The sequence below is a fragment of the Euleptes europaea genome, chromosome 3, assembly GCF_029931775.1.
Source record: "Euleptes europaea isolate rEulEur1 chromosome 3, rEulEur1.hap1, whole genome shotgun sequence".
NCBI lineage: Eukaryota > Metazoa > Chordata > Lepidosauria > Squamata > Sphaerodactylidae > Euleptes > Euleptes europaea.
The window spans coordinates 3,992,798-4,064,886 of NC_079314.1; the positions used below are offsets into that span (position 1 = coordinate 3,992,798).

Consider the following 72,089-nt stretch of genomic DNA (forward strand, 5'->3'; position numbering starts at 1 on the left):
CCTCCGCAGTACTAGCATCTCTCAGAGGTAGGCCACCAGGCTGGCTCGACCAAAAGTCCAACTCAGAGCATGCAACAGATTTTTTTTAAGGCAGTGGGGCAGAATTAATCACTCACAGCCCCCTTTCAAAATCAGCAGGATCCAAACAAGTGGTTAAAATTTCCCCTAGGCAGGATTTGGGGATGGTAAAAAACAGCTGAACTAGAATGAAGCGTCAGCAGGACTTGAACCAGCTGCACAGAAGCAAAGCCAGGTTGGCCGGGCTGCTCTCCTGGTCCCCCTAGTAAATAAACCCAAATTGCTGTTTCATTCCAGAGGTCGAAATCACATCTTGAAAGCCAGCTCTGGGGGAGAGAGAGAAAACAAATTCAAATTCAAGCTACTTGAAGACCACCTGTTGCCCCAGAAGGTGGGACCAGAACCAACGGGTTGAAATTAAATCAAAAGAGTTTCCATCTAAACATTAGGAAGAACTTTCTAACAGTTCGAGCAGTTCCTCAGTGGAACAGTCTTCCTCGGGAGGTGATGAGCTCTCCTTCCCTGGAGGTTTTTAAGCACAGGCTAGATGGCCATCTGTTAGCTATGCTGATTCTATGACCTTAGGCAGATCATGAGAGGGAGAGTATCTTGGCCATCTTCTGGGCATGGAGTAGGGGCCACTGGGGATGTGGGGGGGAGGTAGTTGTGGATTTCCTGTATTGTGCAGGGGGTTGGACTAGATGACCCTAGTGGTCCCTTCCAACTCTATGATTCTATTCTGTGATTCTATAAGAGAGAGAAAAGGAACAGAAGAAAATCCGAGGGACAGAGTTCTTGCTCGATGCCCTCAACTAGGTGCACATTCGGTATCTCCCCCAGTTCTTCTAATTAGGGAATTAATAAGGAAATGAGAGGGAAGCAGTGGCGGCTATAAAGAGTTGTAAGATAATGCTATACAGCCTGATTGAATATTCATTGCAAGAAATGGGAGGCAGAAAGCTGGTGGGCAACAGAGGCTGTGTTCTGCTGTAAGAAAGGGAAGATGAGGTCACCCTGTCCTTCAGGGAGAAAAGAGGAGGAGAGTATTTAGGAAAAAGAGGAAACCATTTGCAGGCAGTGCTACCCTGCCTTCTTCCAGAGGGACAGCTGGTTTAAATAAGGAAAATGACAAAGACATCCAAAAGAACTGGCAGGGTGAAAAAAAATTTTAAGCCTTCCTTTCAGCAACACAATTAGGCTTGTTAATCAAAGCAGGTTCTACGCTTCTGCCCAGGCAGCTGGAGAAGGTCAAAAGAGCAAAAAGAAGGCCTGGAAGGCAATAGACAAGAGAAGTGCAGCATTGGAAAGAGGGAGGGAGACCAAGATGGGGGCTGAGGATTTAAAATATGGCATAACTAGCAATGACGGAGATGAACAGCACAGCTTAACAGCAAGACCCAAAGAAAAATCCAGTTTATCTCATTTTTATCCCCCACACCTCCTTCAAAGAGCTTAGAGCAGTGTGTTTCTCTCCCCCCACCTCCATTTTATTCTCGCAACCACCCTGTGATGCAGGTTACACTGGGAGAGAGATTGGCCCAAGGTCACCCAATGAGTTTAATGGATGAGTGGAGATTAGAATCCAGGTCTCCAGATTCTGCTCACAGGCTACCAGCTGCTGATCCTTTCAGTAAAACTGGAGACCTCAGTTCAAAGTAAAAAGTTCAACCTCAGTTTAGCCAATGACCTCACCGGGTGGCCATGGGCAAACAATGCAAGGTTTGCTTCTCATTATAAGACTCACAATAATGGGTATAAATTATGAGCAAAAAGGGCTGGACATTAGGATTTTTATTTTTTTAGTGAGAGTGGTTCAGCAGTGGAATCGGCTGCCTAGGGAGGTGGTGAGCTCCTCTTCACTGGCAGTCTTCAAGCAGCAGCTGGACAAACACTTGTCAGGAATGCTGTAGGCTGATCCTGCATTGAGCAGCAGGTTGGACTAGATAGCCTCTATGGCCACTTCCAACTCTGTGATTTCTAACAATTCAGCAAACTGCCTTGCAATGTTAGAAGCAAAGAGATGGAGCATAATGTGTTGTACATACAACTGCAGTTAGGAACATCTCCAGCTCCTGGAAGGAAGATAGAAGCCAAGACTCCTGGGTTTTCTCTGCCCAGCTCTGGGAATAAAGCCCCAGCAATTCTATTGCCACAGTGCTGTGTTGCGGTCCCTTCTGAAACTTAGAGTTAAATCAATGAAGTGGCCATATAGAAGCAGCCTTTGGAGGCCAGGATTCCTCTGGGAAATCAGGTTTGCTTTTCCTTAGCCAATCTCTGCATTCCCAGGCAGGGACATGTAATTAAGCGGTATCTGCCAAGCTTTGAGCAAACTCCCGATTTGGCTGCCAAACTGCAAAATTAAGAAGCAGGAAAGTTCTGCAGAATATTAATGAAGAGGGAAAGGGAGCCTTGGTGCAGAACCCTGAATCTTCATCATGTTCAGAGGCCTGCAGCAAGACTGCCAGCTGTGATAAAGGCTTGCCTGCGGGGGGGAGGGGGATCCACCCGAGACTGCAGCGGGGCTCCCTAGCACACTGCAGCTGAAGCCTGCAGCAGGAGATAAGCCAGAGGGCCAAAAGAAAACATGGAGGGGCTGACACTGCTGCATACAGTTTTGAGGGAAACAGGTCATGAGACCACGAGGTCTGAGCAATTCCAGGGGAAGGATAAAAAAGGGCCAGTGTTACACAGGGTGCTAGTAATCAAGGAGAAGGCCTCAAAGTCCAAACCAGAAAAGGGTCAGCCTGGGGTTACCAGCTCTGGGATGGGAATTACCTGGAGATTTTGGGGGTGGGGCCTGAGGAGGGCGGGGTTTGGAGAGTGGAGGGACTTCAATGCCATAGAGTCCAATTGCCAAAGTGGCCATTTTCTTCAGGGGAACTGATCTCTATCACCTGGAGATCATTTGTAATAGCAGGAGATCTCCAGCTACCACCTGGAGGTTGGAAACCCTAGATGAAAGGGGAGGTTACAGTAACTGCCCTCTCCATTCGAGGTCACAATTGCCTACCCCTGCTGCTGTGTTTTCTGAACAGCTAAGCTAGCTAGCTTCTTCAGGAAACTAAAAAAGGAACTTTGAAAGTTTGTCTGGTTCACGGACAGCATTGATGCTAATTACTTTCAAGCTGAAGAATCTTTTCCCGGTCTTTATTAGAGTGGCTAAAAGAACAGCTTCTAGCAAAGACAGACGGGGAAAAATACAGTGTACTTTAATAACCACAAAACTACCATTTTAGGGAGGGAGGGAGAGAGAGGGAGAGAGAGAGAAATCAGAAAAGAATCCAATTGCAGAATTAGGCCCAAGCTGTGGCTTCCTGCACAGACTAGCCGTGACTGAAGCTTGGTTTGGAGAACAACAAATATGCATATCAAAACACGACAGAAATGGAAATCTCTGTGCTCCGGGCAGATATGGAACATCATATAGCAGATGGGTGTGTGTTGTAGTTCCATTTATTTCCAGCATACTGCAATCCTAGCCTGTAGTCTGTTATGCAATCCCAGTTAACAGCAATCCAATTGCACCACCTTGCCCTTTGGAATGAAGGATGCACTAGACAGAAGCAGGGCAGACGGATCCCACCAGCACCACTTGTGTCCCTCAACAGCCAGTCTCTGTTCTATTCCATTAGTGGGCAGTCACCACTTGGAGTACTTCCTGTGAGCAGAATCCCGGTAAAACTGGAAGATGGTGTTGGCGGCTCGTTGTGAAGCAGCAATGCACTGCTGGAGCTGCAGGAATGGGGAGAAGAGAGTTTGTTATGTCAGAAGGAAAAGGAATGCTTGTAGATCTGGGTAAGGCACAAGAGCCCCTCCAAGAAGTCAGACCATTGTCCTGCAGGCTACAGTACTTTCTCAAGGCAGTGAATGGCAAAAGATTCTATCACAGCATTCATACTTGCTATTAAAATATAACCAGTACACCATATATAATACGAGTTGCAAACATATTTACACTATAGCAAAACAATTACAGGGTTTAATGTCTAGATGAAATGTTGATTTCTAAATATCAATGAGAGATTTCCATGTTCTAACAAAAACAGATCTAGATTGCCTTCAACATTTCAAGCTCACCGTTTAGCTTAGTGCCTTGACCCATCAGATCTGAGCAGGGTTGACCCTGGTTAGTTAGAGGCAGGCAATGGCAAACCGCCTCTGAACATCTCTCGCCTTGAAAAGCCTACACATGACGCTGCCTTATACTGAATCAGACCTTTGGTCCATCAAAGTCAGTATTGTCTACTCAGACCGGCAGCGGCTCTCCAGGGTCTCAGGCAGGGGTCTTCCACATCACCTACCTGCCTAGTCCCTTTAACTGGAGATGCTGGGGATTGAATCTGGGACCTTCTGCATGCCAAGCAGAGGCTCTACCACTGAGCCACGAGCCTCCTACAGGGTTGCCATAAGTTGGCTGTGACTTGACAGCACTTTTCATCACATTTAGCTTTGCATAGACAATTTTATTACTTGCCATACTTTCTTAATCCAAGACATTACTGATAGTTTTTACACTCTTGCCAAACTAGTAAAATTGGTCATGCCATGGTATCATGAGCCCTATCTATGTTAGGAGGCAGTGGAATTCTGAGAAGAGTTCTTATGGGCACTGAAACCCCTTTCCTGTTATGAGCTGATACCACAATGCACTGAGGAAGTAAATCTCAAAGAATGTATTACTAAAGAAAACCAACAGCTAACTCATGTACAAAATTACTTTGACTTACAAACAAGCAGCGGACACAATTTTTCTGCCACAGCCGGGTGCATCAAGCAAACAAGCAGGGGAATGTAGACAAACAGCTACAGATAAGGTACCAGCTCAATGGAAGATCTCATCCATCTTCCAGCAGCCCTCACTGTGACCTCTAGTTCCACTGTCAGACTCAGGGTTTTGTCCTTTGTGTCCCTCAAGCAAAACGTGCTCAGGCAAGACTCTGAAACAGGTTATAGACTTTATTTGGGAGCAAAAGTGGACAAAGACAGAAGCCGACTGCTACTCCAGCAGAAAGAGCCTACTAATGGAGTAATAGGGCTAGAATACAGGGTAAAAATGGAGAGTGTTACACTGGCCAGTGAAATTCATGATAAGCTTTATCAGGGTAGAAGTCATAAAGCATAACAAGGCATAACAAGGGTGTGCAGCTGTGGTAAACAGGATGGGCACACATACCACACTACTAGGCAGAGAGAGATAATATACCGTATATACTCGTGTATAAGCCGAGTTTTTCAGCCCAAAAAAAGGGCTGAAAAAGCCGGCCTCGGCTTATACACGGGTCAATACGGTAGAAGGGGGAAGGAGGGAGGAGGGAGGGGGGAACTTACCTCTGCTGCCGAGCCACCGCCATTTTCTCCCGCCGGGAGGGGCCCTGGGCAGCCTCTCTGCAGCCGCAGGGAAGCTGCCCTGCCCCCCCCCGGCCCCCGCCGCCATTTTCCCCGGCCGGGAGGGGCCCTGGGCAGCCTCTCTGCAGCCGCAGGGAAGCTGCCCTGCCCCCCCCGGCCCCCGCCGCCATTTTCCCCGGCCGGGAGGGGCCATGGGAGGCCCCTGGCCGTCGCGCCGCTACCGCCCACGCGCCTGGGCGCCTTCCTCCGGCCAGCAGCGGCCTGGAGGGGCCTCCTGCCAGCCCAGGAAGGACGCGCCGCCGCCGCTTCGCCGCCTCTCCAGGTAAGGAGTGGGTTCAGGGTCTTTTCCCCCTCCCCCCTTGGATGGGACTGGGGTCGGGGTGGGTCGGGAGGGCCTGGGAGGCGGCGGGAGGGCGACCTGGGGCAGGGGCCCTGCGCTCTAAAATGGCGGCCGCAGCATTGCGGGTAAAGGAAATTTCTTATTGCCCCTCGGCTTATACGCGGGTCAATAAGAAATTCCCTTTTCTGTCCTCTAATTTGGGGGGTCGGCTTATACTCGGGTCGGCTTATACCCGAGTATATACGGTACAAATGTATGAGAACCAGAGGCACATGACTGGGGCCTTGTCACCAGAGCCCTGAGCAAAGTCAGGCCAAGATGAGGAGTCTGGGCCTGACATTCTGCCCTCCTTAAGGCCCCCTCGATGATCAAGGCTTGCGCAAGTAGGCCTCATGGAACTCGCGTATTAGACGAGGGGCGGAAACGTGGTGCTCAGCTACCCATTCATCATGACCAGGCCCCAGGTGTTTCCAACGAACTAGGTAGAAGAGCCCCTTCCCCCAAATCCGGGAGTCCAGTATCTTGGGAATTTCAAAATGCTCCTCCCCCCCCCCCACCAACAGGGGGGGTTCGGGAGGAGGATCTGGGTGCCAGTCGGGGGCTGACTCAACCTTCTTAAGGAGACTGACATGAAATACTGGATGGATGCTTCTGAGGGTTTTTGGAAGGGTGAGTTCCACTGTGACTTTGTTTATCAGGCGTGAAACAGGAAACGGCTCCACATACTGTTTACTAAGTTTTTTGCAAGGTCACAGAGATCGGAGATTTTTAGTGGACAGGTATACTTGGTCTCCCACCTTGATATCCCAGCCATGGGAACGATGTTTGTCGGCCTGGATTTTATTTATTTATTTTATTTATTTTTGTATTTCTAGCCCGCCCTCTGGCTCAGGGCGGGTTACAACATCAAAATTTCCAATATACTACTAATAATAAAATATATAAAACCATAAAACCACAGAACAACCCAACTAATTTAAAAGATGGTCGCCGTATATAAGTGCATACTGTAGCAGGTAAGGCCAACCATAGTATGTAATCGGTTCGGCTATCCACCCTCAAATAGGTCATAAACTGAGGGTGGGGAGTAGGGAGGCCAGCACAGATCTTACTTAATCTCACCTGCGGCCGTCCTCAACCATAGGCCTTTTACAATGGTGTTTGGCTTTTTCCAAATTTTTCTGTAACCAGGTCCAAGTATCCTGTACCACTTCCACCCAATCAGTGACGTCTTTGATCTCCCCTTCCCCCAGGGGACCCCCACTCCCAAAGAAACTGAATTCTTTACCATACACCACATGAAAGGGGATGAATGAGAAGCATTATTGTAAGCATATTCTGCAAATGGTAACAGATCAACCCAGTCATCCTGATAATAATTTACATAGCAACGTAAGTAACATTTTAATACAGAATTGTCATGTTCGGTTTGCCCATCTGTCTGGGAGTGATATGCACTAGATAGTCCTTGCTCCACCCCCACCAGTTTTAGGAAGGCTTTCAAAAATTTGGCCACAAATTGGGGGCCCTGATCCGTGATTAACTTGCGCGGGAAACTGTGGAGTTTGAAGATGTGTGTCACAAACAAGCGAGCCAGTTTTTGTGCTGTGGGGAGCCCCTTGCAAGGGATCAAATGTACTTGTTTAAAAAAAAGGTCTGTGACTACCCACAGGACTGTCTTACTCCTGCTAGGGGGGAGATCGGTAATAAAATCCATTGCGATCACCTCCCAAGGGGCCAAGGGAATTTCTAGTGGTTTCAACAACCCAGGCGGTTTCCCCATCACTCGCTTAGCAGTGGTGCACGTAGAACAGCTGCGGATGAAATTCTCCAAATCTGTACACATTCCTGGCCACCAAAATTGTCGATGCAGAAGGTGCAAGGTTTTTACAAAGCCAAAGTGTCCTGCAATTTTAGCTACATGGCAATGTTGTAACACCTCCCTCCTCACCAAGCCTGGTACATACAATTTACCGTCTTTAAACCAAAACCCTCCCTGCTGAGTTATGGCCTTGGGAAGGTTGTCTGCTGCCTCCTCTTTCAGGCAGTTGTTAATTAAACTTAGTTTGAGAGAATCTGGCAAACTCTCCAAGGAGGGCGATTTGAGGGCTTGAGAGCGAGTGAGAACAGCCAGGCCTGGCAAATCCCCCTCTCCCCACTGTGCGGGCATAAACAACGAGTTCGCTGGACGGTCTACTTTGCTTTGGAACTGGGGAAGTCTGGAGAGAGAATCTGCTAGCTGATTTTGTATGCCTGGTACGTGTTTCAACACAAAACAAAACTTGGAGAAAAACTCTGCCCATAGGACCTGCTTGGCTGTCAATTTATGAGTTCCTTTTAAAGCCTCTAGATTTTTATGGTCGGTCCGTACTTCAGAGGGAATCTCCGCGCCCTCCAGGAATTTTCTCCACACGGTCAAGGCATGTTTAATGGCGGCTGCCCCTTTCTCCCAAATGGGCCAATTAAGCTCTGACTGGGAAAACTTTTTTGAGAAGAACGCACAAGGTTGGAGCTGCCCAGTCTCCCCTCGCTGACGAAGGGGCCTCCCCATCGCCACATCTGAGGCGTCGACCTGCACTACAAAAGCCTTTTCACAGTCCGAATGTTTCAGGATGGGTTCTGAGGTAAATAATTTTTTTTAATGTATCAAAGGCTAATTGGCATTCATCTGTCCAGCTCACCCAGGAGGTTGGCTGTACAGCTGCACTCCCCTTCCCTTTTGTTTTTAACAGATCAGTGAGAGGTAGTGCCACCTGGGCAAAGTTTTTGATGAATGGACGGTAAAAATTTGCAAAACCGAGAAATTGTTGGAGTTATTTACGTGTTTTGGGCGGTTCCCACTCCAACACGGCCCGTACCTTCTCCGGGTCCATGGCAAGACCCTGGTGCGAAATCACATACCCAAGGAAAGTCAAAGAGTGTTGATGAAACTCACATTTGGATACTTTGGCATGCAGTTGATTGTCCCGCAGGCGTCTCAACACTTCTTTAAACTAGTTTTACATGCTCATCATAGGTCTTTGAATAAATCAAAATATCGTCTAGATACACAATCACTCCCTTGAACAATAAGTCATGTAACACCTCATTAATCATTTGCATGAAGACACTAGGAGCTCCAGATAACCCAAAAGGCATCACTAGATATTCAAACATTCCAAAGCAGCTTGAGAAAGCTGTTTTCCATTCGTCTCCATCTTTGATTCGCACATGAAAATAGGCATCAAACAAATCCAATTTGGTGAAGATGTGCCCCTCCTTCAGTTGACTGAGCAGATCTGGAATCAATGGGAGGGGGTAGGCATTAGTTTTGGTGACAGCATTAAGACGACGAAAGTCTATACACAAACGTAGGTCTCCCGTTTTCTTCCGTACGAAGAAGGAGGGAACTGGAAACGCTTGGTTCTTTCCGTTGTTGGGGTCTTCCCCGGGGTTGGGCCACCTCTTCCCGGGACGGCTCTCTCTTGCCGTGGTTTTGATTCCCGCATATTACGTTGCCGAGACAGGGTCAGAAGTTGTCGGTGGTTTTCTACGTCTACCGCCAGATGGATCCAGCCCTCCAGGTCTGGAGGGTTTCCTTGCAGGAAAGCCCAATGGAGCAAGTCGGGATTGAGGCCCTCACGGAAATATTGAAGCCAGGTGGCCTCACTCCAGTCCATGATTTTGCTGGCAAGTAACTGGTACTCACTGGCATACTGCATCACTGATTTAGTCTCCTGGCGCAGCTGCAGAGAGGTCTTCGCCCTCTCGCCCTGGTGAGAGTTCTCAAAGCGTCGTCTGAGGGCTAGCATAAAACCGTCAAGGCTGCGGAGGGCACAGGAGCGTAGCTCGTACTGTTGGGACTAGGGCTGTTGAAAAAAAAATTCGGTATAGTTCAGCTCCGGCAAAATTCGGCCCGTTTTTATTCGGGCCATGCCGAAGTCCAAACTCCCCTGCTTCGGATCCCCGGAAATTCAGGGGGATCCGGAGTTCGGGGGAAAATTCAGCCCCCCGCGCGCCTTCAGGGGGATTTCCTGAAGGCGCCCGGGGGGCCCTTTAAACAAGCCCCTGCGCTGTCTGCACAGGCAGCGCAGAGGGCTTCCAGACCCCCCCCAGCCCTGCCGGGAGTCCCGGCAGGGCTGGCGGGGGGCTGGCTGGGAGTCCCGGCAGGGTGTCAGCACTTGCCCTATCGAGAACCACTAACCACAGCAGGAGACGAAGTTGTCCAAAGAGGTTGGTTTAATGGTAGCATAGGTAAGCAGAGCATAGAGAACCCAAGACAGTAATGGAGGAAACTGGCATGCACTTGATAATATAAAAGCATTGAAAAAAGCACTCAGCAGTACAGTCTCATGAGATTATTTCGAACACATTACAAACAGTACAGAGGCGCCGCTGCTCCCACGGACATCTGCAAGCTTCAAAGAGAACAGGAATGCAAAACAGTCCTTGAAGGAGAGTCGGTGAGAAAACGAAACTAACTGAGACACAGGCCTGACAGGGCTGGGGGGGCTTTAAATAGATGTGTGCCTCCCGGCCGGGAGGTGCAGATCTATTTAAAGGGCCCGCTGCGCACCTCCAGGGAAGCTCCCTGGAGGCGCGCGGGGGGACTTCAAACAGATGTGTGCCTCCCGGCCGGGAAGCACAAATCTATTTAAAGACTCCCGGCAGGACTGGCGGGGGGCTGGCAAGACCCTCTGCACTGTCTGCGCAGGCAGCGCAGAGGGTTTCCAGGGCAGGCGGGGGGCTGGCAAGACCCTCTGCACTGTCTGCGCAGACAGCGCAGAGGGTCTTGCCAGCCCCCCGCCAGCCCTGCCGGGAGTCCCGGCAGGGCTGGGGGGGGGGCTTTAAATAGATTTGTGCCTCCCGGCCGGAAGCTCCCTGGAGGCGCGGGGGGGGGGGGGGCGGGACAGATCTGCGCCTTCCAGCTGGAAGGCACAGATCTGTTTAAAGGGGCCGAATTCACTGAATTTATTTGGGAACACCCGAACTCGGCGAATTCGGCTCCCCGGTTTCCCCCATTTTGAGTTCGGTTCGTCCGAACCGAAAAACCACCACATTGCGGGAAATTCGGCTATTTTTCGGTTCGGAGGCGACTGCTGTAGCAGCGAAGATCACTATGTCCAAGGAGGCATCTGTCATAAAGGAGGACGCCTTTAGCACTTGAGACAGGCCCTTGGCTATTTATTTTTTTTAAATCTGTGGTGGGTAGAAGCTGAGTGAGCTTCTTTATCCAGGCATTTGAAGCCCTAGCCATGAGTGCTATAGACAGTGCAGCTGCCTCATGCACCTTTCTGGAAAGAAATTCCATTTTCCTATCGATCTGATCTTTAATAAAGCCCACTCCATCCTCCGCCAGGAAGTCAGAGGATTGAAAGGCAGAGATAGGAGCATCTACCACAGGCAATTCCAACATATCCATTGCATATGAGGCCATATCATATAGTTTCTTGGCATTGCCAGAGAACTGTTTATTATGTAGAGGTTTGTCCCATTCAGCTCTAATAACTTTCTCAAAGTATTGTGGTAAGGGGACCTTAATAGTCTGGGCCTCCATTGTGGGAAATATTCCTTGGAACCTTTACGTCTGGATTTAGATTCCTCAGGTGCTTCAGCTTCATCAGATAGGTCTAAAGCAAAAAGTGCCTTGGCCAAAAGAGGCTGGAAATAATCAGAACAGAACAGCCGAGGCTGCTGTTCCTGAACAATGGGGAGTTCTTCGTCTGAAACGAACTCTCCCTCCTTATTGTCAGCCCCAGAATCCCTATCCACAGGGTAGGTTTCATTTCTCTGCTCTTGGATATTTGGCACTGCTTTCATAGCTGCCTTAGTGGACCACTGCCAAGAGGGGGCGCTTTGGCTGTAGCCAGGCTCCTCCAGCATGGGTTCAAATATGGCTGAGGACCCAGGGGAAGATGTCCAACTATATGAAAACCCTTGAGGAAGTGGCTGAAGGAGTCTTTGAGGAAGGTAACCCTGCTGGAAGGGTAGGATAAGAGATTGGAGCCTCTGAAAATGTCTTTCCATGGAGCCCTCTATCATATTATATACCTGTTCAAACATGGGGTTCTTGGGGGGGGGGTTACTTTACCCTCTGTAGGTATCCTGGGCTCCATATCCAAAGGCCCAGCAGAGGATTCGGCAGGGACCTTAGAGGCCGAAGCGGAGCTCTGCTTAAGCTGGCGCTTTTGGCTGCTGCCTTTCCCCCCGCCATTAGACTTGTTTTTCTTCAGCGATTTTCCAGCCGAAGTAGATGGCGGCGGCGACTTTCCGGTCTCCCTTTCCGATAGTCCGCCAGGGCGGCTAACGGCGGGATCCGATTTTGAGGCCAATTCTTGATCTGCATTGGAAAGGAGCTCGATGTCCTCCGATGCAGCTTCTCCAGTAGCCATTTTGTTTGCCGCCTCTTTCCCACGGCTTAGCTGTTCTCCTGCGGCTCAGCTGATAGTCGGCAGAGCTGGGAGCTTAAATTTAAAAAGTGATTGGATACGACAAGGTAAGGAAAATGATCTATTCTAAACTAATTTCACTAGACCTAGGCAGCAGCTATGGCTGCAACGCTCTCACCCCAGTGAAGGCAGGAAGGAACTGGAAGGGGAGGTGTTTCTCGCCAGGAGACAGGAAGTTGTTAGTTTAGTCCTGCCTACCCCTAGCAATAGGCGAGAAACACCCAAAGATCAAGATGCCCTTCCTTCAGAGCGGGAAAAGATGTGGACAGAATTGAATGGCGCAGAGGAGAGCGACGGGGATGATCAGGGGCCTGGAGACCTATGAGGAAAGACTGAGGGAGTTGGGAATGTTTACTCTGAAGAGGAGGTTGAGGGGGGACATGATTGTTCTCTTTACGTATTTGAAGGGCTGTCACTTAGAGGAGGGCAGGGAGCTGTTCCTGTTAGCAGCAAAGGATAGGACTCGCAATAATGGGCTGGATATTAGGATTTTTTTTTTTTTACAATAAGAGTTGTTCGACATCGACAGTGAATCAGCTACCTAGGGAGGTGGTGAGCTCCCCCTCACTGGCAGTCTTTAAGCAGAGGCTGGACAAACTTGTTGAGGATGCTCTAGGCTGATCCTTCATTAAGCAGGGGGTTGGACTAGATGGCCTACATGGCCCCTTCCAACTCTATGATTCTATGAATGTGAGAATAGGGAAAGGGGGAGTTTGAACGTGCGGGCCTAGTTTGCAGACACACTGTGCCTGGGGACTGCAGGTGGTTAGGATGCGCCAAAGAATTGTCTACTGCAGTTTAATGCAAGACTTGCTTATTTACAGCCTCTATTTGGGCAGAACTACAACCCTGATTCAGCACTTCCAATCGCAAGATCTCAGTCCTACTGTGCTGGGGCAACTATGCCCAAACCTGGATCTGAAGACTGCACTTTCCAGCCCAGGGTCCCTAAGGGCAGCTGCTAGGACCAGAGAAAAGGATTTGTCAAGAAGTTGAAATGCAACTGGTAATAAGTACTGCCCTGACCTGGATGGCCCAGGCTAAACCTGAGTCAGGCCCTGAGCCTAGCCTGGCCGAGAAAGGTGAGGGGTATAAATCAAATCAGATAAATAACAATGAAATAATCCAATTTCATCAGATCTCAGAAGCTAAGCAGCCTCGGCCCTGGCTAGCATTTGAATGGGAAAACACCAAGGAAGTCCAGGGGCTGCTACGCAGAGGAAGGAAATGGCAAACCACATTTCATGCCTTGAAAACCCTACAGGGTCGCCATAAATTGGCTGCAATAACAAAACATTCCCCCACTATCAGTGAAAAGATTTTCTCTACCTTTAGAGTCTCAAAGTGGCTTTCAATCACCTGCCCTTCCCCTCCCCACGATATACACCTTGTGAGGTGGGTGAGGCTGAGAGTGCTTGGCGAGAACTGTGACTGGCCCAAGGTCATCCAGCAGGCTTCATGTGGAGGAGTGGGGAAACCAACCCGGTTCTCCAGATTACAGTCCACTGCTCTTAACCACTATACCATGTTGGCTCTCTGTTGGCCAGGGAAGAAGAGAAGGGCAAGACTCCTAAGTATTCTTACCACATCTCACCAGAGGCTTCATTCTACATGCCAATCCCAGGCACTGGCTGATGCTGCCCTTTTACCCCTGAGAAGGGTTCTGAGACCACACAGCCGCTCAGAACTTCCTAGGTCAGGTATTAGCCTCAGTTCAGGGGGTTGCTGGTTTAAGCCTTGGATGGCCTACTGTGCACAGCAACCTTTGGCATGGAACAGCCCAACTGATAGGCCCTCCCTTTCCCTGCCTGATATAATGGCCCGGAGGTCACGTTTTGTTTTAACTGGAGAACATAAGCCCCTAAAAGGAGCCCTAAAAGAAGAAGAATTGGTTTTTACACCCTGGTTTTCTCTACTGAAAGGAGAATCAAACTGGCTTATCATAGAGAATCATAGAGTTGGAACAGACACCTTGTGAGGAAGGTGGAGCTGAAAGAGTTCGGAGAGAACTGTGACTAGCCCAAGGTCACCCAGCAGGCTTCTTGTGGAAGAGCGGGGAATCAAACCCTGTTCTCCAGATTAGAGTCCTCCACTCCTAACCCTATGCTGGCTCTCAAAGAAGCCAAGATACAGCAGTGGTGGTCCTTTAAAATGCCAACCAATGCAGACATTGCGCCCAGGACCAGGGTTCCTCTCCAAAGCTCTTATTAACGTTATAACCAGTCTAGGCAAATGTTCTCAGCTTGAGCTCCTGGGTGCAATATTCAGGTACCCTCCCAGTGACTTGAAACAAAGGGATTCTTACCGAAGCCCTTCTACAGTAAGTAAAGGTAAAGTAAAGGTGCAAGCACCGGGTCATTCCTGACCCATGGGGTGACGTAACATCCCGACGTTTACTAGGCAGACTTTGTTTGCAGGGTGGTTTGCCAGTGCCTTACCCCCAGCAAGCTGGGTACTCATTTTACCGACCTTGGAAAGATGGAAGGCTGAGTCAACCTTGAGCCGGCTACCTGAAACCAACTTCCGTTAGGATCAAACTCAGGTCGTGAGCGGAGCTTTAGACTGCAGTACTGCAGCTTACCTCTCTGCGCCATGGGGCTCTTCCTACAGTGGTCCCTCATTAATGGATGGGTCCCACTGTGATCAAGAGAAGCATATTTATCCACTTTATATGACACAAAATTATAGCTACAGTAGATGGTTTCCTACAGAGATTATCCAGAATGTGTAAGGTCTACTCCACCTACACTTCTTGCCTCCATTGTCAGAGCTACCAGCCTCCCCTCCCTCTGGTGGATAAGGGGATCTATTTTTCCAGACAGCTGCCTATGAAATAGATTTAAGACTTTGTTGTAGAAGTTTATCAGGTGAAGCCCACCTGACTCAAGGAGGACCTGGCAGCTCTCAGTTTTCTTGGCAGACTGTCCCTCCCTTTGCCAAGCCTGCATTGCGGTAACCAAGCCAGCACCGGTGTTAGCATGCCGCTCATGGCTCTCAGCACTTGCTGGGAAAGACAGTAAATCACCATTATTTATTATGCGTACTGCAGCCGACTGTTGCTCTCAGAGAAAGAAACCTTGGCGAGGAATTTGACAGTGGCTGATAGATGCCGGCTCAGTGTGTCGTTCCGGACCACAACCCATCTCCCTTGGTTCTGGAGTGGCTGTCAGGGAAATGGGAGAGGACTGTCACACTTGCCCTGTGGTTAGGCACCTGGATGGTGTGGTCCCAGGTGAAACGAGAGGCCTGCATCCCTTTTCTACCCCATACAGTTTCGAGGGTCAGTGCACCATGAAGAGTTGGGCAGGATGCAGAAGAGTTCCTTCCCCACCCAGGATTCTCAGACTTTAGGAGAGTTTATATTTGATAAAATCACATGTACATCCCAAGTCCAGATCCTTGACTGGTGGCAGCTCTCTGGGGTCTCAGGTGGCAGTCTTTCAAATCGCCTAATCCTTTTAAACTGGAGATGCCGGGGACTGAACCTGGGACCTTCTGCATGCCAAAGTGCTGTACCTCACAGCCATGAGGCTGCAGGGATTTGACTCACACCACTGCAACTTAGGAACCGTGTTAATTCTACATGAGACTGGGGAGGGACATGGCTCAGTGGCAGAGCATTTGCTTGGCATGCAGAAGGTCCCAGATGCGATCCCTGGCATCTCCAGTAAGGACTAGGTCATAAGGATCAGACCTCTGCCTGAGACCCTGGAGAGGTGCTGCCAGTATGAGTAGACGATACTGACCTTGATGGACCAGTAGTCTGATTCAGTATAAGGCACCTTCAAGTGTTCAAGTAGGTTTGAAGCACCTTCCCTGAAGGATCAGGTTAATGGCTCAGGGGTTTTCTACAATATACCCTGGTTGTGACCAGAGTCGCTGAGAGCTTTTTCTGATTCATCAATTGTGGACACTACTGGAGCACAGATGCAGCTGCAGTTATTCATGCCCGAGTGACTAGACTACGGGCATAAGCCCCATATGGGGGCTTCAGGTGTCTCTGGCATATGAGTCAAGTTGCATCTTTAAAGAAGTTTAAAAATATATTGCTGAGTCACTGGTAGGTAGACTTGGCTTTCCTAGCACAATGGAGAAATTGGCAAGGCTGTGTGGATGCACTCTGTTTTTCTTTAAATTAATTTTGGCCTTTATGAATTATGTAAATTAAGAAAAATGTGTTCTTATTTTACATAATTTATTCAGAGTTTTTCATTCCTGTTTTGCATAATTTTCGTTTTTGCTGATCTCAGAGGGATGCAAGGTGCTACCCAGGGTGTTTCATGGAAGCGCCTGAACTGCTGAAAGCTTTCTTCAGCCAGCCTTTGGCTACTGACATTTCAAAAGCTAGTGGCCACATAGTGGAACATTTGAGACCCTGAGGACGGTCTCAAAAACGCTCCTCAGGGCAAAACGCTGCCACTAGCCTTTCCTTAGGAAAAGGAAGCACATTTTACACCAGCGACTTAAATGGCTACAGCTAAACCTCTGGGCACAATTCCAGGTGTTTTCTTTTTATCTCTAACAGCTTAAATGCTAGTAGCCCAAAGCACTTGAGGGAATATCTATTCCTGTATAAAATCTGCCCCTTAGTCTCTGTTCAGACTACCATCATAGGCGAGCACAAGATTGGTACCCACCATAAGAAGGGTCTTTGGAGTGGGTCACCCCAACACTGTCGCCTGCTGGAAGCTCCTCTTTTTCCTTCTTTTGCCTCATTTCCGATGCAGAAGAAAAGCTTTTCTGTTCTGTGAGGCTTTTGGCAATGGAGTTTTGAGTTGCTGCTTCTGTGATTTGTGTTGGGAATGGAGTCCAATGTTGCTTAAACAGAAGTTGCAGTTTTGGTTTTAACTTGCTAAACTCTTTTGGAAATGTTTTGGATAGAAATGAAGTAGGAAAGTATCATAAAATAAACAATACATCACTTGCAAATAGGAGCCTCGTTCTCATTTCTGTAGCATTCTCTCACTATGGACTGATTGATAGAGACTTTGGGTACTTTTAAAATTAAATTTCAATCTCACTCTGCTACCAAAGAGTTCAGAGTGGTATTCATGGTCCCTTCCCATTTACCTGCACAACAATCCAATAAAGTAGGCTAAATTGGAGACAGCAACAGACCCAAGCCTGAACAGTGATTTTCATGGGTGGGTGTTTGAGACTGGATTTTCCCATTCTGTAACCACTACACTCTAACATATGCCAAGATTGTAGTCCTGAGGATTGCATGGGTATGTTCCACTATGTGGCCACTGGCTTTTGAAATGTCAGTAGCCAAAGGCTGGCTGAAGAAAGCTTTCAGCAGTTCAGGCGCTTCCATGAAACACCCTGGGTAGCACCTTGCATCCCTCTAAGATCAGCAAAAATGAAAATTATGCAAAACAGGAATGAAAAACTCTGAATAAATTATGTAAAATAAGAACACACATTTTTCTTAATTTACATAATTCATAAAGGCCAAAATTAATTTAAAGAAAAACAGAGTGCATCCACACAGCCTTGCCAATTTCTCCATTGTGTTAGGAAAGCCAAGTCTACCTACCAGTGACTCAGCAAGATATTTTTAAACTTCTTTACAGATGCAACTTGACTCACATGCCAGAGACACCTGAAGCCAGTGGCTTAGCAAATATATTTATCGCTGTATGGGGTTAGACAGCCAGCGTGGTATGAGAGCCAGTGTGTAGTGATTAAGAGCGGTGGTTTGGAGCGGTGTAGTCTGATCTGGAGAACCAGGTTTGATTCCCCACTCCTCCACATGAGCGGCGGAGGCTAATCTGGTGAACTGGATTTGTTTCCCCACTCCTCCACATGAAGCCAGCTGGGTGACCTTGGGCAAGTTACAACTCTGTTAGAGCACTCTTAGCCCTACCTACCTCATAGGGTGTCTGTTGTGGGGAGGGGAAGGGAAGGTGATTGTAAGCCTGTTTGATTCTGCCTTAAGTGGTAGAGAAAGTTGGCACATAAAAACCAACACTTCTTCTCCTCAGCCCCTGCTTCTTTTGCTCCAGGCATTTCACAGTTCTGCTGGGTTATGTGGAATAATACTTGGTTCGAGGCCCAGTATACAAAGGAAACCACTCTGGGGGGCAGAAGATTTGCTAAGGTGGCTCTCATTTCCTTACAGTTCTATGACAGGAAGCTGCAGGGCAGAGACGGCTTGCAACTTAACATTAGATAAATCCCGAAGAAAAAAAAGGAAAACAACTGTTTTTATTTTTTTCCCTCTCTCTGTTGTCATTGTTACTTTTTTCGGGGGAAAACACACAAATGCTAAAACTCATTAGAATTCACTCCAAAACTAAAGCAATTTCCCCAGCCCCTCCCTTCTCCTGACAGAAACACTTGTCTAATTAATGGCGCCTGGCTGCCACCTCCTTTCAATAGCACATTAGCTCTCGTAATTGTTCCTTTAGAGCAGGACTGGCTCGACGTTCCAAACCATTTGGCAAGAACCACAATGGCGGTGGTAATGAGAAACGACTTCAGACTGTTCCTCTAGAATACTAAGAGAGGTCCCTAAACGGATATTGGGTCAGGGTAGGGCAGGAAAGGGATATTTTCAATCAAGTTTTATTTCGATACAATATCAGCTCTGAATAAAAAACCAAAGTAAGGTTAAAATAATAATAAAATAATAAAAGTTGATGATTCTGGGAGGGATGATTTGCAGAAGAGGAGGGAAGATCTTCTATGGGGAAAGATTTTCAATCAGCAGTATACGTATCCCACTAGACCAGAGGCAAAATTTGGCTACTTTAGTGGTTATCTCCTGCGACGAGTCTGCTAAGAGAAGGGAAAGTGTAGCTTCTTCTGATCTCCCAGGAAAGGATGACAATATGGGGAGAATGTACTGCGATCTTATGTTGTTGTAGAAGGGACATCTGCAGCAGAACATGTTCTATTGTTCCCACTTTCTCTGTTTTGCATGGGCATAATTGTTGATGAAAGGGAGTACGGAGATACCTGCCTTTCAAGAGAGCTGAAGGTAAGGCATTGAAAAGCGCAAGAGTAAAGGCCCTTCTATATTGGGATACTTCCAGGAATCCAAGGTAGTCTGCAGGGTGGAAAGGCTTGATGTATGCAAGATGGGTGAATATTTATGAATCTGAGCCCTATCTGATTGAAGGGCATGGTTCAAGAGTCTCTGTTTGATTGTTTCCTTGGCTTTTTGGTATCCCATGGGCAATATGTCTTGAGAAAAGAGGCTGTGTTTCTGGAGCACCTTCTCTATTGCACTTTGCCAAGTTGAGCAGTGATTATCAGTTAGAATCAGAGGGGTTAGACCAATAAGGTTGAATATGAGTTTTAGCCAATAGTTAAGTGCTCGGATCCACATATTGGACTCCAGAGAGATCACTCCAGTTTTTAATTGGAGAAGGGCATTCGGAATACATCTCAGAACTCCAAGTATCTTCCTCAGAAACTTCGACTGGATCGTTTCCAGTAGGTGAATATCTTTGTAAATGAAGAGATGTGACCCATATAGAAGCTGGGGGACGACCTTTCCTTGGAAGGCTTTAAGTGCTGCTGGAATGAAGGAGGCTCCTTTAGTAAAATGAAATTTTAGTATTGCAGAGGATGATTTATAGGCAGCGTCTGTTACATGAGTCACGTGCTCTCTAGAGACCGGTTGCCTGAAAGACCACACCAAGGAATTTAAAAGATTTGGTTTGTTCGATGTTGTGGTCTTCGATTTGCCATTTATGAGTTCGGTGTTTTTTTTTAGTGAGGACAAGGACTGTTGTTTTTTGGTAATTTATTGTGAGTTGTGTTTCTTGACAGTGAAGGCGCGGAGGGCTCTTCTGAGGCCCATTTGTGAGTAGGACAAGATGACTATCATCTGCGTACAATAGGGCAGGAATCATTCTATTAGCCAGCTTTGGTGGATGGTTGCTCGGGTTCCTTAATTGTTGCACCAGGGTGTTAATATAGAAGTTAAAAAGTAAAAGGGCCAAGATACAGCCCTGCTTAACTCCTTTTCCAAGTTGGATCCTGTGTGAAAGATGGCCTTGAGGAGTATCTCTTACTTTTAGATAATTGCTTTTGTGTAGCATGCGGATAAGCAGGTATAGTCTTGGGTCTATTGAGGAGTTTTCAAAGTTTGACCATAACCATAAACTGTCAAATGCTGCTTTAAAATCCACAAAAGCTGTGTATATTTGGTTTGGAGCTATATTTCTCTGCGAGGTGATGGAGTACTAGGCACTGGTCTATAGTGGATCATCCAGCTCTGAAGCCTGCTTGTTCTTCCAGCAGTATGTTTTCTCTATCAATCCAGTTGAGAAGCTTCCAGTATAAAAATCTTGTGTAAAGTTTACTGAAATGCTAAGAAGGCTGATTGGGCGATAGTTAGCAGGGTCTGATTTTTTCCTTTTTTATATATTGGCACAATAATTGAAAGTCCCCAGTCAGAAGGGATGTGAGCAGATTAGTTTATATGAGTAAAGAGGCCTGCACGCATTTGGGCCCACCAATCTGCGTTTGATTTAATCATCTCTGTGGTTATCATGTCACATCCAGGGGCCTTTCCAGGTCTTAGTTGGTTTATTAATTTGCTAACTTCTTTAGCTGTTACTGGAGGCCAATCAGGAAGATTTTGTGTTTGAATCTTTGAGGGGCTATGGTAACATCCAGGATTTGAGGGTTGCATATGCAGATCAGCTTTAATTAGGTGCCAGAAAGTTGTTGAGTCTTTTAACTTGGTGGCTTGAATCAGTTGGCACTAAGAGTCTCTTTGTGCTCTTCTTTTTTTCTCATCTAGAACATTTTTATACTGCTGTTGTAGGATTTTGAACTCAGGAGGAATCTTGATTGCGTTACTTAGTTGATATTGTTTGAATTTTGCCACATTGTTGTTGCAGATTCTCAGTCCAAAGTGGTCTTCTGTAAGTCAGGAAAGATTCCTGGTTTACATTTGGAGCACTGGTTGAGAAGGTAGGGTGGCCTGATGAGTTGCAGATGTTAAGAACCAGAGGGACTGGGAGATTGTCACTGTCTTGTCTCGGCTCAACTTTAAGGTATAGATTGGTAGTGAGAAGGTCGTAAGATGCCAAAATATAATCAATAGTACTGGCCCCACATATAGACCAGAAGGTGTACTCCCCAGGAATGTCACCTTGAGTAGACCCATTTAGAATAGCTAGGTCGAGTCTGAGCACGAGCTGGAGTAGGTGGCGGCCCTTCCAGTTAGACTTGGAATCCTTTGAGATTCTAGGAGGAAGGGTATTTCAAGGGTCTTTTGCTTGAGGCATTAGATTTAGGGAGTTATATAGTGAATCATCTGAAGGGCCAAGTCTGGCATTAAAGTCTCCTGCGACTACCACTGTTGCATTTGAGTAGGATGTAAGGAGTAGGTCCAACTATTGTTCAAGGGCAGTGCATATTTCCTGGATCAGATGTTTAGTGCCAACAGAAGGGAGATATACATTAATAACCAGGATGGGTTTTTTCCTGAGCTGAAGTAGGGAGGCCTGTGTCCAATGGCCATAGGGTGACAGCGAAGTTACTGTCGCGTGTAATCTTTTGGCTGTAAGAATGGCCAGGCCTCCTATTGCTCTTCCTTTTCTCTCCTTGGTGATGGCTTGAAGGCTGTTTATTATAAATTCCGCTGCCTGCAGCGGCTCTTTGGTTTTTTGAAGGTTTTTTGAAGGCAGATGTCATATAGGGCCAAAAAGGAGTTAAATGAGTCGTCAGTCCTCTTGGAGGCCCAGCCTGCAATATTCCATGTCAAGAGGTTGACTGAGTTCTTTGACCTTGGTCCAAAGGGAAAGTTGATGGATCTTACTGGGGTGATTGGGAGCCTGAAGCATCGTTTGCTGCATTCCTGAGGGTTTCCAGTCCATTTTGTAGATTGGTTTGGAAAGGGGAGAGTTAAGGGAGGGACAAGGAGTTGCAGCACAAGGGGTCAAGGTCTATAGTGTTAAAATTTCCTGGTGTTCAGAATCCATAAATTCTTCCTCATTCTGGTTGTGGTTCATTATACTAAGCCAGGATTGGGACTTACTTTCGCAGGGGGCAAGTCTCGTTACTGGGCTATCAGAGGTTTGATTTAAGACATTTAAAGGACTGGCAGAAATGTCTATAAGATCCTGTGTTTGATTGTTTCAAGATTTATTAATTACTTGTATTTCCTCTTGGGGCTTAGTTTTGGCCCAATGGGAATCATTTCCTAAACTGAGCCTCTGACTAAAGTTTTTTAAAGGAGCAGCTCTTTAGATCTGATAAGATGGACTCTGGATCTTTATCAACTTTGGTTGCTAATGATTGGAAGACATTTAGTGGCTGCGTCTCACCCTGTATTTCAGTGGTTAATTTCCCTTGCTTTCTGGCAGTTGGATAGGATCCAGAGCTTGACTCTATCACAGTGTGAGATAAGGACTGCAGCCCTTCACTTTCAAGGTTGGTGTAATCAGGAGTTGGCAAGAGGCACCCGTGGCTGTTGCTTAGTGGGGAAAAGAGAAACTATGCTTTCATCAAGGAAGATTCTACTGACAGAAATTTCAAACCTGCTCAGGAATTTCTGCATTTTCAGAAGCATAGATGGGATTGCGTGTGTGTGTAAAGTCAAGTCACAGCTGACTTATGGCGACCCCTTTTGGGGTTTTCATGGCAAGAGACTAACAGAGGTGGTTTGCCAGTGCCTTCCTCTGTATAGCAACCCTGGACTTCCTTGGTGGTCTCCCATCCAAATACTAACCAGGGCTCACCCTGCTTAGCTTCTGAGATCTGACGAGATCAGGCTAGCCTGGGCCATCCAGGTCAGGGCATAGATGGGATTAGTATGCTGCTAAATTTCAGAAGTATTCTTAGACTATAGGCAGTTTTTGGAAGCCTTTCAAATTCTTCAAGGTCAACAGACTGGGGTTCTATGTGCAGCAACTGACTTAGAGAATTCAGTGCAGTGTTCTTTGTTGTCCATCGCCCTCTGTTTATATAATTCTCTGCTATAATTAGGGCAATTTGGTCTCTTTGCAAACAACGTGAAACGCCAGAAGATTTCCCCCCATTTGTTTTATCTGGACTCGTTTTGGTTTTGCTGTTATTTAAATGACTTGAGGATATATGCACATCTTGGACTGTTTGACTTGGGGATGTGTGAATATCCTGGATTATTTGGTTTTGAATAGAGACCTTCTTGCCACGGGTCTGGAAAGATTTACTCAAAGGGGGGTGTCTGGGCTACAGCTGTGCCTGGCAGGGAATTTTTTTTGTAATAAGTCCAGTTTATAGGAGATAGAGTTTAGTTGCTGGAAGGTTGCTATAACAGTTTGGCTTGTGAGAAGACAGTGGTCTCCGATAAAATCTAAAAGATGCTCTTTTAGGATGTTTGATAGATATTCTATTTCCTTTTGTAACTCAACTTCTTGTAACTTTTGTAATTCTATTTCCTTTTGTAACTTTTGTAACGTTCCTTTTGTAACGTTTTAAGTGAATTCACATTTCGTAGGGTGATTAGTGGAATTTACAGGAGAATTTCCTGGAGTTTCGTTTACTTCTACTCCCAATGCTGCATATTTATTTGGGGAAACATAATCAGAAAGGTCACTTACTGATTTTCTCCCTGCGAGAAAATCGTCCATGCAGAGTTGTTTTGCAGACTTTATCAGGGAGCGGGAGTCCGCGTGGGTTCTTTGGCGCTTCTTCCTCCCCATTAGTCTTTTCTTATCTTGTAAACAGGTTTCACTGCTGAATACTCCTTTATCTTTCTTTATGTCCAGATAAACATGTGGCTAAGTATGCTTCTTAAAATAGAGCTAAAAAGAGCTGATAAGAGGAAAAATAAAATAAAAGAGGCGAGCTGGGTTTGAAGGTTGCTAGAAGCCAGCCGCCGGCTTTCCTCCCCAGGTGACCTACTGGGATATTTTCAATAAACGTGAGCTGAGGAGACCTTCCCAAGCCTCCCACCCAGGAGGCTGTCAAGAACCGTTCCAAGAGAAGCGGGCAGGATCTGAGGACCGAGAATATGGCTGCACTGCTGTCTCCTCAATGGGGTGCTCAGCCTGAGGGAGACAACAAACCCCCAGGATATCTGCCAACATGCATCACTGGACCCTTAAACATATTCCACCACAATAAAAGGCTTTAATGTGGCCTCTTCGGCTGTGTTAATATTCCTACCACCCTTGGTTTCCTTTCTTTCCACCATTGGCAGCATTAGCCAACAGAGGATGGGTTTTCATTTTTTAAAAGCCTGCCATTCCCTGCTGGCGAGGGGACATCACAAAACAAAAATCCCACTGACAAGGAACTCTGAAACCGCACAACAGCCGGCGAGAGGAATGGGGGGGGGGGATGTGCTCAGCTGCAATATTTCATCCAGGCCTCAGTTGCTATGGTAACCAAGCGCCTTGGCCCTCGATATGCCGTGCATCCCGCCATCAAGTGAGGCCAGGCTCAGTGATCACATATGTTTCACTAAAGAAAAAAGGGGAAATGGTACCCCAGGGGGAATGCTTACATTTCTTTCCAGTATACAAAAATCCAGGTCTGGATGTTGTTAGAGGTGAACCTGGTAGAAAAAACGATGGCAGATTGTGGTGTATGGCTCCGGAATTCCAGGTTTCCCCACTGATTTCCCTCACACCACCTCCACAACAGCTGTCACTTATTTAAAGTCCAAAGCAGGTGTGTAGAGAGCAAACTGCTTTCCAAGATCTCTGCTTTTTGGCTTCCATACTCACAGAAACACACTTAGAAGCAAAAATCCTAACAAATTTAACCTTGCTGAGGGACAAAATGAAGCAGAATGCAGGCAATTAAGATTCTCCCCTCCAAACAAGGACCACATATATTTCCAAAAGTTCTGCATGAGGGTAATCCAGCTGAATTCTGGGTTTTGTGGCTGAATTCTACCCACATTACACAAAAATCAGCACATCTGGATGCTGTGTAACTGATTCTACTTAGGGTTGGCAACTCTGGGGTGGGAAATTTCTGAGACTGGGGGGTGGACCCTTGGGGAGGAGGGTGGGGGGTAGGGAGGGAGAGGACCTCAGTGGGGTATAATGGCATAACATATAATGACAAAGCAGCCATATTTACCAGGAGAATTGATCTCTGGAGATCTGTTATAATTCCAAAGATCTCCAGGCTCCACCTGGCGGTTGGCAACCCTAATTTTCTGCTGGTTAGAGGGAAAAGTGTGCCAACTGTTGATGTCCTTTCTCTTTCCCCTCAATAGACTGCTGTAATTTTATAAGTTAACACACTTTCAATATATTTGTCACCTTAAGGACTAGAAGCTTCCTTTAAAAAAAGAAAAGACTTGGATTCAAAGGATGCTGAATACTGTGCCCTGAACTCAACAACCGTTTGCAGAGTGTCAGAACCTTACCCTGCCTACTGTCTTCTCTTCTGTACTCTTCCCATTCCTAGGCCGTTCCCAGACGTTACTACTTTTAAAAAAAGCACTTCGCAGCAGTTGGAATATTTATGAGCATTCTAGACTACACCTCAGTATCTAAGTTGATAGGGCCTCATTTCAGCGCACTGCACCCACAGCCCTCACATCTAACAGCAATCAAAGGTTTTGAAATGACGGTCGCCCAGACTGACTTAAGCCTTTTGTTTTTTCCTTTGTCAAGAGTATCTGGTTTTGTCAGTTAAGTGTGTAATCCACCTTGCATCCCAGTGAGAAAGTTGGACTAAGGAACACAGTAAAATAAAATTTAAAATTATTTTTTAAAAGCCAACAACGCTGTTTTCAACTCCTGCATATTGTGGGTCTTGTTATAACAACGGTTACAGTAGAACACATATATCTAAAGCAGACATGTAGATACCACAAAGCAGATACAAAGAACTACAGATTTTGGGCTCAGACTCACCTCTTCCACAGAGCATGTGCCCTTGGTGCTGGACATCAATACCTTCTTCTCAGGGCTGTCTATAGCAAACGTCAGGACCGCTCGAGCTTCCTGCAAGAACAAACAAGGCCCACTGGGCTCCTTTCCTCAACCATGGCCCTCTAGGTCTGCTTCAGAGGGTGAAAAAAGTGTGATGCGATGGCACAGGTCCCCCCCCCCCACGAGCCTGCAGTCACCTTTGGAATTCTGACCCAAGGTGGTGGGCGTAACCACAAAATGGCTGCCACAGGAGGTGGAGGTGACCACAAAATGGCTGCCGCAGGAGGTGAAAGCAGCCACAAAATGGCTGCCACTGGAAGTGAAGCCAATCACAAAATATCAGAGTGTGGTTATGCAGAACTCTCATAGTAACTCTTCAACACTTCAGGACCAAACTCTGCTTAACAGGATAGCTTTTTAAATGAGGAGCGGTTAAAATGTTTAGGGCTGTTTAGCTTGGACAGAAGGTGGTTAAGGGGAGATGTGATAGAGGTATACAAAATAATGCATGGTATGGAGAGAGTGGACAGGGAGAAGCTTTTCTCCTTCTCTCGTAATACTAGAACCCGGGGTCATCTGCTAAGCTGGACAGTGAGAGATTCAAAACAGATAAGAAGTATTTCTTCACACAATGCATAGTTAAATTGTGGAACTCCCTGCCCAGGATGTGGTGATGGCTGCCAACTTGGAAGGCTTTAAGAGGGGAGTGGACATGTTCATGAAAGATAGGGCTATTCATGGCTACTAGTATAAATGGATACTAGTCATGGTGCATACCTATTCTCTCCAGGATCAGAAAAGCATGCCTAGTAGGTGCTGTGGAATGCAGGATAATGCTGCTGCAGTTGTCTTGTTTGTGGGCTTCTTAGAGGTACCTGGTAGGCCACTGTGTGAACAGACTGCTGGACCTGATGGACCTTGGTCTGATCCAGCATAGCTTTTCTTATGTTCTTAAACAAAATATTGTAATAAAAAATTTTTTGGTTACACAAAGCTTACCTTCAGTCACACAGTGAAGTCCCTTGAGGTGTGTGGGCAGCTGCTGCCAAAGCAATTAAAAAAAATCTGCACAGCCACTCAGATCTCCAATGGCCAATCAGAAGCCCTGTTGTGCAAAAGCCCAACCTGGCTCTGCCCACTTTCTAAAAACACTGGGTGCTCACCAGGAAAGGTGTCAGTGGGCATCATGTTGGGGATCCCTGTGCTAGGTCTTGAAGGTCTACCAATGGTCCCTTTGGAGATTTCAGAAACTTCACAAAACTTGCATGTAGGCCATCTTGTTGCACGCACAATTGTGGAGATCCAAACATTGATTTTCTCTTTAAAAAAATTAATACCCACCTCTGGGTGAACTGAGGTGTCTCGTTAGTAACTGAATATGGATTCATGATCTTAGTTTGAATTAATGCAGAATATCAAAGTATGAGCTCGTATATGCAGCCTGTGAGACTGCAGAAGAGGCCAGGGACATTGTTAATGGGCATCACTAAACTGATTTTTTCAGTTATGCTTGGAGAAAACCAGACACTCTACAAATGGAGAATTAGGAGAGGATGCTATTTTGCATTCCTTTAGACTTGGAATTTTATGGCCCCAATATAGATATCTGGAATGCTACAGGAGTTATTCATTATGATATGTCTGCCCCATTTGCTTTGTCAATTCTATTCCTCCTGGGCAGCCCCACCAAAATGAAGCTGCTCTTTAGTTACTCAACAGATGGCCATTAAGTTATTATTATTTTTTAACAGGAATATTATTATTTATTAGGTCTATGGACCAAGAGCCCTGACCTGGATGGCCCAGGCTAGCCTGATCTCGTCAGATCTCAGAAGCTAAGCAGGGTCAGCCCTTGTTAGTATTTGGATGGGAGACCACCGAGGAAGTCCAGGGTTGCTGTGCAGAGGAAGGCACTGGCAAACCACCTCTGTTAGTCTCTTGCCATGAAAACCCCAAAAAAGGGGTCGCCATAAGTCGCCTGCGACTTGACGGCACTTTACACACACACATGGGAGGGATAGGGAAACAGGGAAGGGATAAGAAACATAAGGAACATAAAAACAATGCTAGATTAACAATGCTAAAAACCAAGCGTCAGCCCGGGGAATAAAATTTCCTAACTAAGCTAGACTGGGGGCGGAGCAAACTGTGTAAAGGTTACAAAAGGTAGGCGTTGAGAATTCTTTCTTCTTAAAAGCAGCAACCTTGGCCAGAAAGCGTGCCACATTCGATGTTACCAAACCATTGTTTGAATCGCCAAGCAAAAACGATAACACCCAAGAATGTGAAGGATAGTTCTTTGGGGTTGGTAAGAATTGGAGCAATAAAGGCCTCTCTGTCCTGAGACCAGCGAGGACAACGGAGCATCAAATGGTTCACGTTTTCAATTTCACCCATATTACATCGGCAGAGACGATCTGAATAGGATATCCCATTAAACCTACCCAACATAACCATAGAAGGGAAGGCATTCAGGTGGGCCAAGAGAAATGCCCGACGGTGTGAAGAAATTGGGATAGTAGTATGAAAGTCTGGAAGCTTCTCTGGTGGAGGTAGTCCCAGCACCAAACCGGAACAAGTACGTTTAGCCCTCAAAACTGTACTGGCCCAATCTAGTTCCTTCAGTTTCTTCAAAACTACCGCTAATTGAGATGACACAAGATTGGGGAGTGGAAATTAGGAGTCCCAGTGCTTTTAATTTTTGAGCTAGAAGAGTCAGCGAAGGGTTGGGGGCAGGATCTTGAGAATAAGATGGAGAAACCCCGCTTGGGACGGAAGACTGGCGTTGGACAGCTGAAACCTTAGCTTAATTTCCCTCCTCCACGCACGTACCTAAAGCGAGGGCTGGGCCAATTCCATGAGGAGGGCAGTCCCAGCAACACACCTGGGAGTTCCGGTAATTCTCCTAAGGAAATTATTCAAATAAGAATCCAATTTTTCACCAACACTGGAGATCCAGATGTCTGCTCTGTACAAAATTTGGGAAACCACCTTCGAGTTATACATTTCAATGGCGGATGGAATACGCTTGGCCCCCTTAGTTCGAAAAAACTTCTCCACCATTGCAGTAGTGGATCTTGATGTCTTCTTCTAAATTACATTTATAAATACTTACATGAGTAACTATGCAGTAAAACTCTACCCACGTCTCCAATTCACTACAGCACAAACTCAGAATTCCAGACGTGGAAGAAGATATAACTTGCTTCAGAACAAGCAATTAATTTTAAAAGGTAATTGATTCCAAAAGGGAGGTTTGGATTTAGACTTTCTTGTCCCACCCCCAGGACATTTTGGGAGGCAACAAGAAGAGAGAGTCACACCTTTTGCCCATGGAAACATTCTGCTGGATCCAAGCAACTGCATTTTACCTTGTTCCCCCTGCCTGTGAAAAACTGGGGTTCCGCTTTCTTTCTGAGGAAAGCTTGGAGAGAGACAGAGCTGTTTGCAGGCCACAGGGAGACTGGAGGCAGAGGGAGAGAGGGAGAGGAAGCTATGGAGCCAAACTGCAGTTGTTAAAGGACCATTCTGGGTAGAGAAGGCAGTTTGCAATAGATTGAATCTGGCAACCGATAAACAAGCAGATCCATTAGAAGGGCAGAGGGGTCTGGGCAGCAGAGAGAACAATTTACCTGCCAAGGCCACAGTAAGCAATTACCTGCCAGAGCCGATAAAGGAATTGCAACTGGTTCACAACCTTTCCCCTGCACTTGGTGTAGGACTAACCTTGTGCTGAGTAAATTACAGTGGGGTAGGGAATGGAAGGTGTCAGACAAGGATGTATTTTATCTCTCTATCTCTTCCATCTATATGCAGAACATATAATTAGGAAAGCTGGATTAGATTTAGATTAAGGTGGAGTGAAAATGGGAGGGAGGAACATTAATAATTTGAGATATGCTGATGACACTACATTATTGGCAGAAAAAAGTGAAGATTGAAACGACTACTGCTGAAAGTTAAAAGAGAAAGTGCCAAAGCAGGATTACAGCTGAACATCAAGAAAACAAAAGTAATGACTACAGGAGAATTACATAACTAAGGTTGACAATGAGGAAATTGAAATTGTTCAAGACTTTCTATTCCTTGGCTCCACCATCAACCAAAAGGGAGACTGCAGCCAAGAAATCAGAAGGAGATTGAGACTGGGAAGGGCAGCCATGAAGGAGCTAGAAAAGATTTTGAAGTGTAAGGACCCACTCCAAATTTATCCTTGCACCGGCATCCTATCTCCGTTACTCAGAGATAAACAAATGTAGGAGGGCTTTTACCGTGGCTAGGTGAGCAGCCTTACCCTCTGCTATGTTAGAGGGGAAATTCAAGATGATACCCAGGGCAGAGAGACTATGCCCCTGCAAATCTGGGGATTTAGAAACCAATGAACATGTTCTCCTGAACTGTAACTATTACACTATACCCCGTTCTAAGTTTATTGAGCCCCTCATACTGAGAATGGGACCTGACAGGGAAAGAGAAAAGATAGAAAAGCTCCTACAAGGAGATAATCCCAATCACCTCTCAGGTAGCAAAATTTTGTACGGCTGCAATGAAAATTCGTTGCCACGAAGTAGTCTCTTAGTCCAAAAGGCAGATGTAACTCAGATGTTATTTATTTTATTATTTTTATCTTTTTAAGTGACTTAAGACTCGGACTGTAAAACCTTTGTCTGTAAGACCATTTTAGTCCATGTATCTTAGTTTATTTGCGGTCCTTGGCCAGATAAAACATCTGATCTGATCTGAAGTGTAAGGATGTATCACTAGCCACCAAGACTAGATTAATTCATGCCATTGTATTCCCTATTACTATGTATGGGCGTGAAAGCTGGACAGTGAAGAAAGCTGATAGGAAGAAAATAGATTCCTTTGAAATGTGGTGTTGGAGGAGAGTGATACGGATTCCGTGGACTGCCAAAAAAACAAATCAGTGGGTTATAGATCAAATCAAGCCTGAAATAACCCTAGAAGCTAAAATGACTAAACTGAGGCTATCGTATTTTGGTCATGTCATGAGACGACAAGAGTCACTGGAAAAGACAATCATGTTAGGAAAAGTTGAGGGCAGCAGGAAAAGAGGAAGACCCAACAAGAGATGAATCGACTCAATAAAGGAAGCCACAGCCTTCAATTTGCAGGATCTGAGCAAGGCTGTCAAAGATAGGACATTTTGGAGAACTTTCATTCATGGGGTTGCCATGAGTTGGAGGCGACTTGACGGCACTTAACACACACACACACACACACACACACACAGGGAATGGAAGACCTTGCACAATGGGAAAGAAGCCAAGGGCAAACAGACCCCTGAAGGCCAAAGTAGCTTGCCTGCTGTCGCAACACCCCCCCCCGCAGCAGCCCTAAGAGCCCAATCCCCACCCAACGCTGGAGATGAGAATCAAAGCAAGCATTCACTCCCATACCTTTCTCAGAACAATTTGGCCTTGGATCAGCAACAAATTCTCCAGGAGGGGTTATTTTGAGAAAGATACAAGGGGCGGTGGACAAAACTTCCCACTGACGTATCCATTGGAAACTTCGTTAACTTCAGTAGGACACAGCCTGGTTTGGCCCAAGGGACTCAATTTGCTGACCCCCCCAAACCTTCCTATCATCCCCCACCAGACCAGAGATGGCCAGCCCTGCAGCAAGTGAAACTTCTCTTTACAGTGTCGTAAATCTTCAACAAGCAGCACTTGCCACAATTCCATGCATTGCCCAAAATATTGCCCAAAATATTTGGGCAATGCAGGGGCCCAAATATTGAAAAGGTTGCTCGTTCTTTCACTACACCTGGAGTCCCTAGTGTGGTACCCACCGACATCTTTCCTGGCACCCACCAAGTGTTTTTAAAAAGTTGGCAGGGCTAGGTGGACTTTTGCCCAACAGGGCTTCTGATTAGGTGTGCAGATTAAAAGGTTAAACAGATCTCCTGCTTGAAAAGTTGAAGTTTACTATTAGAGTTAGTAAATGTCCCTTACATTTTGTGGTTGGCTCTGCCTCCTGTAGCAACCATTTTGTGACTGTGCCCACTGCCCTGTGTCAAAACTCCAAAGATGCCCAGTCTCAAAAAGATCAGGGATCCCTGTGCTACACAGAACTATGGGTCTCAGTCCCATTCAGGCCAGAGAAAGAAGCAGAGACTAGTTATCCTGGGTCTTCTGTTTCAAATTTAAATATTTTCCCCATCCAACCCCCCGTACTGCTAACCTGTGGAACTCCCTGCCACCAGAAATGCCAGGGGCACACACTCTCCTCCCTGAGTAAATCAAGGCACCCACCTTTTCTTGCTTCATCGTGGGGTCCAGGGTGATAATACCCTCTGCGTCCAAAGCACACGTCACGCCACAGAACAAGGAATTCAGGGGCAGGCCTGCATCCATTAGGCCCATGCAAGTAGCATTCAAGCAGCTTGATAGCAGCTACAGGATGGGGGGCTGTTAAGGAAAACAAAAGGCCACCCCTGAGGGGAACAGAACTAGAGAGCTCGTACAGAGGCAGGCCCAAGTTAGCAACGGTTCTCGGGACACCACATTTTGCTACAAAACTGGAAAAAAAACAACATAATGGCCTTATAAGCAACTTCTTGCTCTAAAAAAGTCATAGAGATTCCCCAAACTGTACATGAGAAATTCTGCCATTTCCACCCTATTGTAGAAGAGTGGATAAACACACATGGAGAAGTACAGTAATTATATACAGAAACTACATTTTTAGATATGGACCTATCGGGGGGAGGAACTTTCCAGGTTTCATTAACTCCACTAAAAACATATAAACAGGGTGCTCACCGATGATGATTAAGATCCATCTCCATGCAATCATGCATTCTTTGGGGGAAGGGGGACTGTAAAAGAGTTCTCCCATCCAATTTCAATTTCAAAACCTTTAATGGCATAAAAGCAAAAAGGAAAGCAGAATAATATAATACAGTACCGATCAAAATCAGTACAAATTCAGTAGTAAAATTCCGCAGCAAACGCCATGAACAAAATAGGCAATAAAATGGACTTGTAGGTACAAAGACCATTAGTTAAAATATTTGCCAAATATTCGGCAACTGCTTCAGTCGAATTAGGGCACTTATCAGCTAGTAAATATTGAATAGTCCTCTTCGCAGAGCTGGAAAAATTCACGATAATTGGATCAATAAAACGATGTCTTAAGCTAGAGAAGAGAGGGCAGAACAATAAAATGTGAGTCATGGAATCAGGTTCAAGATGGCAATATTTACATAATCTTTCTCCAAGCGGAATGTTGTGAAATCTCCCGGAAAAAACAGCTGAAGGAAAATTTTTAACCTGGCGAGCATAAAGGCCCGCCGATGAAGGGGGTTAGTGACATTTTGAATATATGATGCTCCTCCGGGCCGAGTGGTTGACAGTCCATAGAAAAAAGGGGAATACGTCATGTGGATGCCTGCATTTATAGTCTGTTTCTCTATATCCCTGATTCTTTGCCGAATAATAAAGGTTTGAGACTCGCCGCAGTTGCTTAAGGAGTTTAGACTAATTCCTAAGGAGTTAATTTTCAGCAGGATGTGTTGGTACCATTTAGAGACATATGAGTCACTTAACATGTCATACAATAGGGTGGATGTATCCATACGGAAATGAATGCGAAGCCACAGCTTAACGGTGGCAATCCAAGCTTTAGTAGACAAAAGGTGGAGCCCAAGCTCTTTACAGAGAGTATAGAGTCTAATCATATTGGGCAAGCCCAAAATTCGGCGCAAGAAAATGGCCAAGCTACGATCAACGTCAGGAGTAAGAGCCTGGATCCATACAGGAATCCCGTATAATAGTTGGTTGGAGACTTTTGATGTGCAGATCTGAGTCGCCACAGGGATGAACAGGTGCCCGTGTTGATAGTGAAATAGTACCACCACTTGGGATTGGCTCCTTGCTGTAATAATAGCTGCTTTCCGATGGTAAGACCAGTTAAGATTCTAGTGGAAGAGGAGGCCCAAATATCTAAAGGTCTTAACTTGTTCTACAGGGTTGCCATCCACTCTCCATATATGGCCTTTCCAAGTTTTAGAGAAAATCAAGATCTTAGATTTCTCAAAGTTGATTATTAAATCTATTGGGTTTTATATTTGGTAAATATAGCAGAATTTGCCCAGTCATGGAAGCGAGATACTGAGTGCAATAAATTCAGTCTTCCCAAGAAGTAAATTGCAAAATAGTAGAACTTACATTTTATTCAGGTTTAGTTCGTTAACATTCTTGTTGCAGTTGATAAAAGATAGAAAGCCTCTTCTAAAGAATACATGTCCCTATACAAGTGGCTATACAGCGTCATGTGAGTGCGTCATATGATTTTATGGTTTATGCAGGAGAGACCTGTAGAAATGTCTGCCTCCTTTGCAGACCATGTGGAAAGAGGGAGAGACAAAATGGCTACTGAGAAAGAAGGAGTGCAGCCCCCAAGTTCTGCCAAACAGGAACATCTCTTTAAAGAAACAGCAGCTACAAACTTAAGAGTAAATTAGCACCCCCCAATGTCAAGGCATGCTGAGTCGCTCTCACTCCAACAAAATCATTCTGGGATCAAAAGGCAGAAAAAGCAGATAGAAGTCATTGGAGGCCAATTTTGGTGATAGGAGAACTGCATCGTCCGCATACAACAAAAGAGGGACTGGTAATGAATTCATCCTAGGTGTGTGGCCTTCAGATGCAGATAAATAAGATGGAAGATCTGACAGGAACAGATTAAATAAAGCTGGGGCAAGTAAACAGCCCTGTTTCACTCCTTTGGAAACAGGAAATTTCCCAGTCAATTGGCCGCTTTTATCAAGTCTAACTTGGCAGCTGTTCACTGAGTGGAGTTTCCGACTCAGGAAAAATAAACGTTTGTCCATTCCTAAGGTAGCAAGTTTATCCCCCAAAAAGCTTCTATTTACAGAGTCAAAGGCCCCGCGGAGATCAATAAAAGTGGTGTAAAGTTTACCTTTTAGATGTCTGGAATACCTTTCCGCCAAGAATGAAAGAACAAGGGCATGATCGATTGAAGAATGTCCACGGCAAAATCACACTTGTTCTTTACCCGGCAATTAGTTTTATGCATCCACTCAGTCAGGCGGCCCAGCAAGTGTTTTGAGTATCATTTCCCCATAGTTGATAATAGGCCCTAGTGCCCGCTGGCCTTCGTGCTGTGCCGGCCGGGCTCGCCGGCGGCGGCGGGGCAGCGGCTGGGCAAGCTGGTGAGCGACATGCGCGGGCAGCTGGCGCTGGCCGCCGGCCTGGTGGGCGTGCTGCTGTGGGAGGAGGCGGCGGGCGGGGCGGCCCCAGGCTGAGCGGGAAGCCGCGCGCCTGCGGCTGGAGGCGCTGCTGCGCCGGGCCTGCACCCCCAGCCGGCCCGCCCCGCACCAGGCGATGGCGCTCCAGGCGGCCCACTACAGCCCAGGCACCCCGGAGGGCGCAGCGCCCATCTGCGCCGCCGCCCTCCGCGCCCCGCGCCGCCCTCCAGCTGCGAGCAGGTGCGACGCCCCACCCCCAAGGCCTCTGCCGTGTCTTGATACCCCGCTTCGCTCCCGGTGGCGACTGTTTGTGCACAGGCGGTCTTCTTGGGATTTGCCTCTCTCTGGATGCACGTTTTCCCCATCCGAGTCCTTGTTGAGTTTGGAGAATGTGGATGGGGGAAATGTGCATCTAGAGAGCGGCAAATCCAAGGCCAAACCTCCCGTGCATAAATGGCCAAATACTGCTTTTAGGGCAGCGCCTTCCGTCTTACAACAGCTCTGCAAGGTAGGACGAACTGAGAGTTTGTCATGGTGCAAGGTCACATCCAGCCTGGTGGAAGTGGACATTGGAACCCAGGATCCGAAAGTCTGTCATCCTCCCCGCTGTACTGCACCAGCCTGGCGGGCGGGGGGGTCTTTAAACTGCTTTCTGCTGCCTGGGCAGGCAGCGTGGAGCAGTTTAACCCCCCCACCCGGCTGCCTGGCGGGGGGGGGGTTAAACTGCTTCGTCGGGCAGCTGGGGGGGCTTAAACTGGCTCTCAAAAGAAATGTCAATCGTACTGTTGATATTTGGCTCTGTTGACTAATGAGTTTGCCAACCACTGCGCTAGTGCAACACCTGCTGCCATCTGCTGGATTCCATCAAGCATTTTTTTTTAAATCTCAGGGGAAGAGGAAAGAATCAGGATTCTCCCCCACAGAAGAGAAACCTCTTCAGATGAGAAGCACAGGACGGAAGCAACTTCATCCTCATGAAACATGGAACATGGCCACGCTGAGCTGTGCTTCTGCAACCTCGAGGACTGACTACTGTAACGTGCATTACATAGGGCTGCCCTTGAAGGTGACTCAAAAGCCTCAACCGGTGCCTGGCAACAGCTCCGTGAACCACAGCTCTCTGGGGGTGCCATGATACCAATCCATTGCACGCCACCTCACTGGGTCAAAAGCCATATTATCCCTATTGTGGGATACATTTCCATAAGCCACTTTGGCTGGTCTGGATACTGCCTGTCAGGGAAAGCATTCTTCTCCAAAGGCAACAAGGCCGAAGCTTCACCCTCGCATGGAAGGAGGGCATATTACGGATAGGGAGGGGAAAACTGATGGGGAAGTAACTCTAAGACAATTACTTCTAAAATACACATTCAGAGCTGTCAAAAATCTTGTTGGCCTCTAAGGCGCTACTGGACTTGACATTAACAGTTCTATCAAGGTGAGGGGAAATATGGAATGATGGGTATATGCCAAGAATTCTGGGATACCCTCACAAGATCCCACTAAATGATGTCCCTAGCAGTTTTTATTTTGCTTTCATTTATGCAAACATTCCTTAGGCCTGCCCTCCAGCAATTATATGCTGCGGTACCACACCGCCTTCCCAGACACAAAACAGGGGGAAAAGGATACAGAACCGGCATCTGTAACTACCTGAAGCACTATTGTGATAGAGGAACGGGGATGTAGGGTTCCCAAGACAACTGCCTCACACGTCTTCTTGATCATCTGTTCCCGGCTTCGCTCGAAGACTCCTGAAAGGAGACAAACCAGGTGTGAAACTCAAAAGCTCACGCCCACATAAGACAAGCCGTTCTCTTCAAAAAGTAATTTCTGAAGCACTCCGGGCCTTGAAAAACACACACATGCCTCTAATACCATCAGTTCTGGAGAGATCAGCAACAATTTCTGCTCTAAAAAAATCTCTTTTGTTGCCACAGATTCTTTTTGTTTCTTAATTTAATTAACCGCAGCAAAGCCAGGCTCCCGGGATTTCACATCAGAGAGAAAAAATCTCAGCGGGAGGAAAAATGAAGGAGCGGGGAATTTTATTTTATTTTGCAAACTCACTGCAGAGCAAACAAGAGTTCCAGATGCTATCACTGCAGGATTCCAGATGGCCTGTATGGTTCCGGAGATAACAGCTCGTACCACCTTTTGATTATGCTCATTCTTGGTGGGTGGGTTGAAGACTGCACATGCATGGCAAATTTAATTTAGAAGAAGAGATGAGCAGAGTTCCTGTTCCTAACACCTCTATTCAAAGATATTCTTTTGTTGACAGTATAACATTTTAAAAGGGATAAGAGGGCAACTCATCAGGGTGACGGAGGGCCACATGAGTGGGGCGGAATTGGAGAAGGGAAGGAACAATGACCCTAAGGAGAGGCCATCGCTCAGCACACCCATTGCAGGGGGCAAGTCCAAGGCTCAATCCCTGCATTGTTCGAACTGGTTGCTTCCTTGTCTGATCAGGTCAGCAGCCTTGAAGTGTTGCTGAACCCGTTTTTCTCCTGGCTAGACAGTCACTCTGCCCTGACCTGGATAGCCCAGGATAGCTTGATCTCACCAGATCTCAGAAGCTAAATAGGGTCAGCCCTGGTTAGAACTTGGATGGGAGATGACCAAGGAAGCCCAGGGTTGCTAGGCAGAGGCAGGCAATGGCAAACAACCTCTATCCGTCTCTTGCCTTAAAAACCCTAAGAGGTCGCCATAAGTTGGCTGCGACATGACAGCACTTTCCATCATCACCAGACAGTCACTGCTGAAAACCAGGAGTTCTTTTTATCATCACCATATTCTGGATATGCTACTCCTTTTTCGAAGAAAGAGGGACCCTGTCATGCTGGTCCATGCTTTCGTAACCTCAGGATTGACTACTGCAATGTGTGTTATGAAATGCTGCCCTTGAAGGTAACTCAAAAGCCTCAACCGGTGAAGAATGCTGCTCTTGGTAGAGGTTGGGGAGCAGGCACACATATGGCATATTCTGTGTGAATTAACTTCCGAGTTCAACTCAAGATCAGGCTCTTACCTTTATTTTTATTTATTTTTCAATATATATCTTGTTCTCTATCCCCAGCTGAGGCTTTTGAGGCCCTTCACTGCCTTGGACCGCCACACCTCTGAGGCTGCCTTTCCCTTGGCTACATTTGGTGGGACAGCACTGAGCCACATGAAATAAGATAAGATCTATGGCAAGAACCTTGACCCTGGCTATGCTAAGGCTTTGAAATGATCCCCCTGGTTAGGTCTTCTTTGGGGCAGGGGAGAACTAGAGGAAAAAAGAGCCTGCAAAATGAGAAGAAATAGTATTTCTTCCCTTTACCACTGGCTCTTTTTATGATAGGGGTTCCTGAACTCATGACAAACTGTTTATTTTCAAACACTTTGCCCAGATGCCAGGGGAAAGTGTTTGCTCTATCTGAAGGTAACTAGCATGATGTAACTCAGTTAGATATACATTTTCCTTTTATTTCCTTAGAGCTGTATTTTCTTACTATGATGGCTATTTACATGTATGTGCCCTAGTTTAATATTTTGTAATAAAGCTTCTCTCCTGTTTAAGAAAGCAGACTATGCCTGAAATCCCACCCACACGCTAAGACCACTAGTACACACTAAGGACATGCATCAAGGGAGGAGCTACGGTAATTGGAAACTCTGCCCTTTGTACTTGCTCAGAAGCAGCCAGCGTGGTATAGTGGTTAAGAGCAGTGGACTAATCTGGTGAACTGGGTTCAATTCCCCACTCCTACACATTAAAGCCAGCTGGGTGACCTTGGGCTAGTTACAGTCCTCTCAGAACTCTCCCCAACAATCTCACAAGGTGTCTGTTGTGGGGAGAGGAAGGGAAGGAGATTGTAAGCTGGTTTGATTCTCCTTAAAAAAGGTAGAGAAAATTGGCATATAAAAACCAACTTCTTCTTCTTACTTCTTCTTTATGGTGGCATAAAGAAGAGACACACTTTTACATGCAGGAAAACATGCAACACATATGTGAGAACACTCAGACCCAGAGAGGGAATGTGACAGCTCTGACATCCCCCCTCCCTTGACTCTGGCATGTCTCCCCCCCCCCACTCTGGGGGTTCCCATGGGTTTGCAGAGCCCTAAATAGCAGCCTATCCACACATAGGGCCAGCCCTCAGCTATTTGTCTGGGTGCATATCTTTTGGCAGTCAAATGCTACAACTGGAGTCTGTTTTGACCCTTGCTCTTCAGCCTGGATGCAGTAGTGAGAGATTATTTGAATTCCTCCACCCCCTGCCTGTTTAACCGAGGATTTGACACTACATGTTAAAAGAACTCCCTAGAGGTGAAAACCCCAAAAGGGGTCACCATAAGTCGGCTGCGACTTGACGGCACTACACACACACACACACAGGCACCATGAAAATGCATATTTTCAAAAGGACATGCGCATGCTCATTTCATTTAGCATGAACACAGCCTGGTTCTGCTTCCTAATTGCCAAAAGGCTAGGCAGGTACCTTCCCAAGAAAGGAATGTATTACCTGGTAGCCCTATTTTGGGCTTCAGCAGCACTTCCAGGGTAGCTTTGTCATAGATCTCCTTGCTGACCTTGACTTCTGTAGGTCCATAGACACCAGCTAAGACAGATGTGTCTCCTGGAAACAGGCAAAAACAAGAAAACAGGTGGGGATGATAGGTTGGCTGAATTCTAGTACATCTGGACTACATCCCCAGCGCGAGGGAAAGGGGAGAGAGAAGAGCAGAAACACTGAAGTTGTGTTTATAGGAAAACATATATAGCACAGCCATCCCCAAACTCTCTTTGGGCCTCTGCCACCCAGAAAGCAATGACAGGAGAGGCTGCAGAAAGAGAAATCAGACTTCTACATTTATAGCAGAAGAAAAGGGTAGCAGGAACAAACTAGCAGCTAGCAAACAAAATCCACAATTTTTTAAATCTGGGTTAAATATAACAATTTCTCTGCCTCAGCTCAGGGGCTTCTGACATTTACAGAGTGTTTTCCCCTCAACCATGGAAATGTATGAGACTCTTAAAAGCAAGCCTCTGGGCATGTGCAGAATGCCCCCCACAGAATGCAATGTTAGTCGGTTACCGCAACACGGAGCAGAAGTCCAGGGGCACCTTACAGACTAACACGAACTCACGCCGGAGTAAACGCTGCTGTTCTTTAAAGCTACCACTCGCCTTCTGGCTCTGCTTCATTTGGGGGGGGGCAAGGGGAGGGGTGGGGGCAGCCCTGGGCGAGAGGTAGCCAGCTGGGCGAGGAGAGAAGAGAGCGGCTGACCCTGTATCCAGGAAGCGGAGCCATCGGCACGGGACAGCAGCCCCTGTTCACACACGATCCGGCGCAGCGCGGGGAATTCGCCGGAGTCGACGCTCTTCTCCTGCCTCTCCATCCTTTCTCTCTCCCCAACACACGTGCAATGTCCCTTGGACGCTTCCGGATCCGGGTCCTAGACCCCATCGAACGGCAGACAGCTCAGCCGCGCCTGCGCTTAAAGCAACACGCACAGCAAGCCTGAAAGGCGTCACCTTACAAGTGCGCTTAACTCAGACAATCCCCCCTTACCTAATTTCTCTTGCTTTTCTCCCTGGGACAAGACAGTTGACTACAATCCAGAAAGAGACCCAAGCAGAAGTCCACGGGCAACTTTAAAGATCAGCAAGATTTTTTCTGTATTTTAAAGACTCAGCTGCATGCCACGTCCCGTTTCTGGGTGCTGCAACTTCCTCCCGCAAGTTGTCACTCTTCATCCCTTATCGACCTCAAAGCATAGAGGCATGTGGTTAGCTGGCCGAAAGCAAGCGGACAACCTTTGGGAAGTTTTCCAGGAAAAGAAAGAGCCTGAAGGAGAACATAAAAATCCTTCCCCAAAGCTCTGTACAGACAATGATCCTTTGTGGACTAAGCTGTTCTAACATATTTTTCATTTTTAGAATACTGGAATCGAGTGATTTGTTTCTCACTGGTATACATGAATATTTTCCCCCTTAAATAATGTTTAGTTCATGAATGATCTGTGTTGCGCCTAGAAAAACACTATCTAAATGACTCTGATAAAAGATAGCGACTGCCCATCAGGAATTAGTTTAACAGCTTTTCTATTTAATAGTACAAACTTAAACAGTTACAAAAGCTGGGATTTAAAATCTCTCCAACCCCACACAGAGTTAGACTGCAAAAATAAATCAAACTTTCTGTTCTACAGACAGTAAGCTTTATACAATTTTCAGCAAGAAACACACCATCATTGTCATCCTTAACAATGCTGCATTAATCCAGTTCTGTAGCTGGGACATGAATGTTCTCGTTACATAGATAATATCTTAGCAACGGCAGAGGAAAGCCGGCCGCTTCTGCAATGTTGCAAAGTTTCAGGAATGTTTGTGTGTGTTCTTTGTGCTTTTTTGCAGACTGAGTGAATTGTGTAAAGAGAAGACAGGGGGGGGGTTTCTTGACACGCATTTTACATGACGTCACGAGGGGTTTCTGCACCTGCTTATGTACACAGTCAGTTAGTTGTGCCACAGGTAAAACACCTTTATTGTGGGCACTTCTACTTTGTAGGAAATTCATCACTCCTTATCATAGCAATATTAAGACATGCCTAGGCCCAATGTCAAGATCACATGATCTCAAAGCATTACCAAAAAAAGAAAAGAAAAAGGTAATGGTAGCTCCTCTCATAGCAGCCACTATAGACAATGGCAGCTCCTCTCACTACAACCATTACACCCAATGAGAGCTCCTCTCATGGCAGCCACGGTCGCCAATGGGAGCTTCTCTCACGGCAGCCACTGTAGAAAATGCGAGCTCCTGTCATGGCAGTCATTACAGCCAGTGGGAGTTCCTCTTGTTAGCCAAATTGCTCCTTTAATATGGGGAAATTAGCTGAGCAATCGGTAACTATGTATTTATATAGCGGGGCCGCACTCAGCTATGCCAGAATCCGTTTAATGAGACCTTGAATAAAGACAGAAACAAAGGATTCCGAATTAAATAGTGTTTATGTCATTCAAATCACTGATGCATACACACATACAGATAAATCTAAGAAATAAGAGAGAGGAATACAGAGACATGTGCCGTAAGGCAGGTAGGAATATTTTTACGGGAATATACGATACCTTCCTGTAGTCCAGAGTTCCATAGGATCAAGATGAATAAATGGGGGGGGGGGCATGGGGAATAAATAGAGGGCAGGGATAGCCCCTTGCGAGTTCTAGCATGGCTGCTCACTCCGGCAGAGTGGCAGGCTGTATTATAACCCCTGGTTATGGGTGTGGGCTACCCCAGTTATACTGTTTTTCTGGGGATGGGAAGAGGGGTTTCACCCCTCCTAGGTTCCCAGGTGACAAAAGGTGACAAAAGGATTGTGGGGTAGTGAGAATTTGGGAATCTACTCTGAATCCGATGGCTTTTGCAACTCGTGAGGAACAGGAAATTCTCTGCTGACCAGATTAGCATTTTGGAACAAAGGGTGCGAGCTATGCAAACGTCCTGGGATCGCTGCTGCATAGCAGGAGGAACGACTCATCTTGATATCAGGATTGCTGTTGACGGCCCTTTAAGCTGTGGATGTTGCAAGAGGAGGGGGGTGTTTGACACTGACTACGTGACTGTCTGCTTTCTATGACATGGCTGCTGCTGGAACAGAGGTTATACAGGAACATGGCTTCTCTCAGGTTCAGCAGAGGCTGCCCCTGCATCTGCTTCCTAGCTGCTAGCTGCACGGCGCTCTCAGGAGCGGCCGAGTCCAACGGAGCGCGCAGCGACCGTCCCGTATCGTTTGGGGTGGGCGCGCGGCCAGCACAGTAGTCGAGTGCCTGCATAGTGGGCTGCCATGTCCAGTCCGGGAGGTTTGGGCAGGCCCGTTTGCTATCACTCTCCTGGTGTCAGGCTGTTATCTCGGTTTCTGTGTTGCCTCTGTTCCTTTGCTGAACCGTCCAGACTTCAAGGACGGCTCCACATACCAAAGCCTGGGAACGCTACCCCTGGGAAAGTGTGCTCTGTTTATGCTTTGTGTGCTTTGTAATCTCCCGCCGTTTTCAAGCTTTATATTGCCAACTATCGAGCAAGAACCTCATAGCTGTCATCTTATCCTCAATGCACTGTATTGCCTATTTGACCAGTAAAAGCCATCTGCTTGGATTCTAATTGTCTCTGTGGTGATTTCTGGTTCATTGGGTCAAGAGCTTACATTATGACAGCTATCTCTACAACTCTTCTTCAACGATCCCCTAGTCAGGCTGGAGCCCTGGAGGGTTCGCCTGCCACTCGGATGGGAGCTAGGAGGTCGCTCTCCGAGTGAACCGGGACCACTACTTCTTGGAACCCTGGAATCCTCATTTGGGGATCCTACCGTTCTACAGGACATAGTCGCTGAACTCTTCAGGACTAATTTGGAGGCTTGCCGCTTGTGGGGACTGGTACAGACACAGTGGCAATCTCTAGTGAAAGTTCTCTGAATGTTAACGTCGGATGATACTAATACTCGGTTAGACCTCCAGGATTTTGATCAGTTGCTGGATGATGCCCGGCTGGCAACTGAGGACTTACAAGTACTAACAGGATTATTGGACGAACTTATTGCCCGTGAGACTCTCCCATCCACGACCCCTGTTACCCTGGGAAAAGGTACCATGGCAGGAGCCGCAGGTCTTTCCCTGATACCCGATGCAGCTAGCTGCCAAGCTGAAGCCAAGCGGGTCACTGTCCATACGGCCCTCCTCTTTGTGGATTGTACAAAGGATACTACGGTAGCAACCTTGGCCCAACGTTTGGCCTCGACGTTTGGGGCCGACGCACCCGCAATCGCGGTTCGGATACAACCATTGCTAGGCGGGGAACCCGACCCCATACTCACACTCCTGGAAACGGAACTTTTACCGCACGTTACCGCAGCTGAAGCTCTGAAACTTGAAAACCGGAAAGTTCTCGCGGATAAAGAAGCTGCTGAAGCGGCTAAGGCGACGGCCGAAGCTCAAGCCGCAAGGGATAAGGAGTTACAATTGGCTGCGGATCGTGCGCGGACCGGCGGTCGCCCTAAGGACACTGTAAGGGGCGGCCCTCTGTTAGGTCTGTCTTTTTCCCCGGTATTTGTCCCGTCGCGCACGACCCAACGCGCACGCCGCCTTGCAGACTGACGCCAAGACTCCGGAGAGTCTGAAGACGAGGACCTATATGGGGACAGTTCTCAATGGGCCACGAGTTTCCGGACAAGTAAACCTCATCGTACCGGTGGCCCAGGTGAGGATGTTCACCTGTTACGAGCCCAGAATCGGGACCTATCTGACCGTGTCGATCAACTCCAAGAGCTAATGGAACGAATGCTTCAAGACAACAGGCAGTTGCAGCAAGCCCTGAGAGCCCAGGCACAGCCCGTCCCAATACCGGGTCCGGGGGTGCCAGCCCCAATACCGGGTCAGGGGGGGGCAGGCCAACCTCCTGCACCACCTCCGCCTCCCGGAGGTCCCGTTTTACCTGCACCCGGGGCACCCGTCTTACCTGCACCCAGAGCACCCGTGCAACCGGGTCAGCCTCTACGCGGTCCTTGGAAACAACTCAAACTGAAAACTACATATGATGGATCTCTTGAAACCCTACCCTGTTTCTTGCATCAGGTGGACAGCTATATGCGAGAACAGGGACAATTGTTCCCTACCGAGGACAGCCGGGTGCGCTACGTAGCTTCCCTTTTGACAGGTAAAGCAGCCGACTGGATGGTCCTCCAATTTGACACCCGATCCCGCTCTATCCGTTCCCTCAACAATTTCATGACTGCTTTACGTAGGAGGTTTGAGGACCCCTTTCTGGGGGAACGAGCCAAAGCGGAGCTGCTACAACTAAGACAGGGCTCTACTCCAGTCCGAGAATTTGCCGATGAATTTCAAAGACTGGCGAGCAAGATTGTGGGCTGGCCCGAAGCCACCCTAATTCACCATTTCAGGGAAGCCTTACACCCTGACATCCTGAACTGGTCGTACATGCGGGGCGATCCCGACACTCTCGAGGATTGGATTCTATTGGCCGAAGAAGTAGAAAGCCGCCGGCGCTTTATTTCCCTTGTCCGCCAAAAACACAAGGAGAAAAGCGTCCAAAAACCCCAGCCCAAGGCACCACCCCCCGCTACACGGAAGCCGACGCGTCCACCCCAGGATCGCGAAACCCGATTTCAAAGGGGTGCCTGCCTCATTTGTGGGGAACAGGGCCACTTTGCAGCGGTCTGCCCGTACCGCCCTGAACCCTTTCGTCCCAGCACGGCAACTCGAGCTAGGGGACGACCGCAACGCAGAGGCACCGCGGCCACCCGCAGCGCAGCGCCGGGAAGACCCACACCCTCTGCACTTCACGCTGGAGACTCATCCGTTCTGTCTGCATCAACTGACCCAGCCGGGTCCCGGATTACAAGTGCCCCATTGGGGGACAACTTTCCCTCTTCGGACGAAGAGAACCCATGGACTTCTCCGGTTTAAACTTGGAATCTCCCCTTGATTTGTCAAAAAACGGCTCCGGTCTGTGGTGAGTGGAGCGTCTCCACAGGCCTCTGCAGATTCTCCTGCTAAACCGACAGCTCCCACCAAAGTAAAGGAAGTAGAAACCACCGTTTATGTGGACGCAATTCTACAACATCACGAAGGTGGCCCCCAACTACCTGTTAAAGCACTTATTGACTCTGGTTGCAGTCGCACTCTCATAAGTGCAGCCACATTTGCAGCACTCAAAGTCGAGTCCGAGGCTTTACCAGCCCCCATCCAATTTGCCCAAATGGATGGAAGCCATTTCAAAGGGGGTCCAGTTGATCATCGCACTATAGGGGTGGCGATGGGAATTGGCTCCCACTGGGAGCAAATCGACTTTACCATAGCCCCTATTCGGTTCGAAGTGGTCCTGGGAATTAACTGGATTAAAGGTCATTGTCCCAGTATTGATTGGGACACGAACACAATCTCCTTTGACAACCCTAAATGCGACCAGCACCGACAGCAAGTTGCGGTGCTGTCTCCACCCGCTTCGGCATTACTCTCCGAGGTCCCATCACCATCAACCCTCCCTGAAATATACCAGGACTATGCGGATGTCTTTAACATTAAAGAATGTGATACCTTACCCCCTCACTGGGCTACTGACTGTGCAATTGAAGTGGTGAAGGACTGCACATTAACCAAAAGTAAAATCTACCCAATGAGCGCTTCCGAGCGCACTGTGCTTCGGGACTTTTTGGACAAAAACCTTGCCAGAGGGTTCATTCGCCCATCGAATGCTCCCAACTCAGCCCCCGCGTTTTTCGTCCGAAAAAAGGAGGGCGACCTACGGCTCTGCATTGACTTCCGAAAACTCAATGCAGTTACTCAAGCCAACGCCTATCCTATACCACTAATTTCAGATATCTTGGGACAACTACAAGAGGGACGTATTTTTTCTAAATTGGACCTGGTAGAAGCCTACTACCGCGTTCGTATCCGCGAGGGGGACGAACCCCTCACTGCCTTCTCTAGCTGCTTTGGAATGTTTGAATTCCTTGTGATGCCCTTCGGGTTAAAAGGGGCCCCGGGGGTCTTCATGCAACTCATCAATGAAATCCTTCATGATTTACTATACCGCGGAGTGGTGGTTTATTTAGACGACATTCTTATTTATTCGAAAACCATGGACGAGCATGTCACATTGGTCCGAGAAGTTCTACACCGCCTACGCAACCACCAACTCTTCGCAAAGCTGGCTAAATGCGAATTTCACCAGAGCAAAATAACTTTCTTGGGATACATAATCTCCCACCATGGCCTTAGCATGGACCCGGCCAAGGTCCGTTCCATCCTCGAATGGGCACCTCCCTCCAACCGCAAGCAAGTACAACAATTTCTGGGCTTTGCTAATTTCTACCGCGGATTTATTCCTAACTTCGCCCAAATAGCACTGCCCATCACCGACCTTCTAAAAACCAAAGGTAAAGAAAACTCTGCCACTTTACCCTCCGCTAAAATACTGTGGACTGATCAATGCCAGACCGCCTTTGTGGCTCTCAAACGCCTTTTCACATCGGAACCTGTGCTACGGCACCCAGACCCTAACCGAATGTTCATTGTACAAGTCGATGCCTCCGACGTAGCTATGGGGGGGGGGGCCCTGCTGCAAAAAGGACCAGATGGTCTCCTTCATCCCTGTGCTTACTTCTCTAAAAAATTTGCGCACTCCCAATTGAACTGGCCTATTTGGGAGAAAGAAGCCTCAGCTGTTCACCATGCTCTTACTCTATGGCGACAATTCCTAGAATGGTCTAAATACCCCTTCGAAGTTTGGACCGATCACAAGAATCTAGCCGCCCTCACAGGAACCCATAAGTTATCCGCAAAACAACAACGTTGGGCGGAATTCTTTGCTCAATTTCGTTTTGTCCTGAAGCATGTCCCAGGAAAGCAAAACGTTCTCACGGATGCTCTCTCCCGATTGCCTCAATACCCGGCGAAACTCGATCGGCCAACAGACTCTTTATTTACGCCCGCACAAAGAGAAGCCCTACCCGTATTGGCTGTACAAACTCGATCCCAAACGCTGCCCCAGCGACAGCACACGGTCACCAGCGTGCAAACTCCTCCAACCCTACCGGCTGCCCTGCTGCCTCCGCAACGGAACACCACGATGACCGACGCTCCGGCTCCTCCAACCCAACTGGCCGCCCAGCCGCCTGCAGTCTGCGCACCGCAACACGTAAGCGCTTCCCCCTCATCAACCCCCCTAACTGCTCCTACTGCCACTTTAAACAAGGGGGGGGTTCCCGTCTCTGATTCTTTCTTAAAGTCCCTGCGGGAACACTGCCTTATGGAACATTCTGACCAAACCCTGCCTCCTGGTGTAATTGAACAAGGAGGCTCTTGGTACAAAGACTCGAAATTGTATGTGCCCAAAGCGCTCCGAAAAGACGTCTTACACTTGGCCCATGGAATAAAAACCGCTGGACACTTTGGGTTCCTAAAGACCCTTCACCTGTTGCGCAGACAGTTTTGGTGGGGGGGGAATGCGTTCTGATATTGACTCATTCGCAGCTGTCCTATTTGCGCCACGGTCAAACGATCTCAAGGCAAGCCCCCAGGACTACTGCAACCACTTGAAACACCCTCCAAACCCTGGGAAGTGATTGCTATGGACTTTATGACGGATCTCCCTCTCAGCGGGGGAAAAACTGTATTATGGGTTATCACTGACTTATTTTCTAAGCAAATACATTTGGTTCCATGTGCGGGGATCCCCTCCGCTCAGAAATTGGCCCGCCTCTTCGTGTCACATGTCTTTAGACTACATTCGTTTCCGCGCAAGATAATCTGTGACCGCGGCAGTAGCTTTGTTGCAAAGTTTTGGAAAGCTTTTCTCAAATTGGTGGGGGTGGAACAAGGGTTGTCTAGTGCATACCATCCCCAAACGGATGGCCAGACCGAACGTGTTAATGCTGTACTTGAATGTTATTTACGCTGTTATGTCAATTACCACCAAGATAACTGGGTAGAACTGTTGCCTTTTGCAGAATATGCTTACAATAATGCTGTACATCAATCCACTGGTTTCAGCCCGTTTTATGCAATCTATGGACAGGACTTCGGTCCTATCCCCCCAGTAGAAGATTTGGAGGGGGAGGGGGATGCCGACATTGCCTCTTGGGCACACACCCTCCGCACCACATGGCCCTGGCTGATTAGCAACCTTGACCGAGCCAAGCGCAAATACAAAGCACAAGCTGATAAGCATCGGTCCCCCGGTGGGGACCTACAAGTGGGTGACCTGGTATACCTATCCACCAAAAACCTGCGTTCCACCCGTCCGTGCCATAAGCTCAACGCTAAGTACATTGGTCCATTCCCCATCACTCGCATCATAAATCCTGTCACGGTGGAACTATCTCTCCCCAAAACCTTAAGGCGTGTGCACCCCGTTTTCCACATCAGCCTCCTGAAACCCCATAGTGCGTCTCCGCAATGGCATCCAGAATTGCCTCCCGAACAACCCATAATGGTTGGGGGGAGAAGAACATTTCGAGGTCTCCAAAATCCTAGACTTCCGTATTCACCATGGGGTCTTGCAATACTTGGTCCGCTGGAAACACTTCCCCCCTGCCTATGACGAGTGGGTTCGCGCACGAGATGTCTCCGCCCCCAAGCTTGTCAATGCCTTTCATATTGCCTACCCAGACAGACCAGCCCCCTTGCAGGATGGGAGGGGGCCTTAAGGGGAGCAGGATGTCAGGCTGTTATCTCTGTTTCTGTGTTGCCTCTGTTCCTTTGCTGAACCGTCCAGACTTCAAGGACGGCTCCACATACCTCCACAAAGCCTGGGAACGCTACCCCTGGGAAAGTGTGCTCTGTTTATGCTTTGTGTGCTTTGTAATCTCCCGCCGTTTTCAAGCTTTATATTGCCAACTACCGAGCAAGACCCTCATAGCTGTCATCTTATCCTCAATGCACTGTATTGCCTATTTGACCAGTAAAAGCCATCTGCTTGGATTCTAATTGTCTCTGTGGTGATTTCTGGTTCTTTGGGTCAAGAGCTTACACCTGGCTGCCATTGTAGCCAATGGGAGCTTCTCTCATGGCAGCCATTATAGCCAGTGGAGGCTCATCTCATGGCATCCATTGCAGCCAACGGGAGCTCCCCTCATGGCAGCAATTATACCCACTGAGAGCTCCTCTCATGGCAGCCACTGTAGCCAATGGGAGCTCCTCTCATGGCAGCCACTGTAGCCAAAGGGAGCTCCTCTGGGGCAGCCCTTACAGTCACTGGCAGCCATTATAAGCAATGGGAGCTCTTCCCACGTCAGCCATTATAAACAATGGGAACTCCTCTCATGGCAGCTGATACGGCCAATGGGACACCTCTTATTGCAGCCTTTACGGCCAATGGGAGCTCCTCTCATGTCAGACGTTACGGCCAATGGGAGCTCCTCGCCTGGCAGCCATTATGGCCAGTGGGAACTCGTTTCTAGGCAGCCATTGTAGCTAATGGGAGCTCCTCTCATGGCAGCCATTGTATCCAGTGGGAGCACATCTCATGGCAGCCACTGTAGCCAGTGGGAGCTCTTCTCTTGGCAGCCATTGTAGCCAAAGCGATCTCCGCTCGGTGCAGTCATTATAGCCAATGGGAGCTCCTCTCACAGCAGCCACAGTAGCCAATGAGAGCTTCTTTCACAGCAGCCACTGTAGCCAATGGGAGCTCCTCTCATGTCAGCCACTGTAGTTCCTCTCATGGCAGCCTTTATAGCAAATAGGAGCTCCTTTCACGTCAGCCACTGTAGCCAATGGGAGCTCCTCTTATGGCACCCACTATAGCCAAAGGGAGCTGCTCTCATGGCAGCCATTATAGACAATGGGAGCTCCACTCAGGGCAGCAATTACACCCAAAAGGAGCTCCTTGTGGTCAACCATTATAACCAAAGGGAGCTCCTCTCAGGGCAGCCATTATAGTCAATGAGAGCTCCTCTCATGGCAGCCTTTATAGCTAATGAGAGCTCCTTTCACGTCAGCCACTGTAGCCCATGGGAGCTCCTCTCATGGCACCCGCTGTAGCCAGTGGAAGCTCCTCTGATGGCACCCACTGTAGCCAATGAGAGCTCCTCTCACGGCACCCACTGTAGCCAATGGGAGCTCCTCTCATGTCAGCCACTGTAGTTCCTCTCATGGCAGCCTTTATAGCAAATAGGAGCTCCTTTCACGTCAGCCACTGTAGCCAATGGGAGCTCCTCTTATGGCACCCACTATAGCCAAAGGGAGCTGCTCTCATGGCAGCCATTATAGACAATGGGAGCTCCACTCAGGGCAGCAATTACACCCAAAAGGAGCTCCTTGTGGTCAACCATTATAACCAAAGGGAGCTCCTCTCAGGGCAGCCATTATAGTCAATGAGAGCTCCTCTCATGGCAGCCTTTATAGCTAATGAGAGCTCCTTTCACGTCAGCCACTGTAGCCCATGGGAGCTCCTCTCATGGCACCCGCTGTAGCCAGTGGAAGCTCCTCTGATGGCACCCACTGTAGCCAATGAGAGCTCCTCTCACGGCACCCACTGTAGCCAATGGGAGCTCTTCTCATGGCAGCCATTATAGCTAAAGGTAGCTCTTCTCAGGGCAGCCATTATGGCCAAGGGGAGCTCCTCTGAGGCAGCCATTATAGCCAAAGTGAGTTTCTCTCCTGGGAGCCATTATAGCCAATGGGAGATCCTCTCACGTCACCCACTGTAGCCAATGAGAGCTCCTTTCATGGCAGCCACTGTAGACAAAGGGAGCTCCTCACAGCAGCCACTGTAGCCAATGGGAGTTCCTTTCAAGGCACCTGTCAGGCTGTTATCTCGGTTTCTCTGTTGCCTCTGTTCCTTTGCTGAACTGTCCAGACTTCAAGGACAGCTTCACATACCAAAGCCTGGGAACGCTACTCCTGGGAAAGTGTGCTCTGTTTATGCTTTGTGTGTTCTATAATCACCCGCCTTTTTCAAGCCTTATATTGCCAACTAACGAGCCAGACCCTCATAGCTGTCATCTTATCCTATATGCACTGTTTTACCTATTTGACCAGTAAAAGCCATCTGCTTGGATTCTGACTGTCTCTGTGATGATTTCTGGTTCATTGGGTCAAGAGCTGACATTATGACAGCTATCTCTACAACTCTTCTTCAACGATCCCCTAGTCAGGCTAGAGCCCTGGAGGGTTCGCCTGCCACTCGGATGGGAGCTAGGAGGTCGCTCTCCGAGTGAACCGGGACTACTACTTCCTGGAACCCTGGAGTCCTCATGTGGGGATCCTACCCTTCTACAGGACATAGTCGCTGAACTTTTTAGGACTACTCTAGAGGCTTGCCGCTTGGAGGGACTAGTACAAACACAGTGGCAATCTCTAGTGAAAGTTCTCTGGATGTTAACCTCGGATGATACTAATACTCGTTTAGATCTCCAGGATTTTGATCAGTTGCTGGATGATGCCCGGCTGGCAACTGAGGACTTACAGGTACTAACCGGATTATTGGATGAACTTATTGCCCGTGAGTCTCTCCCATTCTCGGCCCCTACTACCCTGGGAAAAGGTACCATGGCAGGAGCCGCAGGTCTTTCCCTGATACCCGATGCAGCTAGTTGTCAAGCTGAAGCCAAGCGGGTCGCTGTCCATACGGCCCTCCTCTTTGTGGATTGTACAAAGGATACTACGGTAGCCACCTTGGCCCAACGTTTGGCCTCGACGTTTGGGGCCAACGCACCCGCTATCGCGGTTCGGATACAACCATTGCTGGGCGGGGAACCCAACCCCATACTCTCACTCCTGGAAACAGAACTTTTACCGCACGTTACCGCAACTGAAGCTCTAAAACTCGAAGCCCGAAAGGTTCTCGCAGATAAAGAAGCAGCTGAAGCGGCTAAGGCGGCAGCCGAAGCCCAAGCCGCAAGGGATAAGGAGTTACAATTGGCTGCGGATCGTGCGCGGACCGGCGGTCGCCCTAAGGACACTGTAAAGAGCGGCCCTCCGTTAGGTCTGTCTTTTTCCCCGGTGTTTGTCCCGTCGCGCACGACCCAACGCGCACGCCGCCTTGCAGACCGATGCCAAGACTCCGGAGAGTCTGCTGACGAGGACTATATGGGGACAGTTCTCAATGGGCCACGAGTTTCCGAACAAGTAAACCTCATCGTACCGGTGGCCCAGGAGAGGATGTTCACCTGTTACGAGCCCAAAATCGAGAGTTGTCCGACCGCGTCGATCAACTCCAAGAGCTAATGGAACAAATGCTGCAGGACAACAGGCAGTTGCAGCAAGCCCTGATAGCCCAAGCACAGCCCGTCCCAATACCAGGTCAGGGGGGACCAGTCCAACCTCCTGCACCATCTCCACCTCCCGGAGCTCCCATTCTACCTGCACCCGGAGCACCTGTGCCACCGGGTCAGCCTGTGCAACCGGGTCAACCCATACCCGGCCCTTGGAAACAGCTCAAGTTGAAAACTACGTATGATGGATCTCTTGAAGCCCTACCCTGTTTCTTGCATCAGGTGGACAGTTATATGCGAGAACAGGGACAATTGTTCCCTACCGAGGACAGCCGGGTGCGCTATGTAGCTTCCCTTCTGACAGGCAAAGCGGCTGACTGGATGGTCCTCCAATTCGACACCCGATCCCGCTCTATCCGTTCCCTCAACAATTTCATGACTGCTTTACGTAGGAGGTTTGAGGACCCCTTTCTGGGGGAACGGGCCAAAGCGGAGCTGCTACAACTAAGACAGGGCTCTACTCCAGTCCGAGAGTTTGCCAATGAATTCCAAAGACTGGCGAGCAAAATTGTGGGCTGGCCCGAGGCCACCCTAATTCACCATTTCAGGGAAGCCTTACACCCTGACGTCCTGAACTGGTCGTACATGCGGGGCGATCCCGACACTCTCGAGAATTGGATTCTCTTAGCCGAAGAAGTAGAAAGCCGCCGGCGCTTTATTTCCCTTGTCCGCCAAAAACACAAGGAGAAAAGCGCCCAAAAGCCCCAGCCCAAGGCACCACCCCCCGCTATACGGAAGCCGACACGTCCACCCCAGGAGCGCGAAACCCAATTCCAAAGGGGTGCCTGCCTCATTTGTGGGGAACAGGGCCACTTTGCAGCGGTCTGCCCGTACCGCCCAGAACCCTTTCGTCCCAGCACGGCAACTCAAGCTAGGGGACGACCGCAACGCAGCGGCACCGTGGCCACCCGCAGCGCAGCGCCGGGAAGACCCACACCCTCTGCACTTCACGCTGGAGACTCATCCGTCCTGCCTGCATCAACTGACCCAGCCGGGTCTCGGACTACAAGTGCCCCATTGGGGGACAACTTTCCCTCTTCGGACGAAGAGAACCCATGGACTTCTCCGGCTTTAAACCTGGAATCTCCCCTTGATTTGTCAAAAAACGGCTTCGGTCTGTGGTGAGTGGAGCGTCTCCACAGACCTCTGCAGATTCTCCTGCTAAACCGACAGCTCCCACCAAAGTAAAAGAAGTAGAAACCACCGTTTATGTAGACGCCATTCTACAACATCACGAAGGTGGCCCCCAACTACCCGTTAAAGCACTTATTGACTCTGGTTGCAGTCGCACTCTCATAAGCGCAGCCACATTCGCAGCACTCAAAGTTGGGTCCGAGGCTTTACCAGCCCCCGTCCAATTTGCCCAAATGGATGGGAGCCATTTCAAAGGGGGTCCAGTTGATCATCGCACTATAGGGGTGGCAATGGGAATTGGCTCTCACTGGGAACAAATCGACTTTACCATAGCCCCTATTCGATTCGAGGTGGTTCTGGGAATTAACTGGATTAAAGGTCATTGTCCCAGTATCGATTGGGACACGAACACAATCTCCTTTGACAACCCTAAATGCGATCAGCACCGACAGCAAGTTGCGGTGCTGTCTCCACCCGCTTCGGCATTACTCTCCGAGATTCCATCAACACCAGCCCTCCCTGAAATATACCAAGACTTCGCGGATGTCTTTAACATTAAAGAATGTGATGCCTTACCCCCTCACCGGGCTACTGACTGTGCAATTGAAGTGGTGAAGGACTGCACATTAACCAAAAGTAAAATCTACCCAATGAGCGCTTCCGAGCGCACTGTGCTCCGGGACTTTTTGGACAAAAACCTTGCCAGAGGGTTCATTCGCCCATCGAATGCTCCCAACTCAGCCCCCGCGTTTTTTGTCCGAAAAAAGGAGGGCGACCTACGCCTCTGCATTGACTTCCAAAAACTCAATGCAGTTACTCAAACCAACGCCTATCCTATACCACTAATTTCAGATATCTTGGGACAACTACAAGAAGGACATTTTTTTTCTAAATTGGACCTGGTAGAAGCCTACTACCGCGTCCGCATCCAAGAGGGGGACGAACCCCTCACTGCCTTCTCTAGCTGCTTTGGAATGTTTGAATTCCTTGTGATGCCCTTCGGGTTAAAAGGGGCCCCGGGGGTCTTCATGCAACTCATCAATGAAATCCTTCATGATTTGCTGTACCGCGGAGTAGTGGTTTATCTAGACGACATTCTCATTTATTCAAAAACCATGGACGAGCATGTCACATTGGTCCGAGAAGTTCTACGCCGCCTACGCACCCACCAACTCTTCGCAAAGCTGGCTAAATGCGAATTTCACCAGAGCAAAATAACTTTCTTGGGATACATAATCTCCCACCATGGCCTTAGCATGGACCCGGACAAAGTCCGTTCTGTCCTCGAATGGGCACCTCCCTCCAACCGCAAGCAAGTACAACAATTCCTGGGCTTTGCTAATTTTTACCGCGGATTTATTCCAAACTTCGCCCAAATAGCACTGCCCATCACCGACCTTCTAAAAACCAAAGGTAAAGAAAACTCTGCCACATTGCCCTCCGCTAAAATACTGTGGACTGATCAATGCCAAGCCGCCTTTGTAGCTCTCAAACGGCTTTTCACATCAGAACCGGTGCTACGGCACCCAGACCCTAATCGAATGTTCATTGTGCAAGTCGATGCCTCCGACGTAGCTATGGGGGGGGGCCCTGCTGCAAAAAGGACCTAATGGTCTCCTTCATCCTTGCGCTTATTTCTCTAAGAAGTTTGCGCACTCCCAATTGAACTGGCCTATTTGGGAGAAAGAAGCCTCAGCTGTTCACCATGCTCTTACCCTTTGGCGACAGTTCCTAGAAGCGTCCAAAGTCCCCTTCGAAGTTTGGACCGATCACAAGAATCTGGCCGCTCTCACAGGAACCCATAAATTATCCGCAAAACAACAACGTTGGGCGGAATTCTTTGCTCAGTTTCGTTTTGTTCTGAAGCATGTCCCAGGAAAACAAAACGTTCTCGCGGATGCTCTCTCCCGATTGCCTCAATACCCAGCAAAACTCGATCGGCCAACAGACTCTATTTACGCCCGCACAAAGAGAAGCCCTGCCCGTATTGGCTGTACAAACCCGATCCCAAACGCGGCAACACACAGTCACCAGCGGGCAAACTCCTCCAACCCTACCGATTACTCTCCTACCTCCGAGACGGGACACCACGATAGCTCCGGCTCCGGGTCCGACTCCTCCAACTCAACCGGCCGCCCGGCCGCCTGAAGTCTACGCACCGCAACACGTAAGCGTTTCCCCCTCGCCAACCCCCCTACCTACTCCTACTACTATTTTGAACGAGGGGGGGGGGTTCCCGTCTCTGATTCTTTCATAAAGTCCCTGCGGGAACACTGCCTTATGGAACATTCTAATCAAACCCTGCCTCCTGGTGTTATTGAACAAGGGGGCTCTTGGTACAAAGACTCAAAATTGCATGTACCCAAAGCGCTCCGAAAAGACGTCTTACACTTGGCCCATGGAATGAAAACCGCAGGGCACTTTGGGTTTCTAAAGACCCTTCACTTGTTGCGCAGACAGTTTTGGTGGGGGGGAATGCGTTCTGATATTGACTCTTTTATTTGCAGCTGTCCTATTTGCGCCACAGTCAAACGATCTCAAGGCAAGCCCCCAGGACTACTGCAACCGCTTGAAATACCCTCCAAACCCTGGGAAGTGATTGCTATGGATTTTATGACGGATCTCCCTCTCAGCGGGGGAAAAACTGTACTATGGGTTATCACTGACTTATTTTCCAAGCAAATACATTTGGTTCCATGCGCAGGGATCCCCTCCGCTCAGAAATTGGCCCGCCTCTTCGTGTCACATGTCTTTAGACTACATTCGTTTCCGCGCAAAATAATCTGCGACCGCGGCAGTAGCTTTGTTGCAAAGTTTTGGAAAGCTTTTCTCAAATTGGTGGGGGTGAAGCAGGGATTGTCTAGTGCATACCATCCCCAAACGGATGGCCAGACCGAACGTGTTAATGCTGTACTTGAATGTTATTTGCGCTGTTATGTCAATTACCACCAAGATAACTGGGTAGAACTGTTACCTTTTGCAGAATATGCTTACAATAATGCTGTACATCAGTCCACTGGTTTCAGCCCGTTTTATGCAATATATGGACAGGATTTTGGTCCTATCCCCCCTGTGGAGGATGTGGAAGGGGAGGGGGATGCCGACATTGCCTCTTGGGCACACACCCTCCGCACTACGTGGCCCTGGCTGATTAGCAATCTTGCCCGAGCCAAGCGCTTATACAAAGCACAAGCCGATAAGCATCGGTCCCCCGGTGGGGATCCACAAGTAGGGAACCTGGTCTACCTATCCACCAAGAATTTGCGTTCCACCCGACCGTGCCATAAGCTCAACGCTAAGTACATTGGCCCATTTCCCATCACTCGCATCATAAATCCTGTCACGGTGGAACTATCTCTCCCCAAAACCTTAAGACGTGTGCACCCCGTTTTCCACATCAGCCTACTGAAACCCCATATTGCTTCTCCGCAATGGCATCCAGAACTGCCTCCCGAACAGCCCATAATGGTGGTGGGGGGGAAGAACATTTCGAGGTCTCCAAGGTCCTAGACTCCCGTATTCACCATGGAATTTTACAATACCTAGTTCGCTGGAAACACTTCCCCCCTGCCTATGATGAGTGGGTTCGCGCACGAGATGTCTCCGCCCCCAAGCTCGTCAACGCCTTTCACATTGCCTACCCAGACAGACCAGCCCCCTTACAGGATGGGAGGGGGCCTTAAGGGGAGCAGGATGTCAGGCTGTTATCTCGGTTTCTCTGTTGCCTCTGTTCCTTTGCTGAACTGTCCAGACTTCAAGGACAGCTTCACATACCAAAGCCTGGGAACGCTACTCCTGGGAAAGTGTGCTCTGTTTATGCTTTGTGTGTTCTATAATCACCCGCCTTTTTCAAGCCTTATATTGCCAACTAACGAGCCAGACCCTCATAGCTGTCATCTTATCCTATATGCACTGTTTTACCTATTTGACCAGTAAAAGCCATCTGCTTGGATTCTGACTGTTTCTGTGGTGATTTCTGGTTCATTGGGTCAAGAGCTGACAGCACCCACTGTAGCCAATGGGAGTTCCTCTCCTGGCAGCCATTATAGCCAATGGGAGTTCCTCTCACACCACCTACTGTAGCCAATGAGAGCTCCTCTCACGGCACCCACTGTAGTCAATGGGAGTTCCTCTCACAGCACCCATTGTAGCCAATGGGAGTTTCGCTCCTGGCAGCCATTATAGCCAATGGGAGTTCCTCTCATGGCACCCACTGTAGCCAATGAGAGCTCCTCCCATGGCAGCCACTGTAGACAAAGGGAGCTCCTCACGGCACCCACTGTAGCCAATGGGAGTTCCTCTCATGGCAGCCACTGTAGCCAATGGGTGCCACGAGAGTATCTCCCTTTGGCTATAATGGTTGCCATGAGAACTCACTGGCTGTAATGACTGCCATGAGAGGAGTTTCCATTTGGCTATTGTGCTGCCCCCAGGCAGAATTAGTAGCTTTCTAGTATGTGTAGGTTTACAGTTCATGTTTTGTATTAGTAATATACTACGAAATAGTACTTGCCCTTTAAGAAAGGTGCATGCTAGTTATTGTAGTCAATGGGACTCAGTAGTCACATGTTTCTGTATTAGTTCACTGATTGGTCAGAGGTTAGGTTCTAATTTGCCCAGGAAAACTAGGCACCTTTTTTACTGAATGAGACTGAGGAATAGAGAGGTGCGAGAATCTATTATGTTTTCAAGAATAGCTACTGGACTCTCATCTAGAAAAGGACTGCTGATATCACCTATTCAGGTTGTGAGTAACCCTGAACTGTTTTGGATTTATGCAGATCTCAAAATAAAGAATGATTGAAACCCTGTGGCTTCCAGTTTAACACTTTTCTTGCGAAGGGCCTTAACAACTAGCCCCTGGCCAGGAACAGCTACAGTGGCTGCCGTGAGAGTAGCTCCCTTTGGCTATAATGGCTGCCGTGAGAGGGGATACCATTGGCTATAATCACTACCATGAGAAGAGCTCCCATTGGTTACAATGACGGCCATGAGAGGATCTCCCTTTGGCTCTAGTGGTTGCCATGAGTGGAGCTCCCACTAGCTGTATCGGCTGCCAGGAGAGAAGCTCCCACTGGCTGTAACAGCTGCCATGAGGGGAGTTCCTATTGCTTATAACGGCTGCAATGAGAGGAACTGGCATTTGTTATAATGGCTGCCCACGAGAAGCTCCTTTTGGCTATAATTGCTACAGTGAGCGGAGCTCCCATTGGCTACAGTGGCTGGCATGATAGGAGCTTCCATTTGGCCACATTTGCTGCCGTGAGAGGAGTTCCTATTGGCTACAGTGGCTGCCATGAGAGGAACTGCCATTGGCTATAACGTTTGCCAGGAGACTCCTGGACACCTCTGCATTAAATGCAACCCTTGTAATCCAACTAAATCCTGAGTATACTTTGCAAGCATGCATTAATGCAAATCTTGTATTCCAACTAAATCAGACTATACTTCAAAACTCTACATTTAAGCAAATCTTGTATTCCAAGTAAATCCTGAGTATACCTTACAACTATGCATTTTAGCAAATCTTCTATTCCAACTAAATGCAGACTATACTTTGCAATCATGCATTAAACCAGGGGTGGGGAACATCAGGTCCGGGGGCCATTTAAGGCCCACGAAATCATTTGGTCTGGCCCTTCCTGGGTCCTGGCAGATCTCTAGCTCAGAAGGATCTAAGACTGGCAATTAGGGTGGTCAATTTGGTTTGTTCCGAACCGAAAAACAGCAGAATTTCCCCCGATTCAGCGATTTCCAGTTCAGAGAGAGCCAAATTCAAAAAGGGTGGGAAAACAAGGAGCCGGATTCAGCGAGTTCGGGCAGATGCCGAATAAATTCAGGTAAATTCGGCGGCCCCGAAGCAGCAGCATAACCGTCAGTTAGTTAGCAGCATTCTCCCGCGGCCAATTGTGGCCCAAGCTGGGTCTTCTCCTGGCCAATCAGAGCAGGGATTCTAACTTTTGAAATGGCCGGGAGAAGACTCCCATCCTGACCGTTTTCATTCCCTTCCATTTTGGTGGAGCTGCTGCTGCGAGGTCTGATTCCTGACTGGGCTGAGCTGCTGTTGCTTACCGGAATAGGATTGGATTTACTTCTCCGTGCTCCTGTCCTGCTGGAAGACATCCACAGTTTGATTTTGGTTTTTTTTCTCTATACTTTTATTTCTAACCCTAACCCTAACCCTAACCCTAACCCTAACCCAACCAATCCCAACCCTAACCCTAACCCTAACCCTAACCCTAACCCTGTCATGGTCTCTGACATAACTATGGTATTCTATGAACATGTATGTGCAGGATTAATTCCATATAGAGCTAGTACACATCATACAAACTGGGCCACTGCACAGGTTTGTGTAATGTATAATGAAAGGCTGTGTAATGCTGACAGGCTGATGGAATATTCTCAAGGTCAGCTCTATCAAGAGCTACCTAAGAAAGTCGCTTTAGTCCTTGTCCTTGAAGGGGCAAAGCAGAGCACCTTTCCTTATCTATCAATAAGATGTGACCAAAATCACCTTTCTGACTCAGCTGCCTGATGTCAATCACAAAAGCAGGACACTTTTGTCCTTCTCAGGGTCTTAAGATATCTTAATGTACTAAGAGTACATTAATAGCTGAAACTGTACTTATTATTGCTTAAAGGCATTAAAGTTCTCTCAAAGATATGAGTAATATGCTTTCTTGCTCTTCTGTAATCTCGCTAAAGGCTATGCTACTGACTACTGTAAACAAAGACACTTTGCAAGTGACAATGTAAGCTATAATTGTGTTTCATGAGTTATATAGTTAAATGTTGTGCTTCAGATCTCTAAGTAGTCTCATTTAATGCGTATTGTCCTAACGAAGAGGATGGTATACAAATTATGTATATAACGTGATCATGTAACTCAGAAATAAGTGTTTATACTTTAAGCAAAGTGGACTAAAGGAAAGGACGCCCATATCTGAACATAAAGAGCTGAACAGCTGCTAGTAAGCCATTTCTGCACTGCACATCATATCAGACAAAGGGAATAAAAGGTATCCCTCTTAATGGATAAGAAAGAGGAGATAAAGGATCTCTCTTCACCCTTAACGAGTCTAGAAACAGTATAAATACAGCCACAGTACAGCCAGCACTTCAGATTATTATTGCTGGCAGACTGCAGCTGTCTGAAGTAACATTTCTCCATCTCAGAGGCCTGGGATGTAAAACATTGAGACTCTGATCCTTGCGTGGACAGCAGTTCTCTGAGGTATCTTGAAGTATCAAGATCTAGATATTTCAACATATCTTACTTACAGTCTTCTTGTGAGACTGCTCTATTCCTAGAAGAAGATAAAGACCCTTAGAATTCCTATTCTTTGAATGGGAACCTCAGTGATCTTTCCATATATTGGAACACTGAGAGTCCATTGGATTTATGGATTCTTACAAACTAAACCTATTTGGCTTACCAATGCTAAAGAGCATCCTGAACACAGGGCTAATAGCTAGACCTCTGAGATTGTCTCAGAAGGTCCTCTACTTAACAGAGGGACTTCTGAACCTCCTCAGAGCAAGAGACCAGAGATGTTCCTGAAGGGAAAGGAGACTCTTTGTACTCTGTGAGATATGCACAACGCTGATACATTGTACAGCGCATACACAGATTGGCACAGCCAGAGACTTTAAACAGCTTTAAGCTAACACATAATATTTATATATTCAGCATTGCTGCCTACAATTAGAAAGAATATGCATAGCATGTACATAGACAATGCCTGATCTTAATGATGAACAGTTAAGAATATTAATAGAAGTCTTTAAAGGATTCAAGACTTAGAAAATACAGATACTCTGGGATAACTTCATATGTTCTCATAGAGCTTAAAGGACTACAGATGACACAACAAGGTATAGTGTGTCTTCTGTACTGAAATATTATGATGATTTAAGTTAGGATGCTTCTAACCAAATCTTTCTCCAAAGAATTACCATATTTTGACAGGATTTCTGTAACCTTATATTCTGAATGAAAGTGCATTGCACTAAGGATACTTTAAGAGTATATTCTGACTAAGACACTAATTTATGACGGCATAGAGAGTGTGAATGATTACTTGCTATATAAACATGTTTAAGACTAATGATGTCAAGCCTTATATGATATTTTAAGGCTTTGCAACCAAAAAGCATATATTATATAATGTAAATAAATGTGTTTTTTATACTTCTACTCTTGTCCAGTATTATAAATTTATTGGCGTGTTCAAGAGATTTTCTAGGAACCACAACGAGTTTCTAGGAACCGTTGATTTGGGTCTAGTGGTGTCTCGCTGAATAAGATAACATTTCCCTTCTCAGGAAGGGATCCTTTCTAAGAGTGTAGGCACTTAACGGCCCGAACTGTGACAACCCTGACCCTAACCCTAACCCTAACCCTAACCCTAACCCTAAGCCCAAACCATAACCCTAACCAAACCAAACCAAACCAAACCCAAACCAACCCTAACCCTAATGCTAACCCTAAACCTAATGCTAACCCTAACTCTAATCGAACCAAACCCAACCCTACCCTAACCCTAACCCCTAACCTCTAACCCTAACCCTAACCCAACCAATCCCAACCCAACACTACCATAAACCTAACCCCAACCCTCACACTAACCCTAACCCTAACCCTGTCATGGTCTCTGACATAACTATGGTATTCTGTGAACATGTGCAGGATTAATTCCATATAGAGCTAGTACACATCACGCAAACTGGGCCACTGGGCCCTAAGGATACTTTATGAGTATATTCTGACTAAGACACTCCTTTATGGCGGCATAGAGAGTGTGAATGATTACATGCTATATAAATATGTTTAAGACTAATGATGTCTAGCCTTATATGATATTTTATGGCTTTGCAACCAAAAACCATGAATATAATGTAAATAAAAGTGTTTTTTATACTTCTACTCTTTTCCAGAAATATAAATTTATTGGTGTGTTCAAGAGATTTTCTAGAAAACATAACAAGTTTCTAGGAACTGTTGATTTCGGTCTAGTGGTGTCTCGCTGAATAAGATAACATATCCCTTCTCAAGAAGGGATCCTTTCTAAGAGTATAGGCGCTTAACGGTCCGAACCGCGACAACCCTGACCCTAACCCTAAACGTAACCCTAACGCTAACCCTAACCCTAACACTAACACCAACCCCTAACCATAAAGCTAACCCTAACCCTACCAATCCCAACCCTACCCTAACCCGAACCCGAACCCCTAACCCGAACCCTATCATGGTCTCTGAAATAAACCAAACCCTAACCCTAACCCAACCAATCCCAACCCTAACCCTAACCCTAACCCTAACCCTAACCCCAAACCATAACCCTAACCCAAACCTAATCCTAAACCTAACCCTAACCCTAACCCTAACCCTAACCCTAACCCCAAACCATAACCCTAACGCTGTGATGGTCTCTGACATAACCCAAACCCTAACCCTAACCCTATCCCTAACCCAACCAATCCCAACCCGAACCCGAACCCGAACCCGAACCCGAACCCCTAACCCTAACCCTGTCATGGTCTCTGACATAAACCAAAGATTAACCCTAACCCAACCAATCCCAACCCAACCCCAACCCCAACCCCAACCCAACCCTTCGCTAACCCTAACCCTAACCCTAACCCTAACCCAACCAATCCCAACCCAACACTACCGTAACCCTAACCCTTACCCTCACACTAACCCTAACATTAACCCTGTCATGGTCTGTGACATAACTATGGTTTTCTGTGAACATGTGCAGGATTAATTCCATATAGAGCTAGTACATATCATGCAAACTGGGCCACTGGGCACTAAGGATACTTTAAGAGTATATTCTGACTAAGACACTCCTTTATGGCGGCATAGAGAGTGTGAATGATTACTTGTTATATAAACATGTTTAAGACTAATGATGTCTAGCCTTATATGATATTTTAAGGCTTTGCAACCAAAAAGCATATATATAATGTAAATAAATGTGTTTTTATACTTCTACTCTTGTCCAGTATTGTAAATTTATTGGGGTGTTCAAGAGATTTTCTAGGAACCATGAAAAGTTTCTAGGAACTGTTGATTTCGGTCTAGTGGTGTCTCGCTGAATAAGAAAACATATCCCTTCTCAGGAAGGGATCATTTCTAAGAGTGTAGGCACTTAACGGCCCGAACCGCGACAACCCTGACCCTGACCCTAACTCTAACCCTAAATGTAACCCTAACCCTAACCCTAACCCCTAACCCTTCCCCTAACCCCTAACCCCTAACCCCTAACCCCTAACCCTAACCCTAACCCTAACCCTAACCCTACCAATCCCAACACTACCCTAACCCTAACCCTAACCCTGTCATGGTCTCTGAAATAAACCAAACCCTAACCCTAACCCTAACCCTAACCCAACCAATCCCAACCCTAACCCTAACCCTAAACCTAACCCTAACCCTTTCATGGTCTCTGACATAACTATGGTATTCTGTGAACATGTGCAGGATTAATTCCATATAGAGCTAGTACACATTATGCAAACTGGGCCACTGGGCACTAAGGATACTTTATGAGTATATTCTGACTAAGACACTCCTTTATGGCGGCATACAGAGTGTGAATGATTACTTGCTATATAAACATGTTTAAGACTAATGATGTCTAGCCTTATATGATATTTTAAGGCTTTGCAACAAAAAAAGCATATATATACTATAAATAAATGTGTTTTTATACTTCTCCTCTTGTCCAGTATTGTAAATTTATTGGGGTCTTCAAGAGATTTTCTAGGAACCATAACAAGTTTCTAGGAACCGTTGATTTCGGTCTAGTGGTGTATCGCTGAATAAGATAACATATCCCTTCTCAGGAAGGGATCCTTTCTAAGAGTGTAGGCACTTAACGGCCCGAACCGTGACAACCCTGACCCTGACCCTAACCCTAACCCTAAACGTAACCCTAACGCTAACCCTAACCCTAACCCTAACACTAACCCTAACACTAACCCTATCCCTAACCCAACCAATCCCAACCCGAACCCGAACCCGAACCCGAACCCCTAACCCTAACCCTGTCATGGTCTCTGACATAAACCAAACCCTAACCCTAACCCAACCAATCCCAACCCAACCCCAACCCCAACCCCAACCCTTCCCTAACCCTAACCCTAACCCTAACCCAACCAATCCCAACCCAACACTACCGTGACCCGAACCCTTACCCTCACACTAACATTAACCCTGTCATGGTCTCTGACATAACTATGGTATTTTGTGAACATGCGCAGGATTAATTCCATATAGAGCTAGTACACATCATGCAAACTGGGCCACTGGGCACTAAGGATACTTTAAGAGTATATTCTGACTAAGACAATCCTTTATCTTAGAGAGTGTGAATGATTACTTCCTATATAAACATGTTTAAGACTAATGATGTCTAGCCTTATATGAAATTTTAAGGCTTTGCAACCAAAAAGCATATCTATAATGTAAATAAATGTGTTTTTTATACTTCTACTCTTTTCCAGAAATATAAATTTATTGGTGTGTTCAAAAGATTTTCTTGAAATCATACCAAGTTTCTAGGAACTGTTGATTTTGGTGTAGTGGTGTCTTGCTGAATAAGATAACATATTCTTTCTCAGGAAGGGATCCTTTCTAAGAGTATAGGCAATTAAAGGCGCGAACCGCGACAACCCTGACCCTGACCCTGACCCTAACCCTAACCCTAACCCTAACCCTAACCCTAACCCTAACCCTATCCCTAACCCTAATCTGAACCCGAACCCAAAACCTAACCCGAACCCGAAACGAACCAGAAGCCTAACCCTAACCCTAACCCTAACCCCAAACCATAACCCTCACCCTAACCCTAACCCAATCCTATCCCTAACCCTAACCCTAACCCTAACCCTAACCCTAACCTAATCCTTTCAAAAAGAGTGTAGGCACTTAACGGCCCGAACTGTGACAACCCTGACCCTGACCCTGACCCTAACACTAACCCTAACCCATAACCCTAACCCCAAACCATAACCATAACCCTAACCCTAACCCTAACCCTAACCCTAACCAAACCAAACCAAACCCAAACCAACCCTAACCCTAACCCTAACCCTAATGCTAACCCTAAACCTAATGCTAACCCTAACCCTAATCCAACCAAACCCAACCCTACCTTAACCCTAACCCTAACCCTGTCATGGTCTCTGACATAACCCTAACTCTAACCCTAACCCAACGAATCCCAACTCAACCCTTCCCTAACCCTAACCCTAATCCAACCAATCCCAACCCAACACTACCATAAACCTAACCCTAACCCTCACACTAACCCTAACCCTAACCCTGTCATGGTCTCTGATATAACTATGGTATTCTGTGAACATGTGCAGGATTAATTCCATATAGAGCTAGTACACATCACGCGAACTGGGCCACTGGGCCCTAAGGATACTTTATGAGTATATTCTGACTAAGACACTCCTTTATGGCGGCATAGAGAGTGTGAATGATTACATGCTATATAAACATGTTTAAGACTAATGATGTCTAGTCTTATATGATATTTTATGGCTTTGCAACCAAAAACCATATATATAATGTAAATAAAAGTGTTTTTTATACTTCTACTCTTTTCCAGAAATATAAATTTATTGGTGTGTTCAAGAGATTTTCTAGAAAACATAACAAGTTTCTAGGAACTGTTGATTTCGGTCTAGTGGTGTCTCGCTGAATAAGATAACATATCCCTTTTCAGGAAGGAATCCTTTCTAAGAGTATAGGCGCTTAACGGCCCGAACCGCAACAACCCTGACCCCGACCCTAACCCTAAACGTAACCCTAACGCTAACCCTAACCCTAACATTAACCCCAACCCCTAACCCTAAAGCTAACCCTAAACCTACCAATCCCAACCCTACCCTAACCCGAACCCTAACCCCTAACCCCTAACCCTAACCCTATCATGGTCTCTGAAATAAACCAAACCCTAACCCTAACCCAACCAATCCCAATCCCAACCCTAACCCGAACCCTAACCCTAACCGTAACCCTAACCCCAAACCATAACCCTAACCCAAACCCAAACCTAATCCTAACCCTAACCCTAACCCTAACCCTAACCCTAACCCTAACCCTAACCCAACCAAACCCTAACCCTAACCCTAACCCTAACCCTAACCCCAAACCATAACCCTAACGCTGTAATGGTCTCTGACATAACCCAAACCCTAACCCTAACCCTATCCCTAACCCAACCAATCCCAACCCGAACCCGAACCCGAACCCCTAACCCTAACCCTGTCATGGTCTCTGACATAAACCAAAGATTAACCCTAACCCAACCAATCCCAACCCAACCCCAACCCCAACCCCAACCCAACCCTTCGCTAACCCTAACCCTAACCCTAACCCTAACCCAACCAATCCCAACCCAACACTACCGTAACCCTAACCCTTACCCTCACACTAACCCTAACATTAACCCTGTCATGGTCTGTGACATAACTATGGTTTTCTGTGAACATGTGCAGGATTAATTCCATATAGAGCTAGTACACATCATGCAAACTGGGCCACTGGGCACTAAGGATACTTTAAGAGTATATTCTGACTAAGACACTCCTTTATGGCGGCATAGAGAGTGTGAATGATTACTTGTTATATAAACATGTTTAAGACTAATGATGTCTAGCCTTATATGATATTTTAAGGCTTTGCAACCAAAAAGCATATATATAATGTAAATAAATGTGTTTTTATACTTCTACTCTTGTCCAGTATTGTAAATTTATTGGGGTGTTCAAGAGATTTTCTAGGAACCATGAAAAGTTTCTAGGAACTGTTGATTTCGGTCTAGTGGTGTCTCGCTGAATAAGAAAACATATCCCTTCTCAGGAAGGGATCATTTCTAAGAGTGTAGGCACTTAACGGCCCGAACCGCGACAACCCTGACCCTGACCCTGACCCTAACCCTAACCCTAAATGTAACCCTAACCCTAACCCTAACCCCTAACCCTTCCCCTAACCCCTAACCCCTAACCCTAACCCTAACCCTACCAATCCCAACCCTACCCTAACCCTAACCCTAACCCTGTCATGGTCTCTGAAATAAACCAAACCCTAACCCTAACCCTAACCCAACCAATCCCAACCCTAACCCTAAGCCTAAACCTAACCCTAACCCTTTCATGGTCTCTGACATAACTATGGTATTCTGTGAACATGTGCAGGATTAATTCCATATAGAGCTAGTACACATTATGCAAACTGGGCCACTGGGCACTAAGGATACTTTATGAGTATATTCTGACTAAGACACTCCTTTATGGCGGCATACAGAGTGTGAATGATTACTTGCTATATAAACATGTTTAAGACTAATGATGTCTAGCCTTATATGATATTTTAAGGCTTTGCAACAAAAAAGCATATATATACTATAAATAAATGTGTTTTTATACTTCTCCTCTTGTCCAGTATTGTAAATTTATTGGGGTCTTCAAGAGATTTTCTAGGAACCATAACAAGTTTCTAGGAACCGTTGATTTCGGTCTAGTGGTGTATCGCTGAAAAAGATAACATATCCCTTCTCAGGAAGGGATCCTTTCTAAGAGTGTAGGCACTTAACGGCCCGAACCGTGACAACCCTGACCCTGACCCTAACCCTAACCCTAAACGTAACCCTAACGCTAACCCTAACCCTAACCCTAACACTAACCCTAACACTAACCCTATCCCTAACCCAACCAATCCCAACCCGAACCCGAACCCGAACCCGAACCCCTAACCCTAACCCTGTCATGGTCTCTGACATAAACCAAACCCTAACCCTAACCCAACCAATCCCAACCCAACCCCAACCCCAACCCCAACCCTTCCCTAACCCTAACCCTAACCCAACCAATCCCAACCCAACACTACCGTGACCCGAACCCTTACCCTCACACTAACGCTAACCCTGTCATGGTCTCTGACATAACTATGGTATTTTGTGAACATGCGCAGGATTAATTCCATATAGAGCTAGTACACATCATGCAAACTGGGCCACTGGGCACTCAGGATACTTTAAGAGTATATTCTGACTAAGACAATCCTTTATCTTAGAGAGTGTGAATGATTACTTCCTATATAAACATGTTTAAGACTAATGATGTCTAGCCTTATATGAAATTTTAAGGCTTTGCAACCAAAAAGCATATCTATAATGTAAATAAATGTGTTTTTTATACTTCTACTCTTTTCCAGAAATATAAATTTATTGGTGTGTTCAAAAGATTTTCTTGAAATCATACCAAGTTTCTAGGAACTGTTGATTTCGGTGTAGTGGTGTCTTGCTGAATAAGATAACATATTCTTTCTCAGGAAGGGATCCTTTCTAAGAGTATAGGCAATTAAAGGCGTGAACCGCGACAACCCTGACCCTGACCCTAACCCTAACCTAACCCTAACCCTAACCCTAACCCTAACCCTAACCCTATCCCTAACCCTAATCTGAACCCGAACCCAAAACCTAACCCGAACCCGAAACGAACCAGAAGCCTAACCCTAACCCTAACCCTAACCCCAAACCATAACCCTCACCCTAACCCTAACCCTAACCCAATCCTATCCCTAACCCTAACCCTAACCCTAACGTAATCCTTTCAAAAAGAGTGTAGGCACTTAACGGCCCGAACTGTGACAACCCTGACCCTGACCCTGACCCTGACCCTAACACTAACCCCAAACCATAACCATAACCCTAACCCTAACCCTAACCCTAACCAAACCAAACCAAACCAAAACCAACCCTAACCCTAACCCTAACCCTAATCCAACCAAACCCAACCCTACCTTAACCCTAACCCTAACCCTGTCATGGTCTCTGACATAACCCTAACTCTAACCCTAACCCAACGAATCCCAACTCAACCCTTCCCTAACCCTAACCCTAATCCAACCAATCCCAACCCAACACTACCATAAACCTAACCCTAACCCTCACACTAACCCTAACCCTAACCCTGTCATGGTCTCTGATATAACTATGGTATTCTGTGAACATGTGCAGGATTAATTCCATATAGAGCTAGTACACATCATGCAAACTGGGCCACTGGGCACTAAGGATACTTTAAGAGTATATTCTGACTAAGACACTCCTTTATGGCGGCATAGAGAGTGTGAATGATTACTTGTTATATAAACATGTTTAAGACTAATGATGTCTAGCCTTATATGATATTTTAAGGCTTTGCAACCAAAAAGCATATATATAATGTAAATAAATGTGTTTTTATACTTCTACTCTTGTCCAGTATTGTAAATTTATTGGGGTGTTCAAGAGATTTTCTAGGAACCATGAAAAGTTTCTAGGAACTGTTGATTTCGGTCTAGTGGTGTCTCGCTGAATAAGAAAACATATCCCTTCTCAGGAAGGGATCATTTCTAAGAGTGTAGGCACTTAACGGCCCGAACCGCGACAACCCCGACCCTGACCCTAACCCTAACCCTAAATGTAACCCTAACCCTAACCCTAACCCCTAACCCTTCCCCTAACCCCTAACCCCTAACCCTAACCCTAACCCTAACCCTACCAATCCCAACCCTACCCTAACCCTAACCCTAACCCTGTCATGGTCTCTGAAATAAACCAAACCCTAACCCTAACCCAACCAATCCCAACCCTAACCCTAACCCTAAACCTAACCCTAACCCTTTCATGGTCTCTGACATAACTATGGTATTCTGTGAACATGTGCAGGATTAATTCCATATAGAGCTAGTACACATTATGCAAACTGGGCCACTGGGCACTAAGGATACTTTATGAGTATATTCTGACTAAGACACTCCTTTATGGCGGCATACAGAGTGTGAATGATTACTTGCTATATAAACATGTTTAAGACTAATGATGTCTAGCCTTATATGATATTTTAAGGCTTTGCAACAAAAAAGCATATATATACTATAAATAAATGTGTTTTTATACTTCTCCTCTTGTCCAGTATTGTAAATTTATTGGGGTCTTCAAGAGATTTTCTAGGAACCATAACAAGTTTCTAGGAACCGTTGATTTCGGTCTAGTGGTGTATCGCTGAAAAAGATAACATATCCCTTCTCAGGAAGGGATCCTTTCTAAGAGTGTAGGCACTTAACGGCCCGAACCGTGACAACCCTGACCCTGACCCTAACCCTAACCCTAAACGTAACCCTAACGCTAACCCTAACCCTAACCCTAACCCTAACACTAACCCTATCCCTAACCCAACCAATCCCAACCCGAACCCGAACCCGAACCCGAACCCCTAACCCTAACCCTGTCATGGTCTCTGACATAAACCAAACCCTAACCCTAACCCAAGCAATCCCAACCCAACCCCAACCCCAACCCCAACCCTTCCCTAACCCTAACCCTAACCCAACCAATCCCAACCCAACACTACCGTGACCCGAACCCTTACCCTCACACTAACGCTAACCCTGTCATGGTCTCTGACATAACTATGGTATTTTGTGAACATGCGCAGGATTAATTCCATATAGAGCTAGTACACATCATGCAAACTGGGCCACTGGGCACTCAGGATACTTTAAGAGTATATTCTGACTAAGACAATCCTTTATCTTAGAGAGTGTGAATGATTACTTCCTATATAAACATGTTTAAGACTAATGATGTCTAGCCTTATATGAAATTTTAAGGCTTTGCAACCAAAAAGCATATCTATAATGTAAATAAATGTGTTTTTTATACTTCTACTCTTTTCCAGAAATATAAATTTATTGGTGTGTTCAAAAGATTTTCTTGAAATCATAACAAGTTTCTAGGAACTGTTGATTTCGGTGTAGTGGTGTCTTGCTGAATAAGATAACATATTCTTTCTCAGGAAGGGATCCTTTCTAAGAGTATAGGCAATTAAAGGCGTGAACCGCGACAACCCTGACCCTGACCCTAACCCTAACCCTAACCTAACCC

At 47.0% G+C, this 72,089-nt stretch overlaps 1 protein-coding gene across 1 annotated transcript; it reads right to left on the reverse strand.

The window, feature by feature from the left end:
* Positions 1-3,657: 3,657 nt before the first annotated feature.
* Positions 3,658-40,608, reverse strand: EXOSC5 (exosome component 5). The gene is made up of 6 exons (XM_056847282.1): positions 40,497-40,608; positions 39,732-39,845; positions 36,847-36,968; positions 32,255-32,395; positions 25,959-26,048; positions 3,658-3,750 (listed from the first exon to the last, which is right to left on the reverse strand). Exons 1-6 carry the CDS (start codon positions 40,606-40,608, stop codon positions 3,658-3,660), a joined length of 672 nt encoding a protein of 223 aa, XP_056703260.1.
* Positions 40,609-72,089: the final 31,481 nt, after the last annotated feature.

Bases quoted from the DNA above. Each gene is read 5' to 3' on its own strand.
- EXOSC5 (XM_056847282.1), bottom strand. From the start codon at position 40,608: ATGGAGAGGCAGGAGAAGAGCGTCGACTCCGGCGAATTCCCCGCGCTG. The intron at 39,846-40,496 runs GTCAGCCGCTCT...GCCTGTTTCCAG, and splicing joins CTCCGCTTCCTGGATACAGG to GAGACACATCTGTCTTAGCT. The intron at 26,049-32,254 runs GTGGGTGCCTTG...TTGTTCTTGCAG, and splicing joins CCACGATGAAGCAAGAAAAG to GAAGCTCGAGCGGTCCTGAC.